The following is a 60,367-nucleotide window of genomic DNA, read 5'->3' as shown; positions in this document are numbered from 1 at the left end:
GTAAATTTTTGGGTACTTCGACCATCGAATAGGCTATATTCGATCATTTGACTTCGATTCGAACGATTCGAAGTAAAAATCGCTCGACTATTCGACCATTAGATAATCGAAGTACTGTTTCATTAAAAAAAACTTCGACTTTATACTTCGCCAAATTAAAGCTACAGAAGTGTAATGTTAGCCTATGGGGACCTTCCAGAGCACTTTTCACAAGAGCACAAGTTTATTTTGGTCGAATAAAAATCCTTTGATCGATCGCTAAAAATCGTTTGATCTCTATTCAATCGTTCAAACGCTAAATTCGGTGAAAAATTCTCCGACTTCAATATTCGAAGTCGAAGGATTTCAATTCAAGGGTTGATTTTCAAATGTTTTTTAACTTCGAAATTTAAATTCGACCCTTAGTAAATCTGCCCCTGTGTGTACTGTACATTGCTATGATGTGTACTATTGCGAGTGGAAGGTTAAAATATTGTTTACATAGCTTATACTGAGAATAATGGGATGTATTGGGAGTTCTGTGACATCTGCAAACCAATATGTTTATATCTAGTATATGGAGACAGCCCTCAGTTTTACTCAACATCTAAAAAAAGGGACATAACTCTTACAAAATATAGTATTACCCTTAATTTTGCCTCCTCCAGCTAATTAAATGTTACACACTCAAAGGTGCAATTTAAAAGAGATATTTAATGCTACAACAGCCGTCTTTCTAAAATAAAGGAATTACTTAGCCACTTATGTAAGGGCCTGAAGCATGAACAAACTAGAATGTGATATGAAGTAAACATTTAGGATTATCCATCAGTATCATTTTACACAGATTAGACATATGCATTCTGTAGCAAATTGGAACATTATATATGAATCATTTTAATCTTATTGTAATGATTTATAGCAATGCAAAAGTGCTCTTTATATTTGCATCCTTGATAGAAACACAGTTTATAACACATGCCATTCAATGTAGCATTTTATTTCCATATTTCGGTTTGCAAGATACGTATGGTCATCAAAACATTTCAGTGCATATGCAAAAACAGGGAACCCAAAAATGATCAATTAACATGACAACCCAGTGTTGAATTATCCATGTTAGTATGTTTTAAAAAAAACTTTTCAAAAAATGAACCAAAAAAAAGTGCAAATCAAACCAATTAGTTGAAAACTGGGTTGCGGATGCCACATAAAACCAAACTGTTTTGCTTCTTTCTGTTCAGGAGAGTTAGGGCAATTATGAAGAAAGAAAAACTAGTTGCACCAAGGATTACTACTCCTGAGATGAGTGCGCTGGTGACAGAGTTGATCTGGAACTGCTGATTTCCTGGCTGAGCTGCAATAAAATACAAATTTACCTTCAATATATGTAAAATTATTACAGTATAGACATAATATGATGTACAAAATCATAGATAACATAGCTTTACAGCTTAGGGCAGGGACACACGGTCAGATTCGGGGAGATTAGTCGGGGCGGCGACAAATCTCCTCTTCTACGGGGCAACTAATCTCCCCAAACTGCCTTCCCGCCGGCTAGATTGAAAATCGCCAGCAGGATGGCACTCGGAGCGCTTTGTTCTCCGATGTTGCCTCGCAAGGAAACTTCGGTCGACTTCGAAAAACAAACCGCTCTGAGTGCCATCCCGCCGGCAATGTTCATTCTAGCAGGCGGGAAGGCAGGTCGGGGAGATTAGTCGCCCCGAAGAAGAGGAGATTTGTCGCTGGACGATTAATCTCCCAGAATCTGCGCGTATGTCTCTCCCCTTAGTCCTAATGTATGAATAAAAGCCATTTGCTACTGCAAATCTACCAACTCTATCGTTGGGGGCATATTTATTAAAAATTTAAATAAACAAGTGATGTTGCCCAATGTTATTGTCATTGCCGATGTCAACCAATCAGCAATTAGATTTGAACAGTCACCTACAAGTTAGCAAACAAAAGCAAAGATTTGATTGCTGGCTATGAGCAACATTACAGGTAAGGTTTGTCTTCACTAAATATGCCCCTATGCGTTTGACATAAGACCAAGGGATTCCATGCCTGGATCTGCATTACACTACGGACACTCCTCAGAATTCAAGTCCCAACATGGCTGCCCAAAACTAGTAGCTACCTTGCAGTGCAGGCAACATAGCACTTACTAGGAGTGTTTTTTTGGCCAAATAGTATTGTTTCCTTATTTGACTAAGATAGGGATCCTTTAACAGCAACCTCCATAAAATTAAAAACAATTAATGTAAAGATAAACAGGGTGCTTCTCCGAGCACCTTTGAAATTTAAATTCATTTTCTATTTTTAGTTTGAAATATTTGCATTTTTAGACTGCTAACAGTAAGATACTGGCTTATCAGAGAGACAACAACCAGAGAGTTATCTGAATACACAAATTTGTTTGCTTATTTATTACAAATGTGAATAAAAAAAACTCGCTTGAATAATCTGCTCATCATTTTAAATGGATCTATACACTCTCCAATTTTGAAAATTTGAAACACTCAAAAAAACAGGAATAAAAATAACACTTACATTTGGTTAGGACAACTCCCATTGACTTTTACATGAACTCTCAAGCTTCTAGATGCAGAAGTTTTACATTTTAAATCATTTTTTTTTAATTTTTTTTAATTTTTGCACTTAATAAATGTCGAACATTTGAGTTCTGCAAACTGTAATTTGAATTTGTGAGTTTCAGCCAAAAAAAAATACAATACTGTTAAAAATTTTAATTAGAACATTGAGAAATCAGCCTGTTATTGTGTGAAACAAAAAATTGACTACAATTTGGTTCCAAACTACAGATAAAAGTATACTATAGCAATTTTAGGGATTCGCTTTTTATTTATTAAGTTATAAATGCTCCTATACAATATTGATCTTAAAATAATTCTATGGTCTGATAAATCAATCGCAGTTTTCTATTCAGAGGGTGCAGGAACATACATTCTTTGCATAAAATTATAAAACAGAATTTAGCAAAATGATAAGTAAATCCACACAGAGCAATGTATTTATTTTTTAATGTTATAGATTAAATATTTTGTATAATGTCTTAAAGGGGTGGTTCACCTTAAAGGTAACTTTTAGTATGTTATAGAATGACCAACTCTTATCAGCTTTTAAATTGGTTTTCATTATTTTTTTTTTTATAGTTTTATAGTTATTTGCCTTTTTCTTCTGTCTGCAGCTTTCAAATGGGCATCACTGACCCCCTCTAAAAAGCAAATGCTCTGTAAGGCTACAAATGTATTGTTATTGTTAATTTGTATTACTGCTCTTTCTATTTAGTTCCTCTCCTATTCATATTCCAGTCTCTTATTCAAATTAGTGCATGGTTGCTAGGGTAATCTGAACCTTAGTTACCAGACTGTTTACAATGCAAACTGAAAAGCTGCTAAATAAAAAGCTAAATAACTCACAAACCTTAAATAATTAAAAAAGAAAACCAAATGCAAATTATCTCAGAATATCACTCTCTACATCACACTAAGGGGGTTATTTACTAAGCTCGAATAACCGAAATTCCCCGAAATCCGGAAAATTTGTGATTTTTTTTTAATAAAATCTGACTTTTAAAAAAATCACGAACTTTTCGTAATTTATTAAACCCCGAGAGCTAAAAAGCCCGAATATAAAAACAAGGCATCTCAAAACTGTCGAGGATGCATAAAAGTCAATGGGAACAGTCCCATTGATTTTTGGTTGTGTCGGAGGTTTCGGGCACGTTCACAATGTTTTCTGAGCTTTCGGGTGAAAACTCTGAAAAATTCTGAGATTTCGGGGAAAATTCACGGAAAAATAGTGAAAATCTGCGCTTTTCCCACAAAGCACAAAGCAAATTTTCGGGAAAAATCGATTCGAAGGATTTTAATCCATCGATCGAAGGATTTTCCTTCGATCAAAAAAAGCATAGAAAGCTTATGGGGAAGAGACAGTGCTTCGACTATCGAATGGTTGAATAGTCGAACGATTTTTAGTTTGAATCGTTCGATTTGAAGTCGAAGTTGTAGTCGAAATTCTAAGTTTTTGTACTTCGAATCCTTCACTCAATAGGCGATATTTTTTTACAGCAAGTTTTTTGTGACTACTTTTTCCATGCAAAATAAACTGGAATCTATGGCCGATTTTTTTCGTGAACTTCCCCAATGGTGAAATGCAAAAATTTGCCACAAATCCATACCTGGCAAAGCATTTCACTCATCACAAAATATATGTTTTAAAATTTATAGTGATTCAACCACCATCAGAAAAATAATGTTTTTTCACCACTGCATAGTGCATATAATGAAATATGTTACTAAACAAATAATTTGAGGCAATAAAATTAATTTAAAAAAACTCATAGTGCAAAAATGTTCAGATAAATAATTTCCAAAAACTTTTTATAATAGAAAAGTGTTCAGCGATTTTGATAAAGTACATAACTACTGGAAACAGTTGGACTCATTTCAGAGCCCATCCCCCAGCACTCCAAAATAAGCTAAAGTGTAATTTCTAATGCGGTATTATTGCTTTTCAAAGCTAAACCACAGGCGTATTTTGCACATATTAACAATATTGCAAATATTAAAATCTAAGGAACAATAATAAGTTCTGTAGTTTAAAGCAGAGCCGCTCCACACAATTTAATTAAAGTAAGCAGATTACTGCAAATGGAATTATCTAACCGCTTCTGTACAATAATATTTTAATAAAGACACAAAGAGGAAAAAAACAAGAGAACATCAAGGAATGAGCCACATGGTGAGGGGAATACTTTGTTTATCTGTTTTATAAATGCTGCTACCCACACACTCCTAAGATGTGCCTTAACTTTTTTTTTAAATAAGTAATGCAGGTATAGGATCTGTTATCCAGAAACCTATTATCCAGAAAGCTCTGAATTACGGAATGGCCGTCTCCCATAGACTTCATTTTATCCCAATAATCCAAATTTTAAAAAATTATTCCCTTTTTCTCTGTAATAATAAAACAGTATCTTGTATCCAAACTAAGATATAATTAATCCTTATTGGACGCAAAACCAGCCTATTGGGTTTATTTAATGTTTTATTTATTTTTTAACAGGCTTAAGGTATGAAGATCAAAATTCCAGAGTTAGTCATGCCCTATCATTTCAAATAGCCAAGGCTACACAACAAGATGATATATTGATGAAAGTCAAACACACCACACCCAGGTCCAGAGCATTCTGGATAACAGGTCCCATACCTGTACAATGTAATTCTTTAATGTCTTCTACTCCCTACCCCCTTTCATTTCTGTTTATGTCAGAGACAAACACATTCCTTGTGCAACTGATGCACCTATCAAGGGGCCCACAGTGTGGCTGCACAGGAGCACACCATATCATGAATGCTGTCATAAGTGCAAATATTTAGTTTTTTACTAAAATCATAATTCATAAATAAATTATTTATTTCATTATTGCAAGGCCTGTGCTTGGTTTGATGGAGAACCCCCATATTCTACTGTGTCTGCACAGGAGCTCTTGGATAATTGATCTTTCATAAATAGTTTTTTATACAGTATTTAAAATATACCATTTTTTTTCCAATGGCGGCAGTTGTAAGGTACAGTAAACATTCTATACTACATTTTAATAGAGTGTCCATTGTATTAATGAAGCAGCCTGTATGCTGTATATGAATAATTTTATCTCTAATATTGCAGTATGTTTTTATAAAATGATGTCCTGCTTCCTGATATCGAAGAAAGTTTGACTAAGACAGCCCCGACTTCAATCATTTGGATATAGTTGCCATTTGCAAATCCTGAAGAGCTGTATCATGTATAAAAATACTTTATGATGTTACTGCGGGCCTCTGGAAGGTCCAAATGTTTTCATTGATGTACATGTTTGATAATTATTAAAAACAAATTAAAAAAAAAAATACTTTATGATTAAAACTTTAAGCTCATTCCTAGATGAAAAACAGATTCCTTGTTATATAAATTAAAAGAAAAAATGATGTGTATTTAGGGACATATTTATTAAAATTCATATTTGAAATTTTAGAGGTTATTTTCTCCCACGAATAAACTCACATCGTAATAAAGCACAAATGTTTCCCCATTTATTAAAAATAAGAATATAAAAATCGAGAAGGAATAAAATTGTTGAAAAAAAACACGAATACCTGTAATTTGTAGTTTTAGTAAGTTTAAGCACCAAAAAACTTTGGAAAGCTTGAATTAAATAAGTAATTTACAATTTGCTAAGTACAGCTCCCATTGACTTCTGCATAACCTCTGCAGCTTTTAGATTCATGATTTTTATTAACATCATTAAAATTCAGGATATTACGAATCACAGTAAAAAAAGAAAAAGAACATTGGTAAATCAGCCCCTAAATTCAGTGTGTTCCAACTGAGTTCTTTCTCAGCCAAAGTATTTTGCAACTTTAGACAATGTTTCTGTAAGGCAAAATAACAAAAGCACAAGGCAACAATGCACTTACAAAACTATGACATTCTAAAGGTGGCCAAAGATGTAACAATTACAAACTTTCCTGCAACCATGCGTTACAGGAAAGATCGTTCATTTTCCATACAGGCATATGTTTCACACTATATTATCAGTGTCTCTAAGACCACCTTAACAGCCAAAGTAATATTCCTTTGCAGGTCTTTCCTCAACCTCAGGGCTAAAAAGCCTTTTAGTCAACAGATATTATGACAAGTAGAAAGCAGTATATTAATCTGACAGTCCAAGATCAGGGTCAGAAAGGACATTGTAGTCAGGATTAGGCCAAAGATCAAGGACAGGTTTTAGGAATACGGTAGGACAGGCAAGATTAGGTAAAAAAAGTGCAAAATTAGAAATTCAGTTTAAAGGAAAGGCCTGGAGATATAAACGCAGAGTCTGCATTCAGATCCGAATGACCAGCAGCTAGATGACCCTGGTTTATGTTTGAGAGACTGGAAGAATCAGATGCAGCAGTGAGTGGGTGAGAAGGAATGAGTTAAGGCAGGGGAAAGCTGGGCTGGGGGTGGAGAAAGAAAGGGATGTGTTGTCAAGGGAAGAAGCAGTTCACTTCCTTATCTTCTGAGCAGGTAGAAACATCCCTCCCACCCTTGTCTTTTTTTTTGTATATTTTTTAAGAATGTCAAGAGATTCTCTTCTCTATGTTTTCATATAATCTATTAATAACTGAATGCGGATGTTTTCCCTTTCCCACCCCTAATTTGTTTTATATCTATACAATATAAATGTCAGAGTCTGCATTGACTGTCTGTATTAATTCATGTTAAATGAATGTCAAATGCTTGATCCAGGGAATGTTTCTCATCACCATTGGGGCTTAGGCCTCAGGCTATTTTATTCTGTATTTTCAGGCTATTTTGTACTGGTCAGAAATGGTGTTTTTGAAAGGGAACTAATTTGACCCCCATTGTCTATGTTTATATATATATATATATATATATATATATATATATATATATATATATATATATATATATATATATATATATATATATATATATATATATATATATAAATATAATCTACAGTCTGGTCATTTCCCTATGGGACCAGACTGTAAATTATATCCTTATAAACGGCGCGTTCTGACATCTGAACGCACCGTTTATAACAGGGGCCCCCAGGCCACCGAATTTGACGCAGCGTGTCGGAATTTGTAGGGGGTACATTATCCACTATATATAAACCAAAATGTGGATCACTGTTCCAGAGGCCACCCCTTTAGACTAGAAGAAAAGAACTTTCATTTGAAGCAACGGAGGGGGTTCTTTACAGTCAGGACAGTGAGGTTGTGGAATGCACTGCTGGGTTAGTATAGGTATGGGTATATAGAATTTAATTAAAAGTAGGGAGGGGTGTGTGTGTGTTTGCTGGGTTTTCATTTGGAGGGGTTGAAACCCAATGTAACTTGTAACTATGTAACTAACTATATAACTATGTAGAATGTAGAAGACCACACTCATGGGATTTATAAATCAATTGGCTGGAATTTATAGTAGGCAAACATACTGGGGCTCATTTATTAACGCAGCGCAGCGCTAAAAAGAGCGCAGTGGCCAGACATTTGCCCAGCGCATGCGAGTATTTAATAATGTAGCGCACGATACCTTAACAGTGCGATTTGTGCGCTAATGTAGACACAAGACAGGTGCGACGTGTGAAACTGCGTATCAGCTGTCGCAGTGCTTATAATAAATTGTGCGCACAGGAAGATACCGCAAAGGTAAGGATTAGTTGTGCTCATGTATGAATGCGCTGCTTTAATTAGTTGCGTCACATATTGCGCATATTGCGTTCACTTAGACGCATCTGCATTTGTTTCTGTGCTAATATTTGTTTGGTTGCAAAGGTGTTTAGCCTACCTGATACCCTTAAAGGAACCTTGGTCAATATAAACATGTTGGGTGGAAGGCGTGGTTAATATGCACTTTACAAGGGTTGTTCATCTTGAATATACTAGCGCAGCTGGGCAGGAATGCGCATTTTGAAGAGCGTTACTATTACGCCACGAAGAGGCAGGCGTAAAAATTGTGGTGCTGTTGCCCGGGTGCAGTTTTGCACATATACAGACGCAAATCTGCGACGGCCGCAGTGCAAGCGCATTGTAGCCACGCCCACAGCCACGCCCCTAACAACCACGGCATCGTTTGCGACATAAATGCGCAATGCGCATAAACAAAACCATCGCAAAAGCTCTGTGTTATGCGCAATATCACGCAAATATATTAGCGATCACGCTTGTGATGGCGCAGACAACCTTTTGCGTCCACTTATGCGCTGCGCTGCTTTAATAAATGAGCCCCACTGATGTTTCAGAAGAACATCTGCCTTTCTCAAAGTGCTATAGTTTTCTAAACACCAACTTGAATATTGTGAGAGGGCGGAGCCCAATGACATGGAAAAAGGAAGTGACATGTACCAATTCAAATTACGAGAATCAGGATTTGGCCTTTTTCATCACGATTCGGATTAGGCCGAATCCTTTTGCCTCTGCATATGCAAATTGATGTCAGGTCACAGCTTCTTATAATAAAACCACATATTGATTTTTAAGTCCTGAGAGTGCAAACCTTCTTCTATGGTTACATTTTTTCTTTTGGTTTTTGCACCCAGGCATTGTTGACCTCCATTGATGAGAGTGCTGGTATTCCTATATACTGTATATGCACACATTAATTATTGTTCCAGTTCCAGCCCTCAGATTAAGTCCCTATACATATTTAAATATACATATTCACAGATAGTGTGTTATTTACTACAACCCAAATGTATCTCATTTTTTATTAAACATAGCTTGACCAAACTACCATCCACAATTTTGACTTATTTGTCATTGAAATAACTCAAATAAATCGGATCACAGGAAAGACCTGAATTGTACAATTTTTTCAGACTTTTCTTCTGAATCACTTGTTTTTTTTTTGGTTATTGCCGAAAACCCCAAATTTTTCAGATCATCTCGCTAAACACAGTGCAGACCACAATATCTTCAAATTGGGATAGGGACATATGCCATTGTCTTATAACGTGTATGACCTTGACAGGTTTGAGTTTGTCGGATTTTCGGATTCAGGTTTTTTTTGCAGCATCAGGGTATAATAAATCTTGAAAAATTTCCATTGGGTGCTGTCATACACAATTTTGTAAAGAAGACCTAAATTCCTATAACTGTCAATATATCTTTAACCATCCACTTCACAGCCATTTACACATTAACACAAATAGTGATGGGTGAGTAAATTTGTAAAAATTCGCCGGCGGAAAATCCACTGGGCAAAAAAACTTGTCCAGCGTCAAAATTATTTGGACGTCCATTAACTTAAACAAAATAGTAGCGGGTATAAAAAATTGTCGCTCACGTCAAAAAATTGTATATGCTCATTGACTTCAATGCGTTTCACAAATTTTTCGGTGAAATGGCAAATTTATTTATTCAGGCATATCATATAGCAACCTAAACTTAACCTCTAGCTCCTACTTAAAGAGGACCTGTCACCCAGACATAAAAACTGTATAAAAAAGTAATTTTGCAATTAAACATGAAACCCAAATTCTCTTTTTATTAATACATCCATTAATACATCTGAGCTGTCAATTATATTGCATTCCCCTCTCTATGCCTATGGCACAGCAATCACTTTTACTTTTATTTTGGCACTTAGACATCCCTGTCCATCTCATATCCCTCCTCTCCACTCTGAGTTTAAAATTATTTATCCTGTGCATGGGCATGTGTATTAGGTCCCCTTTTCTAGTGCATACATGAGATTTTGGGATGATGCAAAGCTTGCAGTGTTAGCAGCTTCCACAAAATGTCACCTGCCTGTATGCTCTAATTGTGGATTCCAAAAGAAAGAAAATAAGATTTAAAAAATGTATACAGTGTCATCAAAATTTATATTGCTTTCCTGCGAAATTTGCGAAACGTCGCCGGCGTCTATTTTTTTACGCTGGCGTCCATTTTTTTGGACGCCGGCATCCGTTTTTGGCGAAATTGCGCTGACATCCAAATAAAAGGAAACAGGCCTCCATTTTTCGTCGCAAATTTATAAGTTGGCGGCGAATCGCGGGAATTCGCGCCTGGCAAATAAATTCGCCCATCACTAAAAAATAAACTTCTCAGTAGTTAAGGGCATCATGTCATTAAGGGGTCAGCCTTCATAGACTACATTTTTCAATGTAATAAACAAGCTGTCACCTTGCTGGGAATGGCAGTTTACAAATTTCACATTTCAGATTACAACTGTAATGTGATAATTTTGATGCCCTGTATATACATGCATGCCATTTGCTTTAGCTTGTCCATCTGTTTCAGAAACATTTAGATATTTTGGGATAATGCTGGTTAAAATAACAAATAGCTATTATTTTGAGTGCATATACAGTATATATATATATATATATATATATATATATATATATATATATATATATATATATATATATATATTGTGAACCGGTAACTGGAACACAGTGTGAAGGAAGATATATTTCCCCTAGGTTCATGTCTTACTCCAATATGTACAGCAGTTCTGAGTGGGTCTCACCTGGGGAATAATTAGCAGGCTAGATCAGCTAGCTGCTAGAGAGGGTTGGGGCTCAGAGTGAAAGCTTGAGGCACACACTGAGGAGAGCTGGGAGCTGAGTGTGGCCATTGGAAGCGGCTGTTTATGTTTTCCCAAAGGGAAAGGACTTTTGTAAAGGTACTGTGACTCTGGGGAGTTGTACTGTTTGTGTTTGACCGGGAATCCCAGTAGGGGACCGGTAGTAGAGAGGGAAACTACTCTGTGTATTAGTTAGAGACCAAGTGGGGCAAGGATTTTGTTTTGTTTTATTTTGTTTTATGCTGCTTTGCTCACAGAATCTTTATATGTGAACAATAAAAGGACTTTACCCTGTTCAAGACCCGTCTGTTCGTATGATCCTGCTCACAATATATATATATATATATATATATATATATATATATATATATATATATATATATATATATATATATATATATATATATATACTGTATATATATATAGATATATAGATATATAGATATATATATATATATATATATATATATATATATATATATATATAACCCTGAAACTGCTTTACTTATTTTTTACAATAATGCATTATTTTTTTTACTTTGAGTCTGAATCAAATAAGACAAATGCAGAGAATACCTGCAAATCTTAAGTCTTATGCTTTTGTTGTAGATACAGTGTAAGCAGTATTATATAATGACATATCTCTAGAGCAAAGAAAATTACATTAGATACAGAATTGTGAATGCATTTTTATTTATCTCGTACATTTTTTAGAAAATAGCTTTCCATAGATACAAGAGTAATTGAATAAATTACAGCAGCTTAAAATATCAAGGATATAAAATGTACAATAAAGCACAAAGTAAATATGATATTTATCTTTGACATAATTTTCTTTAGGGAGTAGTAACTCAAAATGCATATGCCTGACTTCATTTATCTGAATGTCGGGGAGGAGGTGATAGATACAGTAATCATCAATTTAACAGATACAGGCCTGGGATTTTTATAAATCCTACGCATTGCGCCTTGTGCTGAATAGGTAGGCAGTAAGTACAGCAAGTTTCCAAGGGAAGGCCCAGGTACAAGCCCTAGTCCACCCCTAATATGTTGATTAAATACAACACATGCAGCGCATATTATGGGGCAGATTTATCCAGGGTCGAATTTCGAAGTACAAAAAATGTCAAAATTCGACCATCGAATTAAAAAACTTCGAATTTGAAGTTTTTTCAACAAATTTGACAATCCTGCGGTTGAATAAAAATCATTCGATTGAACGAAGGTCCCCATAGGCTAACATAGCATTTCGGCAGGTTTAAGTTGGCGAAGTATTGAAGTCAAAGTTTTTTTAAAGAGACAGTACTTCGATTATCGAATGTTCGAACGACTTATACTTCGAATCTAAGTCGAAGTAAATTCGAAGTCGTAGTATCCTATTCGATGGTCGAAGTATCCAAAAAATTTCGAAAATTCCCTCTAATACACTTCGACCCTTAGTAAATCTGCCCCTAGGTATTTGTGCTCCATTCTTCAGTTCAATGACTCTCTGACTATAGGCACTAAATACAGGGCTGGATACAAAGTGCAATTAATTGCAGTTTTCAGACATATTTTGCACTTGCTCTTCAATAATGAGTTCTAGAACCTCCCTACAATAAACTGAGAGGAGTGATTCCTGTCAATCCCTACAGCTTTCTATGACATTTATCATAAAAAAGACAAAATCCTAATAGATCCTGAGACTTTGTGGTGAAGATGATGGGGCTGTTGGAAGACGTAGGATACTCAGGAAGTCAGACAAGTAGTAGGGAATTGAGGACACATTTATGAATTCAAGATGCAGTGCAAAGTGCAAAAATATAAATGCCATTAACAAAAGTATTTGGGTATATTTACAATTCATGCAGGGTACAAAAAAGATTGCAATAGGTAATTTTGGCATGCAAAGACCCGCAGAAAACAATTTGAATGGAGCCCTGCCTGCATTAGGCAGCACTCCATTCTAAAGTGATGGAAGGATCAGGTTATTACTGAACCCTTATCTTTTAGAGTAGAGCTGCCCAACTGACAGCACTCAACACCCTTGTGTGGCCCCCACATGAAAGTCTGCCTGCTGTGACTGCTTATCTTGTGTAAATTTAAAAGGTATCAGTACTGGGATTAACTGGCCCATGCATTGGTTACACCTCACATTCAGACTGTAAAACATGCATTGTTCACACTTTTAACCCCCATCTATTGTTCACACCCCTAAAGCCCTATACTGTTCACATCTGTAAAGCCCTGTATTATTCATACCTCAGACCCAGACTGAAAGTGCCCATATTGTTCACCTGTTCACATCTCATAAAAACTGCGCCAGCACTGTGTCACTGTATATAGCACAGTATGAACTGTTCATCTTAGGTCCTGATAGGTTTTCCTTTCTCCTGCTCCATTCTGCCTTCCCTATGCTCCCTATGTGTGCCATACTCTGCCTGCCCTATGCTCCCTGTGTGTGCCATACTCTGCCTCACCTATGCTCCTTGTGTGCCCCATACTCTGCCTGCCCTATGCTCCCTGTGTGTGTCGCACTCTGCCTGCCTTATTCTCCCTGTGTGTACCATACTCTGCCTGTCCTATGCTCCCTGTTTGCCATACTCTGCCTGCTGTACACTCCCTGTGTATGCCATACTCTGCCTGCCCTATGCTCCTTGTGTGTGCCATAGTCTGCCTGCCCTATGCTCCTTGTGTGTGTCATGCTTTGCCTGTCCTATGCTCCCTGTGTGTGCAATGTTGTGCCTACCCTATGCTCCTTTTGTATGCCATAACCCTGCCTGCCCTACTCTGCCTGTGTGTGCCATACCCTGCCTGCCCTATATTCCCTGAGTGTACCATACTCTGGCTGTGTGTGCCATACTCCGCCTGCCCTACACTACGTTTGCGACGTGAGCCTGGTAAGGTTTGTTCTGGGGGTTTGTTAGGCTGTCTGTGATTGGTGTTTTTTCATTTAAATACTACTGTATGTTCAGTATTTCCTTAGCCTATGACTAAGGGGCTATTTATTAAAGTTTGAAGTTCCAAATGCTCGAAAAATTTGAGTTTTTTTTTTACTATAAGATCCAAATTTTTTGTGAAAAAAAAACTAGAATTTTTCGGGATTTATTAAATACCAAGGATGGAAAAAGTCAGAATCCGAAAATAACCCATGCGGATTTGGTCAGAGTATATTTCAGATAATAATGAGCTATTTTTGGATTTTGATAAATAGCCCCCCAAGTGTCCACAAGGCACAAAATGGGTAAGGCTATATTTTGGGATGCTTTCCTCTTGAATAAACTATTTTTTAACTGCATTAACCATTGAGTGATGTCCAGTTTGTGCCAGACTTTAATTAAAGTGGACCTGTCACCCAGATTCCTTTTCAAATTAAACATGAAATTACATCATTCATAGCTGTTGTAAAAGCAATTAAAAATCTCAGCTCTCAATCAACTTTTGCCTGCCCCTCCTCTATGCCTTAGGCATAGAGGCGGGGCAGGCAATTACTTTCACTTTCCATTCAGCACTTACTAGTTGTCATTGCTCTCACCACATTCCCCCATTCTCTTCACTAATTCTCTACTAATTGAGTAGCCAGTGCATGGGGATGGACATCAGGTCCCCCATTCTGGTGCACAAACAAGAGTCTGAGATGATGCAAAGCTTGCCTTAATAACAGTGTCCCCAAATGGCTCCTGCCTGTGTGTTATAATTATGAATTCCCAGACCAAAGGAAACAAGATTCAAATAATTTATATAGTGTGATTAAAGTTCCTTTTGCTTGACTAACGTGATAAAATAGGATTTGGAATATTTTTTTTGGGTGACGGGTCCCCTTTAAAGAAAAAAAATGATGTTTTAAGATGACTTCAATTTTTCACATATGAGTGATATCCCGGCAGTGAACACCAACAATTAGGTTTTTTTGGTGTGCTACCACCATTAATGTGGACATGCTCTTAAACGTTCTTGTGGTAACATGAGCGTGGTTTAAAGTGGGTATGGTTTAAAACATTATCAACCCTCCGCCACATAGGTGAGAAAAATTCTGTCCCTCAACAGGACAAATAGCCATTATCTTTGATATGCACACAGCCCAGCTTAAGTCTTTACTAGGACCTAAAGTTCGAGTTCTGTTTTCCACAAAAATTTTAGTTTTTGAGTTGTATTTTTAGATCAAAACTCACATTTTTGGGTTAAAAAAACTTGAATTATTTGAGTTTTTTAAATAAAAAATTTGAATATTTGAGATTTATTATACCCTTACCCTGGAAATAGCTTGAGTCCAAAAATACACCATCTAAAGCCTATCGAGGTCATGTAGAAGTCAATGGCAAAGGTGGCAGAATGGGGTTTTTTGCCATTCAAGTTTTTTCTTAAATAAGAAACCATTCCAATTTTGAGCTCATTCAAGTTCATCGAGGTAAAAAATACTCTTAACACTCGACCTTTGATAAATAACCCTTTAGATCTATATATTCTTTTCTGCTTGATAGGGGGTCCAAGAACCTATTTCAAGTCCAGACTTAGGTTGTAGGTGGCAAGATTTAAATGTTTAAAAAATAAAAAAACACTCAATATCACATTTCTCCAATCCAGCATTAGGCTTTGCTAGGCCTTCAAACCCCATACTCTAGATATAAATATTATTTTCCTCTTGATAGAGGATCCCATAAACTTTTTCTGGCACTGTCTGGCACTTGGTTGTAGGTGGCAAGATTTAGATACACATACACAATCGATCACATTTTACCAGCTCAGCTTCAGACTTTACTGGGACATTCAGGCCCACACTCTAAATCTAAATATTCCCATATTCTTGAGAAGGGGTCCAAGAAACTATTCATATTCCTGACCTAGGATGTAAGTGACAAGATAAACACAATCACATTTTTCCCACAATCATGTTTCTTGTTAAATAATCTAGCCAGGTAAAATGGGATTTTAATGGGATTGAAGCAAAAAAAAAACAACCTGATTTTGTTGTTGTGATTAATGTGAATGGCGGCAAAAAACAAATGTGAAAATTAATAAATTTTACATAGTAGTCTGTTTTGCTACATGACTACATCCAGCAACTTGGATGTTTATTTTGAGTAATAAAACAACACAAAAGAAATATTATTATAAGAGTAAGGAAGAGATGGACTTACCGAGCTGTGAATTATTTGTTGGTGTGTCATCTGTTTGAAAATAAAAATGGGAAATGGGAAATGTTAATCTATTTTCAGCAATGCAACATTTTTTACAATCCTTCCTTATTCTCCCCATACTTTACAAATTCAGATTTACAAAATGTATTCTAATGTTCAAAGTACTACACTGTCTAATTCATTTCAAAATGCTTTTCTAATAGTCCCTGAGATTTTTAATTGTATTTTCCTTCTCCCTTCTATTGGTCTTCCATACATACATACAGTACTTTTCCAGATCAGTACCATATATCTGGGACATCATACCTCACTTCTTAAGACTCTGCTCCATTATATCCCTGTTCAAGCAGATGCTTCAGACCCAAGTTTTAATAGAACTTTTTCTATTCTACACCAGTCTTTCTACTGCTTAGGGCTCTCTGTTAAACTCGTGTTTGATTTTTAATGGTGTCAATAAAGTTTCAAGTTTTATTAGATTGCTTCATGGTTTGATTGACGGTCCAAAATTCAATTCCATGATGTGATCCCAACTATGTCAAGTTTGAAGTTTGTGGTGCATGTGGTTCTTTTTTATCTTGTTGTTATTGGTGTGTTTTGTTATTTGCTTAGTCGGGGTCCACCGAATATATTGTTCAGCACTTCAGAATATTTTGTTTATAACTAAATTATAATGATAATTGCTTGTGGTATGCTGTATTTAGACATTAATTAAATCTTTTCGAGTGGGAATACATTTAGACGTATGGCTATCTTACTTTAAAGCCTTCAGCCCATTTAGTCAAATCCCCTCTCTGTTATGTTAATTAGATGCATGTACTTGAAACCAATGACTTCCAGTAAATTGCATTGAGTGTGTGATACAGAATGTTCATCAGATAACACTTGGGACTTTTAACCATTTTATAAGAAGTCAATGGCTACTGTTGCAAATGCTAGCAATCAGTTTTAATTATAGGCAGTCTGATTCTAATCAGACTGAAATCTGTAATGTGAATGGGAACTGAAGAGGCCTCTTTACAAATATATTTGTAAATTGCAGGAGTAAAGATCCCTTTAATTGCTTACTACTGTGTTTGAAAGGCAACTTCAAAGGCAGACGAATTTGTAAACTAAATGCAATACTGACAACAGTCCTTTACATATCTCATTTAAAGGAAAACTATACCCCCCAAACAATGTAGGTCTCTGTTAAAAGATACTGAGTAAAACAGCTCATATGTAAAATCCTGCTTCATGTAAATGAACCATTATCATAATAATATACTTTTTTAGTAGTATGTGCCATTGGGTAATCATAAATAGAAAATTGCCATTTTAAAAAATAAGGGCCGCCCCCTGAGATCGTAAGATTCACTGTGCACACATATAAACCACATGTAAGGTCACATGAGCCAATTAACAGACAGAGTTCTGCCTTTTGCTTCCTCACTTCTTCCTGTTACAGTTAGTGTTGTAGTATTTCTGGTCAGGTGATCTCTGAGGCAGCACAGATAGAGTCATGAAATGGTGGTTCAAGGCAAGAGATGTAACAGGGCAATATTTATGTAAATATATATTCCAGTTTGGTAAGATTCTTTAATATGTCATTCAATTTGATATAAACTATCTGTTGCTTAAGTATTCATTTTGGGGGTATAGTTTTCCTTTAAAGTAGCATGTGCTCATATAAATCTACGTTTGTCAATAATTTAATACATGCAGGCAGGGGATATGGTTTGTTTGCCACATGACATGCATTTGTTTTGTGTTTCTCTTCGTGTGCACAATTCTTTTTCAAAATTATCAAGCCCCTGGCTTCGAAACAGGAACAATATCTCTGTTCCTATAACTAGTGTCCAAATGGGCTTATGTTTTTTTGCAGAATCATTTAGCCTTCGTGAAGCAACATTAATTGCACAGCATATTGCATTTATCTGCCAGCAGCGATCAGACACACACACATTTCTGTCATCATTTATTTATGCTGTTACACAGAATCACCAAACGAGAAAAAAAAATACGAAGGCAGGGCAGGCAGAAAGCACTGCTGTTATAAACATAAATAAGCAAGTGCAAGCTTTGATTACAAGGAACTATGATGGCATTGGAGTTTGGGTTGGCATTTCTATGATTAGAAAACTACGACAAGTCTGGAATTTATAATTTAGAGAAATGATAAGGACACTTCATTCCATAAGTGATGGTTGAGTTATTGATTTGGGGATTATACTATTATTGACTGGAGGCTTGTGATGGATCAGAAGGGTTCTATTCAAAGCACACTAGGCAATTCCCGGAAACCAATAAGCTTTTTTGTCCTAATACTCTGTATAGTTCCTAACAGCAAGTAAAACGAGTTAAACGTACTGCTCTTCTATGCAAAATGAGAACCAAACTTAAATGTATTGTTAATGTGCATAGATTCTAGACTAGGACAAAGAATCTAATGAATCTTATTGCACAAGTTTCATTGCCAAATGTAAATTAATTCCTCTTGAGCAACATTTTAAAAACATCCGTGGCTACAACACAGTAAAGCAGTACATTATTTTTAATAACGCCTACTTGTTAGATGAGAATATACCATAAAAAATAATTACATTTATACGTCTACACAACATACAGCATAAAGAAAAATGTCTTTAGTTGTATTTTTAAAGACCAATAAACACCTACTCTGCAGTTTCGGTAGTCAGTAAATTCTTGTTTGTATGCATTAAAGATTCTGTTCTAAGATCAGCTTCCAACATTGTATTTCAGTAGAGCTGCTGCACTGCTGCCAGACTTTAGAAGCGGAACATATTCCTCATGTTCATATTATATCCTCTGGTACTTGTCTATATTTCATATTCAATCATTTAAAGATTGATGTTCCTTTTGCTGTACTGTGGCTACTTACCATCTATTATCTTACAACACTGAATCATGTGAAAAATATCTGTATAATCTATAATCCATACCATAAATTTGTTGCCATTTACGTGGTGTTACATAATGAAACAAGACTCTTAAAAGGCCAGCAGCACTATTTGACATCAGATATGTCAGGTTTAAAAATGCAAACGTATATGAACATGATATAGATAAACACATAATACAAAATAACAAATATACATGTTACATAGTTAAATTGGGTTGAAAAAAAGACCAAAGTTTATCAAGTTCCACCCTCCAAATGAAACCCAATGCATCTATATACTCACGTATATAAAATATATAAATGCTCTGGTGCATTGATTCGTCTTATAGAAAAAAAGTCCCCTTAATGCTCTTTTTTATGCAAGACAGAACTTTAATTGCTTTAGTAGCCACTAAATGACAATGACTGAAATTAGACAACTTGTTATCAACAAACTCCTTCCCTGGCTCTCGCAACTCCAGGAAACTCAGGCCAGGATTTTGCTTAAAATATAATCTTTATCAAATTAATTAAAGACAACACCTAACGCATTTTGTGCGTCTCGCATTTATTCATAGGCATACAATGAACATTCAATCCAAATGTAAGAATACAATGATTGGAAGTGACCACATAAAGATCCACTCCCATTGTTAACTCTTTTACCATCAAAAGTAGTAATGGATCACAAATTATATATACAAACAAAAGGAGGGCATCCTTCAGTAATATTAAACTAAACAAAGCAGTTAATATCAAACACAGATTTAAGACCTAGCAGTTGACAAGTGTTCAATAAATATATTCATTTAACTTATAACTAATACATTTTTATGATGGTTCCCGCTTTGGTCCCATGGTAAAACTCTCTCCGCTGCTTGTATCAGCAAACTCAATGTCACCTTTGCAACACTGTTAAAAATGTTTTGATACCAGAGTATCTTCTCTCCCTGAAATAATGTTGTTAATGTGCTCTTGCATCTGATACTTTAGAGGACTCACTGTACACCCCAGGTAGTGCATTCTACACCTCCAGCAGGTCAGCACTTATACAAGTAGTGAGAGTTATCAGGGCCAGATTTCGTGGGCGGGGGCCCCTAGGCTATGCGGTCCTAGTGCCCATCCACACTACCCCCCAAGCCGACACATGCATGCTGCGTGTCCCCAGTGCTCCCCAGAAAGCGGCTGGGCGGCATTCCATCCCTAATACTTTGCCACCCTAGGCCTGAGCCTTTGTGGCCTCATCACAATTCCGGGCCTGAGTGTTACAATTAAAATACTGCTGAATTTTATAACTGACACCAGTCACTGAACTGATAACCTCTTGTGAAACCGATATGTGCTTACATGTCACACATCTCCTCATTGTACTCAACCAACATTTATTGTGCACTCTAAGCTTTCTCTGCCACATAGCTACAACCTCCATTTAAAATTTTACATAGCTTAGCATCATTATAAAGAATTGGTAAGGTATCGTTAATTATATTTTTAATCTGATTATATTGGGTGAAATAGGAAGTAACAAATAGAGGCTTGTAAAGGAGTAAATAGTGTAAACTGCCACCACGGGAGCCTATATAAGGCAGTGCCTTGCTGGGGCACTTTCTCTTTGTCCAATAACATCAAAAAGGCAGCAGCAGACCAAAGTGGCCAGACCCTTGGGGGAGGTTGGTGCCATAGGGCTAGCTAGTGGATAGTATGAGGCAAGTGAGTTCACACCAGGAGTGAAAGGTAGAGAGGGATAGTAAGCACAAACAGCCTGTTGTCCCAACTGTCCTTTTGGTATCCCTTTGAATAAATACATAGGGTGACTCAGTCCTCAATAAAGAATTACCAGCACATTGTTTTCTGAAGACAGTTGTCTCCAATGTACCCCAACTGCCTTTTCATTTTAAGTCTAAAAAAGAGATTTTCTTACCAATAAAGTCTCATGTGAATCTTAAATTTAAATCATTAGTATTTAGTTCTCCCACAAAAACTTCAAATTCCTCTTTGGATCCTTGCCAGATGAAAATTAGAACAGCCACATCCATTTTGTACATACAGATTTCATTAGAATGAAGTATGAAAACCTGAATTTTGATAATACTTCACTTTTATTGGTAGAAATGACGGTTACAGCAACAGCAGAGCTCTGAACCACAGGGAATGTCAGTGAGTGGGTATGAGCAGATTTGAAGGGTTCATTATCACAGCACAGAACAGGCAGCGTTGTGAAGAGACATTCAAAGAAATTTCACTTTGACTGGAGTGTTATACTCTCAGATGGGGGATAGTGTTTCACAGAACTCTACAACCAACCAAGGATACCAGCTTAATGTTTTGCACATTTGTCATTTGGAAAGTGTTGACTCCTACAAGGGAATGTTACAGTACCTCCTAACTTTCCTAAACCTCAGATAACTAAAAGTGGGAGAAAGAAGGACAATTTCTATCCATTGCTATTTTATCCCTTTCGAAGACTAAAACTGGGTTTGTTTTGAACTATAAATTTATGGTATAATCTTCACAAGCCTAATTTATATTACTGCACCATTTTCATCTCAGTTGTATGTCTGATAGCTATTTTGGATGCTTTATATACTCCTTGTACCTGATCTAAGACTCAAATGCCTTAAAGGGGTGGTTCATCTTTGCGTTCACTTTTAGGGGGTTATGTACTAAGCTCCGAATACCCGAAATCCCAAAAATGTGTGATTTTTTTTTAAATAAAATCGGACTTTTAAAAAATCACAAATTTTTCGGAATTTACTAAACCACGAGGGCTAAAAAGCCCGAATATAAAAAGATGGCATCTCAAACCTGTTGAGGTTGCATAAAAGTCAATGGGAACAGTCCCATTGATTTTTAGTTGTGTCGTGGGTTTCGGGCAATTTCAAGAAAACTCCAAAAAATTCTGAGATTTCGGGGAAAATTTACTAAAAAATCTTGAAAATCTGAGCTTTTTCCGCAAAGCTAATTTTCGGGAAAATGTAATAATAAATAAGAGTTAAAAACCCGAGCAGGTTAGATCGGAGTTTATAGCAGCCGATATTGAGATAAATTCGGACCTTGAAAAATAACCCCCTTAGTGTATTATAGAACGGACAATTTTAAGATATTTTTTAATTGGTCTTCATTATTATAGTTTTTGAATTATTTGCCTTCTTTTAAATCTTTCCTGCTTTCAAATGGGGGTCCCTGACCCCATCTAAAACAAATGCTCTGTAAGGATACAAATGTTAATGCTACTTTTTATTACCAATTTTTATATTCATTCTCTCTTCTATTCATATTTCAGTTCCTTATTCAAATAAATGAATAGTTGATAGGGTAATATGGACCCTAGCAACCAGACTGACGATTTTGCAAACTGGAGAGCTACTGAATAAATAACTAAAAAATGGCAAGTAATAAAAAAAGAAAACCAATTGCAAAATGTTTCAGAATATCACTCTCTACATCATACTAAAAGTTAACTCAAAGGTGAACAACCCCTTTAAAAGCTTTTTTTTTTCTTACCAACACTTATCATTTGCAATGTATTCCTTGCTTACAAGGGGAATATTCTAATATGTATATTTATCAAACAATATATTATAGCCATTCTATTTTCCTTTTGTGTTGAATCCTGTAATCCAGGTTAATATGTTGCAGAGATGCTCTTATACTGGCAACGTTTGCACATCTAAAATTAAGTGGATTAATTTCTCCCTTATAGGAGTTGTAACATAATCTCAAAGGAGACCATGTTATGATCACTGCTCCCTAAATGTTCACCTGTGCAAATGCTAGGGGCGAGTTCAGTATTATTATACTGAACAAAAAGAGTTCAACAAAAGATATAATGGACTTTTCACATCAGGATGACAAGAGGGTATCTGCTGAGGTTTGAGGAGAGAAAGCTTTGTCACCAGCAAAGGAATGGCTTCTTTACTGGTAGGACCATCATGTTATGCAATTATTAAACAACAGAAGTGGCAAAGAATAGTTAATTAATGTGGTTTTCCTATTAAACTATTTGTGTTAACCAGTTTTCTATTTGATTGCCTCTCTATCAGAAAATAATGTATTTCCCTGGGCGAGGAAGAATATTCTGCATGTTTGTTGGAAGTTTGTTTGTTGCCATTCTATTTCATGTAGGGCTTTTGTGCATAGTTATATTTTTTAAGGGGTTGACCTTTTTTTTTTACTTGGTTTACTATGCATTGTATAAAATCATTGCAGAATCTTCTGATTTTAAATTAATATAATTTTTCTCTAATAGGTAATATAATAGTGCTAATAGGTAAAAGAGAAAGGAACTTAACATACAACAATAAACAGGAGCATTAGCAAAAAGAGTTCACTTTGATTTCTTGAGTCACATTTAGTTTGATACAGCTTCACGTCACGATAACACGATAGATAGATGATAGTTAGATAGTCTTGTTGACTAAGAGGTCTTTAACATTTGTTTGCTAAACATGTTTGTGTACAGATTAGCTGAAGGCCACATACCACTCTGCAATTCATGGAATTGTTTTTTTACAACATCTACAAGGCCAGCAGTTGTGCTTATATTTATCAATGCTCGGATTCCATTTGTATAGATGAAATTGCTATCAAAAATGATTACAATTTATGTGTGTGTGTTTTTAGGAGTAGAAATATGGCCTTGTGACGTAATTATACCAAATATTATTATTATTATTACTAATAAAAATCTTTATGTACTGTATATAGAGCCAACATACTCAGCAACACTTTACAGAGAATAACCACCATTTACAGTATATCAGCTCCTGCCCAAGAACAGCTTATCACAGTGACACACTCTATGGTCACTTGTCTTTGAATTAAAATGAAAAAATATACATTGAAATACCTTACCACTTCTAGTAACGATAGGTCCTGCAGATACGACAGCATTATCAGATATACTGTAAGGAGTTAATGTGGTTCTTATTACAGCATCTCTTCTATCTCTGTTGTGACATGTCTGGGGATTAATGAAAGACGTTATGTTACTTTGCAGTGGCAGACTAAAGCTAGTTTACACAGTAGCAAAGTAAAGATGCTTGAAGATTAAGTAGGGAAACACCATTATACACTGTGAATGTTATAACTGAGTTTACTTTATGTACAAAATGCCCAGTTTCACAAAGTTTAATTAAAATGATATACTCAATAACCAGTTCAAGATTAAATGTAAACAGCTGTGTTATTCTCTTTATATCACTGTACACTATGGCTGTTTAGCTGTTATTCCGATAATATCGTCTTTTGAACTGTGGATATACAACTGCTTCTGTGGCTACACTGATAGAGGAAGCCTCTAGAGAGGCAAGGTTTGCCTCAGTATCAGTAGTTGGACATATAAAAACATGAAGTGACCAAGTATAAAGTACAGGTTTCTTAGTTATTGTTTTTGCTCCCCTTACCCGACAGCACAAAGGTTAGGGAAAGGAGAGACATGGTAGCAGCAGTCTGAAACACCAGTACACTTAAGGTTGACTGCATTTGAATTTGTTTTATTTGAATTCATTTATTTGAATATCTTTGACTAAGATACATTTGCCACGATGGTAAATATCTAAGCTAAACATCAACAATAATTATCTGCAGTTACTAGACTTTGGTCAATGGCCAGCAAAGCCAAAATAGAACATTCTTCGTATTTTTTAATCACAAAATATTGGACACTTAACTCTTTAAGAGCCTATGATGTTTTTAAACAGATATATTTGCCAGTCCGTAATGTGGACAGCAAACTTGGGGGATACTTTAATTTTATTGCCTATATTTGATTGCCAAAGATACCCATTTTAAGGGAAAATATATCCCCAGAATGAATACCAACCAGCAGCTGCATCAGGAAAAAGTTTGGGAGTACAAGAGAGAACTTTGTCCATAAATTGGCTCATGTGACCTAACATATACAGACGAAGCCACTTGGATTTGTGAGTTAAATGCGTCATGACTCAGAGTTAATTGAAGAAACTGTGTTATCTAAAGTCATCTTAACTCATTTAATGCATTTAAACTTTTCATTAGCATACCAAAGCACCATTGTTCACAATGGTGAATGCTTTAATTAGATGGGATGTTGTGTCACAGTTTTCTGTGTTAAATGAGATAAATGGGATATCTGTGTTTAGTTATTCTGTGTCAAACAGACAAACCAAAGTGGCTGCATCTGTATGTGTGTGTGTGCACTGTGAATTGTATGGTCCCAGGGGGTTAGTCCTTAGTTCTTAAAATGGCAATTTTCTATTTGGGAGCACCCAATGGCACAGACTACTAAATAAAGTCTATTTTTATGAAAATGACTTCTTTAGGTGAAGCAGGGTATGATATATGAGCTGTTTTATGCAATATATTTTATTAGTGACCTACAGTGTTTGGGGGTATATTTTTCCTTTAACACTGGAAGGGCAATAACTGCATCCTAAAGCACACACTATTCAGGTGTATACAGTATAACTTTGTAGTTCTGAATCATGAAAATCATCATAGACTGCCATAACTACAATAAAACGTTGACTGTAAATATCCAACAGTACTAAAACCCAATTATAGAAAGTTACCCCTAAAAGAACAATTCTGGGTACTTACTGGTGTTAGGTAATTGCAGTCATCTGATCGGCACAGTTTTGTTATACAGTGCAAAAACACTGTAGACATTTTCTGGTTCTTGTGCTTGACGAATCGGAACACTTCAAAGGAAAATCTTCCCATCTGACTTTTACCGTTCTCAAATATTGTTGTCTGTGGATCTTTGTCACAGCTTTAATATAAAATAGGATGTGGAAAAATGTTTAGTGAAGTATTACTTAATGAAGTATAACTTAAATTCATGAAATCCCTTGTATATATACTCAGCATGCCATTTTTCCTGCTGTAGACAAGTCAGTCATGCTGCGAGTCACACTGACTGATTTCCTTGGTCTAACAATCACTTTCCAAGCAAATGATCTGGAATGTCCAAAAGTATGGTTGAGTTGTTTGCAGCAGATAAAAATATCAAGCTGAAGAAGCTCATTGGTTTGCTTTTTATATGTCAAACATATAAGAAAGAAAAACTAAAACCTATTTGTGAATAAAAGATGTATTACACATTCCCTGTAATGTTGGCACATCTTTATAGATCTAATACTTTCCCTTTAAGGACATCACACTAGTACTTGAAAGCCATTCAATATTGTCAACATTACAGATAATTCTGTTTCTATTTTAAAACCTAAATTGAATTTACAGATTCAAAAGCAACTTAATGTGTGTTCTATAGAACAGAAAATGTAACAATATCAACATCATACCTGAGGAAGAGATCATATCTGATATCATCATTTGGATTGCCAGAAGGAGTGGTGTAACAGTAGTCCATTAAAACATTCCATCTATTTTTATTATAAAAATACATTTTAAATAGTTATTAACTTTTTTAAATAATATACAAAATATATAGAGATTAAACATTTATTTAGAGGAGCATTGTATTACTTGTAATTCAGTGTATTTATTTGTAATAAATAACTGGAAGGGCAAATCACATTATTTGAAAGTGCACGTAAGGTAGACATGACCTCAGTGCATCAGTCAATAAACATGATTAAGGAGCCATTATTCAACTGTACTAAAAATGCTTTGTTGATACAGTGGCTTTTGGATATATGAAATAGCTGACATAATCATCATTGCAGAACTTGCAGAAAGGAAACCACTGGACTTTTTGCTCACATTTAAACAAGATAACTTATTCTGACTGATATCAGCTGGCAAATAAGGTCATTCTGTTCTAGAGACAAAAGTCAATTGAACAAAATAGCTACTCAGAAACCACAACCACAGATAGGTGGTTTGTGAAGGCATCTGTAGGGACGTTCGTAATTTCTAATCAATAAATATGTTTAAATTCGGAACATATTTTTAAGTAAGGTGAAAGACAAGGGGGCTCATTTATCAACACTGGGCAAATCTGCCCGTGGGCAGTAACCAATAGCAACCAATTAGTGCTTGGCTTTTTTCAGGCAGCTGCAGGCAGAACAATGAATGCAACAATTTGATTGGTTGCCATGGGTAACTGCCCACAGGAAAATTTGCCCAGTTTTGATAAATGACCCCCCGATGTTTAATCAAAACTTTAGGGGTCATTTACAACAACCTTACACATGTGAAAGAGTACCCCCTAATTAGTGCTCATGCATAGAACAGTTCTGTCTGGGGTCTGGCTACATTCTGCAGCATTCACCAAGTTTTTTATTTGGACAGCCAGGCCAAAGTGGTATGGTGCAGAGCAGAGCACCAGTAGGTGCAGGTTAGCCCTGTCCTTACCACCTGCCTCGTCAATCTCTGCTCCATAACTTGCATGCGCGACTGGGTAATTCCTAACTGGTATGCTCCCAGCCAGGGCACCCGCCAGGCCTTTAGGTTATGAATAAAGCATGATGCACATAGTTGTGATGAACCAGGGCAAACATTTATTTAGCAGCTTTTTTCACAGGTTCACAGGAGCAGACCTGAGTCACAAACAACCTGGAACTTATAAGTTAATGAGTTATTCATATACTTTTCTCTGGAAATCCTCTCACAATTCCCCTGTCACATAGGGATGTAGCGAACGTCGGAAAAAAAGTTCGCGAACATATTCGCGAACTTGCGCAAAAACGCGAGCGGTTCGCGAACGGTTCGCGAACCCCATAGACTTCAATGGGAAGGCGAACTTTAACATCTAGAAAAGACATTTCTGGCCAGAAAAATGATTTTAAAGTTGTTTAAAGGGTGCAACGACCTGGACAGTGGCATGCCAGAGGGGGATCAAGGGCAAAAATGTATCTGAAAAATCTGCCTGTGTGTGCTTGGAAGAGATAGTGTAGGGGGAGAGCTGTTAGTGATTTCAGGGACAGATGATAGTAAGTTTGCTGGCTAGTAATCTGCTTGATACTGCTCTGTATTGGAGGGACAGAAGTCTGCAGGGATTTGAGGGACATTTTAGCTTAGGTAGCTTTGCTGGCTAGTAATCTACTGTTCTCTTTAAACAACTGCCATACGTTGACCTTGTAGGCATTGTTTGCCCAGTTTTTTTGGACGCAGCCACTGAAGCACAGTTGCCATAAAAAATATGCCATATAAATGCTGAAAATAGTCATTTTTCGCCATACGTTGACCTTGTAGACATTGTTTGCCCAGTTTTTTTGGTTGCAGCCACTGAAGCACAGTTGCCAGAAAAAATATGCCATATAAATGCTGAAAATAGTCATTTTTCGCCATACGTTGACCTTGTAGACATTGTTTGCCCAGTTTTTTTGGTTGCAGCCACTGAAGCACAGTTGCCAGAAAAAATATGCCATATAAATGCTGAAAATAGTCATTTTTTGCCATACGTTGACCTTGTAGGCATTGTTTGCCCAGTTTTTTTGGTCGCAGCCACTGAAGCACAGTTGCCAGAAAAAATATGCCATATAAATGCTGAAAATAGTCATTTTTTGCCATATATGTTGAGTCAACGTATGGCAAAAAATGACTATTTTCAGCATTTATATGGCATATTTTTTCTGGCCTCTGTGCTTCAGTGGCTGCGGCCAAAAAAACTGGGCAAACAATGCCTACAAGGTCAATGTCGTTGACCTTGTAGGCATTGTTTGCCCAGTTTTTTTGGCCGCAGCCACTGAAGCACAGAGGCCAGAAAAAATATGCCATATAAATGCTGAAAATAGTCATTTTTTTGGTCGCAGCCACTGAAGCACAGTTGCCAGAAAAATTATGCCATATAAATGCTGAAAATATGCATTTTTTTGGTTGCAGCCACTGAAGCACAGAGGCCAGAAAAATTATGCCATATAAATGCTGAAAATATAAATTTTTTTGGTTGCAGCCACTGAAGCACAGAGGCCAGAAAAATTATGCCATATAAATGCTGAAAATATGCATTTTTTTGGTCGCAGCCACTGAAGCACAGTTGCCAGAAAAATTATGCCATATAAATGCTGAAAATATGCATTTTTTTGGTCGCAGCCACTGAAGCACAGTTGCCAGAAAAATTATGCCATATAAATGCTGAAAATATAAATTTTTTTGGTTGCAGCCACTGAAGCACAGAGGCCAGAAAAATTATGCCATATAAATGCTGAAAATATGCATTTTTTTGGTTGCAGCCACTGAAGCACAGAGGCCAGAAAAATTATGCCATATAAATGCAGAAAATATGCATTTTTTTGGACGCAGCCACTGAAGCACAGTTGCCAGAAAAAATATGCCATATAAATGCTGAAAATAGTCATTTTTTGCCATACGTTGACCTTGTAGACATTGTTTGCCCAGTTTTTTTGGTTGCAGCCACTGAAGCACAGAGGCCAGAAAAAATTAAACCAGTAGGGTTTGCACCCTAGTTTGTAACGGTGGCGGAGGGAGGAGGAGGACGCTAAAGGACAGCTGTGTGTGGAGTCATGAGGCTTGAAGAGAAGGACAGCTGCATAGAAGTCAGAACAAGTCTTCCGGCGTGCAGTAACCCTCCGAGATCCACCCCTCATTCATTTTAATAAAGGTCAGGTAATCGACACTTTTGTGACCTAGGCGAGTTCTCTTCTCAGTTACAATCCCTCCTGCTGCACTGAAGGTCCTTTCTGAGAGCACACTTGAGGCTGGGCAAGACAAGAGGTTCATGGCAAATTGTGACAGCTCTGGCCACAGATCAAGCCTGCACACCCAGTAGTCCAGGGGTTCATCGCTCCTCAGAGTGTCGATATCTGCAGTTAATGCCAGGTAGTCCGCTACCTGCCGGTCGAGGCGTTCTTTGAGGGTGGATCCAGAAGGGTTGTGGCGCTGCCTTGGACAGAAAAACATTTGCATGTCTGACGTTACAGACTGGCCAAAGGGCTTTGTCCTTGCAGGTGTGCTCGTGGCAGGATTACTGGCACCTCTGCCCCTGGAATGTTGATGAGTTCCTGAAGTGACATCACCCTTAAAAGCATTGTACAACATGTTTTGCAGGCTGGTTTGTAAATGCCGCATCTTTTCGGACTTGTGGTATGTTGGTAACATTTCTGACACTTTATGCTTGTACCGAGGGTCTAGTAGCGTTGCGACCCAGTACAGGTCCTTCTCCTTAAGCCTCTTGATACGGGGGTCCTTCAACAGGCATGACAGCATGAAAGACCCCATTCTCACAAGGTTGGATGCAGAGCTATCCATCTCCGCTTCCTCATTATCAAGGACTGCATCATCCACGGTCTCCTCCCCCCAGCCACGTACAAGACCAGGGGTCCCCAAAAGGTCACCACTAGCCCCCTGGGAAGCCTGCTCCTGTTGGTCCTCCTCCTCCTCCTCCACAAAGCCACCTTCCTCCTCTGACTCCACTTCTGGCACCTCTCCCTGCGTTGCAGCAGGTGCCTGGGTTCGTTCTGGTGATTCCGACCAGAAATCGTGCGCTTCCAGCTCCTCGTCACGCTGGTCTACAGCCTCATCTGTCACTCGTCGCACGGCACGCTCCAGGAAGAAAGCGAAGGGTATTAGGTCGCTGATGGTGCCTTCGGTGCGACTGACCATATTTGTCACCTCTTCAAAAGGTCGCATGAGCCTGCAGGCATCGCGCATAAGCACCCAGTAACGGGGGAAAAAAATCCCCAGCTGTGCAGATCCAGTCCTACCACCCAGTTCAAAAAGGTACTCGTTGACGGCCCTTTGTTGTTGCAGCAGACGTTCCAACATAAGGAGCGTTGAATTCCAGCGAGTCTGGCTGTCAGAAATCAAACGCCTGACTGGCATGTTGTAGCGCTGCTGAATGTCAGCAAGGCGTGCCATGGCTGTGTAGGAACGTCTGAAATGGGCCGACACCTTTCTGGACTGGGTGAGAACGTCCTGGAATCCTGGGTACTTGGAGACAAAACGTTGGACTATTAAATTTAACACATGTGCCATGCAGGGCACATGTGTTAAATTGCCTAGTCTCAACGCTGCCAACAGATTGCTTCCATTGTCACACACCACTTTTCCGATCTGCAGTTGGTGTGGGGTCAGCCACCGATCGGCCTGTGACTGCAGAGATGACAGGAGTACAGATCCGGTATGGTTTTTGCTTTCCAGGCACGTCATCCCCAAGACAGCGTGACAACGGCGTACCTGGCACGTCGAATAGCCTAGGGGAGCTGGGGGTGCACAGGTGTGGAGGAGGAGAAGGAGGACCCAGCAGCAGAGTAAGAAGAAGAAGAAGACGAGGTAGAGAGCGATGGAGGAGTAGAGGTGGTGGCAGAACCGCGTGCAATCCGTGGCGGTGACACCAACTCCACTGTTGTTGTTGAGCTACCCATTCCCTGCTTCCCAGCCATTACCAAGTTCACCCAGTGGGCAGTGTAGGTGACATACCTGCCCTGACCATGCTTGGAGGACCATGCGTCAGTAGTCATATGGACCTTTGGCCCAACACTAAGTGACAGAGATGCGGTAACTTGGCTCTGCACATGTTGGTACAGGTGTGGTATTCCCTTTTTAGAAAAAAAATTGCGGCTGGGTACCTTCCACTGCGGTGTCCCAATTGCTACAAATTTGCGGAAGGCCTCAGAGTCCACCAGCTGGTATGGTAAAAGCTGGCGGGCTAAGAGTGCAGACAAGCCAGCTGTCAGACGCCGGGCAAGGGGGTGACAGTCAGACATTGGCTTCTTACGCTCAAACATGGCCTTCACAGAAACTTGGCTGGTGGCAGATGACTGGGAATGGGAACAGGTGGTCAAGGTGGAAGGCGGAGTGGAGGGTGGTTCAGACGGGTCAAGGAGAGCAGAGGTAGAGCAGTAAGATGCTGGGACCAGAAGGAGTGTGGCTTTTAGTTTGCCTGTTGCCTTTGAGGTGTTGCTCCCAAAGTGCTTTGTGCTTGCCGCTCATGTGCCTTCGCATAGAAGTTGTACCTATGTGGCTGTTGGCCTTACCAAGGCTCAGTTTCTGACTGCACTCATTGCAAATTACAATGCTTTTGTCAGAGGCACACACATTAAAAAAATCCCACACTGCTGACTTTTTGGAAGTGTGCGATCTGGCGTAACAGTAGAAGTTGGCGCATTGGCGGCAATGGCGGGGTGCGTTGGCCGGCTGAACACAGGTGCCGATACATGTTGTTGCCCTACTGATCCCTGCGGGCTGTCCTCCCTGCTTCTTCTAAGTCTTATTCTCCTACTGCCTCTCTGACTCTCCGTCTCTCCATCTGAACTACCCTCCTCTTGCTCTCTTCTACTAGGCACCCAAAAACATCAATCTCCTCATCATCATTCTCCTCAGATGCATCAATTTCTTCTGACACATCACAGAAGGAAGCAGCAGCGGGGACCTCCTCCTCATCACTTATTATGTCCATCTCTATCGTGTTCTCTGCCAGAATTAAATCTGGTGTAAGGTCCTCATCTCCTTCATCTTCTTCTGGCAATAATGGTTGCGCATTACTCAGTTCAAGAAACTCATGGAAAATAACTCCTCTGACCCCAGTGAAGAAGGGGCACCGGTGGTGGAGGAAGTGTTACGTGGGGTGGCCATAGCAGTGGAGGATGAGGAGGATGTTGTGGTAAAGTTAGAGAAACGGTTAGAGGATGGGGTGTGTGCTGTTAAAGCCAGTCAACTACCTCTTCAGCATTTTGGGAGTTCAGGGTCATTGGCTTTTTAAAACTGGGCAATTTGCTAGGCCACAGGATTGCATAGCAGCACGGCCCCTAGCACGGCCTCTGCGTGGCGGCCTGCCTTTGGCCTGGCATTATTTTTAAAAAACAACAACAACAACCAAAAACTCAGTTGGTTTTCTGGAAACGATAATACACACAGCTAGATGGCGGGTTGAAGAAAACAGTGTGCAAATAATGCCTACAAGGTCAACGTATACACTACTACAGCGGTGGATACGGATTACGTAAAATATATGAATGCTGCTTGAAAAAAAGTAACTCAAGTGGTTTTTCTAGAGACGATAATATTATCAATATTTAGACAAAATGTGAAACAAGGTCACACAGCTAGATGGCGCGGTTGAAGAAAACAGTGTGCAAATAATGCCTACAAGGTCAACGTATACACTACTACAGCGGGTGGATACGGATTACGTAAAATATATGAATGCTGCTTGAAAAAAAGTAACTCAAGTGGTTTTTCTAGAGACGATAATATTATCAATATTTAGACAAAATGTGAACAAGCTCACACAGCTAGATGGCGGGTGAAGAAAACAGTGTGCAAATAATGCCTACAAGGTCAACGTATACACTACTACAGCGGTGGATACGGATTACGTAAAATATATGAATGCTGCTTGAAAAAAAAGTAACTCAAGTGGTTTTCTAGAGACGATAATATTATCAATATTTAGACAAAATGTGAACAAGCTCACACAGCTAGATGGCGGGGTTGAAGAAAAACAGTGTTGCAAATAATGCCTACAAGGTCAACGTATACACTACTACAGCGGTGGATACGGATTACGTAAAATATATATTATGGCTGCTTTGAAAAAAGTCACTCCGGTGTTTTTTCTGGAGACGGTAATATTATGGATATTTAGACAGAATGTGAACAAGGTCACACAGCTAGATGGCGGGTTGAAGAAAACAGTGTGCAAATAATGCCTACAAGGTCAACGTATACACTACTACAGCGGTGGATACGGATTACGTAAAATATATTATGGCTGCTTGAAAAAAGTCACTCCGGTGTTTTTTCTGGAGACGGTAATATTATGGATATTTAGACAGAATGTGAACAAGGTCACACAGCTAGATGGCGGGTTGAAGAAAACAGTGTGCAAATAATGCCTACAAGGTCAACGTATACACTACTACAGCGGTGGATACGGATTACGTAAAATATATTATGGCTGCTTGAAAAAAGTCACTCCGGTGTTTTTTCTGGAGACGGTAATATTATGGATATTTAGACAGAATGTGAACAAGGTCACACAGCTAGATGGCGGGTTGAAGAAAACAGTGTGCAAATAATGCCTACAAGGTCAACGTATACACTACTACAGCGGTGGATACGGATTACGTAAAATATATTATGGCTGCTTGAAAAAAGTCACTCCGGTGTTTTTTCTGGAGACGGTAATATTATGGATATTTAGACAGAATGTGAACAAGGTCACACAGCTAGATGGCGGGTTGAAGAAAACAGTGTGCAAATAATGCCTACAGGGCAAATAATGCCTAAAAGGTCAACTTATACACTACTACAGCGGTAGTAAAATAAAAAAAAGTAAAATAAAAAAAAATGAATATTAAAAAAAAAAATTAAAGTTGGTGCTGCTGAACTACTAGGAGCAGCAGATTAGCACACCAGTCCCACTCCCCAACACTGCTAGACTAATAGCACTGGGCTCTTATAGTAGTAGTAGTAGTAGTAGTAAAACAACAAAAAAATAAATAAAAGCAGTCCTTACAAGGACTACTGTTATTGCAGCAGTCAGCAGATGAGATCAGAAGCAGGACAGCTGCCCACTGCAGCTACATACAGAGCACTGCAGTAGAAGGTAGATTACTAGCCAGCAAAGCTACCTAAGCTTAAATGTCCCTCAAACCCCTGCAGACTTCTGTCCCTCCAATAACAGAGCAGTATCAAAACGATTACTAGCCAGCAAACTTTCAACTGTCCCTGAAATCACTAACAGGCAGCAGCTCTCTCCCTACACTATCTCTTCAGCACACACAGGCAGAGTGAAAAAACGCTGCAGGGCTTCGGTTTTTATAGGGTAGGGGAGTGGTCCAGGGGAGAGCTTCCTGATTGGCTGCCATGTACCTGCTGGTCTGGGGTGAGAGGGCAAAAAAAAGCGCCAACAATGGCGAACCCAAAATGGCGAACGTCGCGCGACGTTCGCGAACTTCCGGCGAGCGCAAACACCCGATGTTCGCGCGAACAAGTTCGCCGGCGAACAGTTCGCGACATCTCTACTGTCACACACACTCATACAGCAAGTCTCTTTGAACCCGCCAGGGACCAATGCCCTTCAGACTGCCAGCCAAAATGATCCCACTAGGCTGCCACTGACTGACCCAACATGCTCCCTTCCCTGTCTGGCGCAAATCGCCACCGGAGCAGTATACGACAGATACACTCCTTATTTAGACACAGACACAGTCTAACTAGCTCCTACACTGTGCTACTACACTCCACTACCTAACTATCTACTTCTAGCAAGGATTTGTATCTCCTGTGTATAATGTAAGGCCAAGATGAGGAAGTGCACAGCTCCTGCACTTCCTTATACAGGCTCCTGTGGGGGAATTCCCCTACAGGCCAACCTTATGGGTTGGCTGCTCTGAACATTGCCAGAACTAATAAAATATATTTTACTTCCTTAGAGGTGTCTAAATGCCATGGTAATCAAGTTAGGGAGTGAGAGGAAGCATTCAGCATTGTTGTATTTATAGGGGTGGCTGCAGAAATTCATTTAGGCAAGAAGGCAGCATGCAAAAAATATCTGCCAAAAAAAATGGCAGATTGCAAACACTTTTTGCATTTTGCACATTGCCTTAACAGATCATATATAAGTTATCTCATGTTGTTCCTAAAATAATAAGTACATTATCTTGCCTATGCATGAGAAATTCATTTTAACATAAGTTAGTAGGACTCATTGCTAATGACTGTAAGTGCCTGTGCAAGTGTAAAAGTTTTAGTTTCGGTACAACATAAAACTTGCTTCGATGCTATTCACAAAAGGTTCTTAAAACCATTACATGCTTCTTGCAACTTGAATGAATAGCAACTTTATGATGTATGATCCACAATATCATGCACAGATTCTAGGGAAATCAGAAAGTTGCACCAGCCTGAACATACTGGTAAACCAGCATTCACTTAACACGAGTCACTGGAATCAACACCACCACCAACACAAATACTGTGGAAATAGGGTGGATGCTGGAACACTGGGAATGCACATTGCATTGTGAGTAAAAAAGGCTGATGTTTATCCAAAAAATGTATCTTGCAGTTGGTAATGACTTTGAAAATAAGGCCCATGTGTTTTACATGTTACCGACTAGAGTGTCATTCCTTCAGTTAATTATCCTGAAAACCACTTTGAAATGTACAAATTACCAAACAGCCTATCAATATAAATTATTGTTGTAGGCTTAGCCCCACTGTACAAATATGTAATAAAGGAAACCACAACATTATTGGTGAAAAGAAAAGACACGTTTTTAACTTTTTGTGTGGTCTAACCAAAGATCTAGCAATAGTAGGCGCACTTAAGCTACCAAAACATTATTGTATGACTGGGACAGTGGCAAACATTTTATTTGCCACTTTTATTTTATTAATTTGGTACAATTAACTTGTTTGTTCAATTGCATCTATTCAGCAACAACAGTACGATTAATGCAATTTGTATAGAAAGCTACCAATCTCTTGTCCCTATATGCCCCCCAGTTTGCCATATATTGACAACAAAATGTTATCTAGGATTTTATATAGATTCACTTACATTTTATTGTAAAGTTAATTAAAGGAATCTACAAAATATACCCATATAACTTAGAAACCATTTCAAAGTATGTTCAAACATTAGGGCCTATTAATAAATGAAATTTGTAGTGGATCTTTTCTGTACAATGTTATATGGAAAAACAAACAAGAACAATTGAATTCAGTTTCACATTACCGCCCGTCAAGGTTGGTTGCTCTTACTGCTGCGTAGATTTTTGTTTTTAGTGGCAATCCTGCACTTGGTATTAGCAGTTGCTGGCTGTAGGTTGAATCCTAGAGTGGTATAGATTATACAGAGAAATTACTGTTCATAACAATTTTAAAGACAATTCTGTCAAACAGATTTAAGGCAGTAAAAGCGAGAAAGATATTTTTGCGAGAAGGTAGTGAAATATGAAATATGTTTTTAGGAGATGGAATTAAAGTATCAATTATGTTTTAATACTGTAGTTTAGACCTTTAATTATAACTTGTATGTCGTGACACTGAAAAGTTACTTCTCTGTTTAATTGTATAATTATCATAATGGCATTATTTGTAAGGTAGGCCTAATAATACAACAGTTATCTGTAGGTTTTATGCTTATTTTCTTATCAATCCATACATTTTGGCCCATAGAAGAATAGCAGATAATTCAAACGACAATAGGACTCATATACTTGATATATACAGTACATAGATTGTTGACTTGTTCATCTGTTCATGGTATTCTGAATTTAAAAGGGAACCATCACTATTATTAGGAAAGTCCACTAAACTGTAGATGTCTTTTTTTTTTTTTTTAAATAGGTAAATCAAGTTAAATGAAGAGTAGGTTACACAGAGCCAAGGGGTTTTTGGTTGTGGTCAGGAAAAAGTTGAAATAAATACAAATTTCTGAAATAAATAAATACTAAAACCTGTTTGTAAAACAGGTTTATTAAGATCCACCATTTACCATGCTCTTTCTTTCCCCAACAATCCCTTGAAGTTGGTGTGGATTGTGTGGTCGCATGGTAGAGTAAAATTAAAACTTAGAGTGAAAAAAGCTTAATTTTTACTCTTTTGCATGCCAAAAAAATGGAGTTACATGTTTTTTCAGAGGAAAGCAATATAGTCAACAAATTAGCAACCACACCCTTTAGGTTTTCCCCCATTTTTTTTACCCTTATGTGTGCTTGAGCATATCTATATTGTTCATTTGCATGGTAGAGTAGACACACATATGTATATGTTATATAGAACACTGATTATTTATTATCATTTTCCTTTGTTAAGGGTTTTAACACCTTCATTTTTTTGCTCATAGATTCTAGAACTGTCCAGAAAGTAGAAAATGCATTGCCAGCACTATGGTCTTGATATCAATTATTGTTCATAAGAATTTTAAAGACAATTATGTCATGCAGATTTAAAACAGTAAAAACCAGAAAGATATTCTTAGGATAAGGTAGTAAAATATGAACTATGTTCTTATGAGATGGAACTGAATGATATATTATATTTTACTGTAGTTTAACTCTTTAATGGGAAAAAGTGTTCTCATGTAAATATAGCTGAAGCACCCTGTTACATACAATTTGTGGGCTAAACAAAGCTTGCACTCTGAATCAGGGAGATCCCCCAAGGATGACTGACAGGTTACTGAGCCACTCAGATGAGACTAAAGTTGCCTAACTAGACAGTGTTGCCCATTAGGCAATCACCTTTCCTGATTGGAGTTTATCCTAAACCCTAGAGAAGAAAAAGGAACATGGCTCATTCTCTGTGGCCTGATTTGGGGATGTTGAGTACATTAATATATGAACAGGGCTTGCTGGGGAGTATAGCAGTAGGACTGATCAAAACAAACATAAAATAGAGAGCTATTGTCTAGTATGTCACATTAAATATGGAAAACATGTATAATAATAATAATGATGATGAAATAATGATAAAAAATATATTTATCCCTATTTGTTCTTTTAAAATATAACATTACCATTCATTGTTTGTTTTGTATTTGTACAACTCATTATTTTTTTTCTATGCTTATATTGTAACAACGTGTGCCTCTCTACAAATCAAAGCTTTTTTACTTACATTGTAGAGGAGTAAATTCAGTGTGCTGATAAATGTACCATTGCCTTCTCGTACAGAAATAGCAGCTGCAGATCTACAATGATAAATTAGTAATGACATTGTTTTACAATGCAATGAATGCCACTGGAATGGACATATATAAGAATGTATATTCATATCTGGTGGTCTGTTGATTTGATATAAAAAAATAAACATATTCAATGTTCAATTTATTGTTTGCTGTCATAAAAAACATTCCTGTTTCAGAGAATTGAACCATTTGTACTGTTCATTGACCTTGTTAATAGGAAGAAAAAGTTATGTACTGTATGGTGTGTAAAAATGTAGCCAGTTTGCACAATTTGTTTATTTATTTGATTCTTATATATAAAAAGTACATTTTAAGGCAATAGAGCTTATTATTAAACTAAGGATTTTAAGATTATTATGCTTTCATTTATTCCGAAATAATATTTAAGTTACACTATCATTTTGGTCTTTGCAATAAAGGCCACTATCATTTATTGCATGGTTTAGATTGAATGTTATAGCACACAATGGTGTGCCCTATTTGGTCCTTTTGGAGCACAAGGAGCATGAGGACTTAACAATGTTAAACAAAGTGTTAAAGGAGAACTAAACTCCCCAAAAGAGAAAGCACCCATTCTTCACCCTCCATTGCCCCCCCATGCCTCCTCCCCTTATAGTCAATTATTTTAAAAAGTGTCAGCACAGCAGACCTCATGGGTGCCATCTTCGGAATCTTCTGATTCCTTTGCATAGGGACCACTGACACTAAGCTTTTTTCAAATATGCAAATTTGGAGCCAGTGTGGTATTCGTGCCTACTGTTTATGCACCTGAAAGCTCAATAAATCGCCAAAGGGAAGAAGAGGATCTAAAGGTACTAATGCACTGAACTACTCAACATGGATTGATCAGTGTGAAAATCAGGGACACACTTTTAAAAAATGGACTATGCAGGGAGGAAACATGGAGTTGGGACATTGGAGGGTAGAGGATGGGGCTATTTCTTTTGGGGGGGGGTTATTTTTCTTTTAAGAATGGTTATCAGAAAGTGTAATGTAGAGAACCACATTACAGGACATTGTACTGTTTCCACCTCAAATGGCCACAATGCAGTACCTGGAATGAGAGACCTTTATTTTCTTTCTATTTACAGATCTACATGACTTTTGTAGGGATGCATCAGATCCAAGACTTTTGGATTTGGCCACATTCTAAATCCAGTGTTGGACTGGGTTGCCAGGGGCCCACAAGAAAACCTTAGACCATGGGCCCACCTGAAAACCTAAAACCGTGAGCCTACCAGAAAACTTTAGACATTTCCAAATTATTTTTCCTCCTTTACTCACTCAACCTCTTTATTCTCCTAGATTTTTATATATACTTCCAATTTTCTCTGATTATTAAGCATTTTTCCCCATAAAGAAATAGGGAATGACCAAGTAATAGGCCAAATGTTTAGAAACAAGAGGGCCCACTGACACCTGGGCCCACTGGGAGTTTTCCTGGTATCCCGGTGGGCCAGTCCGACACTACCTAAATCCTCCACAAAAGCTGTGTCTGAATCCTAAATGGAATCCAAACCATAAGTGCATATTTAGAGTTGAGAATATTAAAAAAATAATGTTAATTGTAACCAGAAAATTGTCACCTTCAACTGTCAATGTCACCTTCAATTTTCAGTTGCCAATGTTGAGCTTCACACAACATTAAAAGAGTTCAGTTTTGGTTTGGCTGAATACTCCATATTCAATGAAAGTCAAGTTCTACAACAAGAGCTTGGATTCATACGAATTCCAAACAGAACCCCTTTCTTGGCATACAGAAAATGATCAAACATAACAGTTTTCTAGTTTATACACTTCAGATTTTCCTTAAAGGGGTGCATGTAAAGTGGTGTGTTCACCTTCACATAACTTCCACTTCAACTTTGAAAAAAATTGCAGCACCCAATAGTAATCAATCAAACTCAATCAGTCAATAGTAATAAAACCACCTTTATTTTACATAGAAATGTGAAAAAGGTGGTTTTATTACTATGCAATAGGAGCGCTGCAATTTTTTTAAACTGATTTAGAAAATTCTATAATTTGCCATCAAAACTAACAACAAAATTGTTTGCGGGTTGCAATTGTTTTTCACTCTTTATGCCAAAAATCAATGGCTCAGACATATTACCCAGCTTGAATGAAAGGGGGTCTAGTTAAAAAAAAGTGTTTTTGCTTAAAAGTCATTTTTGAAGGAAATATGCACTGGAATTCTGATTTACATTGATTATTTAAAAAAAAAGTTTACTACTTTCATATATCCAGGATTTCATACTTACGAAGCAAGCTGAGTGTTGTTTACTAAGTATTCTAGAGGATAACTGCAACTAAATTTATACAGAAGTCCAGGAAGATAACTTATAATTGTTGGAGGGTCTGGTGTATCTATATAACCAGATATGTTGCCAATTTGTACCACTGATGCAATTCCATATGCATTGACTCCAGGAACAGTAGATACCTGTTAATAATACAAAACATTACTTTAACAGAAATGCAAACCATCACCTAAAATAATATAAAACTGTAAGATTACATAGCAAAAAATTTAGGAAAGTAGGCTAGATTTTTGCTGAGATGAAAACTTTAAGTGATTATTATATCATAAGTTCATTATGATATAATTATTAATCATTAGGATGTAAGGCCTTTGTTTTGGTTACTAAAAAGACACAAGGAAGTCCTGTACCCGGCAACTGCCTTAAGCAGGCATCAATTTGCACATTGCAGCTGCATACAATGCTTTTTGTGCTAATAAAATTGCATAGAATTGAAGGGTATTTATGCCCATGAGTTACCCCTTTATGTGCACTACTGGTTCACCATTCACTAGTCACTGGAAAATATTTGCACTAACATGCTCTAGTACATCATTAAAAAAGTGGTCATGGTGGTTGCCTGAATTATGCAATTCTACAGAAACCAATATTTCACTCTTTACACACAATCATTAAAATATACCCATGGTGATAAATAGTACTTTATACTGTATACTGTAATGTATCTAAGAACTAAATGTAATAAATCAAACACACATGTAGAGGACACATACATCATTCTGCATTTTAAAACTACAACAACAGTATTTATCAAAACATATTTTGGGACAAATAGATTTGCCAGTATTTTACAATAACCAAAAAAAAAGTTAATTTCTTACCACTAAATTGTTTCCACATGATTCCAATGTACCAAGGTTGATGGTAAATATAACTACTGCGGGAAATGTATTGTTGTTTATGAAGCCTCTGCAATGTGCATCTCTGTGTTTTCCATTCAGTGATAGATCTGTTTCTGAATATCCAGAAAACAGAACCGTGCAAAAGTTTATCTTCATTGTTATTGTCTGTACGCCACAGTAGACGCTGATGTCTCTTTCCGCTGAAAATCACATATACAGATCAACTAATATATTAATATTTTGGGGGATAGGATTTTATGTTCTTAGGTGTAATTTAGAAGGGGTGCAAAATGCAAAAAAATGGCAAAATTTGCACCCTGTATTCCATGCTAGATATATTGTCACAGGTGTTTAATATCTGTTTCAGAGCACAGATTCCTGAGGCCTCTTACATGAATTAAGGACTGACTGCATTTGGCAGCACTGTATTAATGAAGAATGGGCAGAGGGATGCATGTAGGTGACCCCCCCCTCTTGCAGCTACCAATTGTCATTCAGACATGCAAGTTAGAGTGTGTTTGAGAGGAGACCTGTAGCTATGGACAGGGCTGCCATGCATCCATTGATGTTGTGCTCTGCAGAGTACAGCCAGACCCTGCAAAGAAATGCTCCCTGAATGAACACTAAGGGAGCAATTTTGAGCTCTTTAGTGCTCTGTCACTTCTGTCTGGGGTCTTTGTAAATGATGATCTTTCCAAATTTGATTGCCATCAATACTAACAACAAATTCATTTGGGGGTTTTGGGGTTACAATTATTTTTGCTCTTCATGACAAAGCTCAGAAGTTCAGACAAATTACCCAACTTTAACTAAAAGGAGTCTTGTTAATTAATTTATATAGTGATTGATTTTTTTTACAAGTTCCTTGAAAAACTAATTTCACTGACATCTGTCTAAATTTTATTTTTATAAATTTGATTCTGCAACAAGCCAAAATGGCTGAAATAGTAACATCGCAAAACTATTTTGTAAATGAAACACTTTGCGTGAAATTGCTTCTTTGTATAAATTGCTGAAATAGACATAGCGAGAAGGTTTGATCTAAAAACTCTGAAGTAATGTATTTTCTATTAAGTTACACTTCTATAAAAAGTATAAAATATACTGAATATGAACAATACACATTTTAGCCATTTGAAATTCGATTGTGATATCTCTTACCAGGAAATCTGCTGTGCTGATTGGCATCACAGTTGTATCCATTAAACTGTGCTGAAGTTGAAAATGTGAAAATAGCCAGCAGCAGTAACAACCATATTGGTTCCATGGCCAAGCCTACGAAAATGTAATAATGGAGAAAAAAAATGGATAAATATAGACACATAATGAGAACAGAGAAATAATGCTCTGTATATAAAACGCAAGTTACAATGGCAAACATTTAACTTCTGTGGTTAAACTGAGTAATATTCTGTAGAATGCTGATTCGAGAAGCCTTGTTCTTACGACTAATAATTTTTTTCATCACCTTTTCACATGTCCATTACATTTGGGGAACAAAAAATAACCCCAAGTCCAGTGTGGAGATGGCAGCTAGAAGGTTGGATTTTCTTTTTCTAACTCATGCTTGCCTTGAGTAATCTAGCATGCTCAGTGAAAGTTTTATAATTCACACTTTTTTAAAATGTTGCCTTCTTATCATTTGTGTAAGCACAATTCATCACCTGGAAGAACTACTGTAGATTGATTTTTTGATTGAATTTGTTTATTTCCCACAAGCAATGACACTAGGGAAAATATTTCTGAACGGCCATTGCCATAGGTACTGCCACCACTATCCCTCAAATGTAAAGAAAACTAATTTTACCCAGGTGCTGTAATCTACAGTGACCAGTAAGATGTTTGCTTTTAAACATATAACCTGTACAAACTACCTGCCAATTGGTTGCTGCACTTGGGCAAACTTGTCTTTTATTTCATAACCTCATAAACATGTTCCATATGACTATGCTGTGGATAAAATATTAACATAAACAAGAAATCATTTTAACAGAAAGTTCATAGATCAATGCTTCGCCTTTCTATAGTTATTCGAGTTATAGTGATTTATTGTCAAGGGTACTTTTTCCTATGAGAGGAATAGTGGAAGAAGAAAGGGTACATCCATTCCATTTCCAAAGTCATAATGTTTCCATTGTGATTAGTCTTTTATCTCCTAATAAATACATTGAAGTAGTAGCTTAACTATAGAGGAAGCAACCTGGAGAACAGGTTGGCCAGGACAATGGGGTCTGCTTTCTCTATAGCATTAAAATCCCCCCCCCCCGCACTGGTTTTCTTCTTTAAATTGTGGCATAGTTACCCACACAAGCATGTGACAAGGGAGTTCATCAGGTTAGGTTTTGATCAGCAGAAGCAGCTCCTTCTAAGCAACATACATAGGTGTTCATATTTGTGAAAAATAGCCACAAAATGCACATCAACTGTTAAGATGCAAATCAAGTATTTATAAATTTAATGCAATTTGATGCAATCACAATAAAAGTAAAATTAAGTTCCATTTAGGTGAGAGTATTACCCATTCCTCAAATGACTGCTTAAGAAATCTTGTGCAAATATATGCTTTATTTACAGATACAGAATCAGAGAAGTGGGTGCCAAAGATTACTGGAGATATCAATTATATTTATTGATCCCACTGTATACAGTTACTGTATGTCAATCTGAAACACAATGATCATTTACAAAGGAGAAAAGGCTGGATTTGCTTAACAATGTATGGGAAAAAACTCCACCACCAAATTTTTAATCCTTTTAAGAATATTGAACAGGAAAAATATTTTGGGCACGGCTAAAGAGGCAGCGGGAAAAAGGCAAGAAGCCAAATGCTTAATTAGACCAATATATTATCATTTTTTGTGTTGTGTTTCTGCGCAAAATCTTATTTTTTCCAGAGTATATTCAGTGAACACTCATACTTTTCGGGTTAAAAAAAACTCAAATTTTTCGAGATTTATTATGGCCTGAAGCTGCAAATAGCTTGAATCTGAAAATACTCCAGCTAAAACCTGTCGAGGTCATGTAGAAGTTAATGCCAGAGGTCCCTTGAACTATTTGAAGATGTTTTTAGCCATCATGATTTACAGGTTTTTTTTGTTGGTTCTAAATCAAAATGGGATAAATTAGAGCTATTCAAGTTTTTTTAATTGATACTTAAAAACTTAAGTATTCGAGTTTGGATTGATTCAAGTTTTTTACATTCCAGTTTTTCATAAATAAGAAAAGTTTATTCGAGGTATAAAAAACCTCACAAACTTGACCTTTGATAAATAGCCTCCTTAATGGTTTTAAACTTGCAGCCTCCAATTATAAAACTGAACAAAGGGTAATTTTAGTAGCATTTTATTGAAACTGTATATGCCTAGATATGTTGGGTGGAGGCACTGCTGAGTCAGTTCTAGTAAGTTGTTCTACAATTCAAATGACACCAATGTATTCTCAATTAGGCACCAACATGAGTGGAGCAGTTTTCTTTCTTACAGTAGACAGGCTGCTACTTGTAATGCCCAATGTAGTTTGTGTTTTCATTTTATGTGAACAATATCTATGATACTTGTAGAAATCCATAGGGTTAAGTTACCCAATGGTCTGAAAAAACCCACATGGTTGGAAATCCCCTGCTGTGGCCAGCTAAGGGGCAGATGTATGAAGGGTCGAATATCAAGGGTTAATTAACCCTCGATATTCAACTAGGAACTAAAATCGTTCGACTTCGAATATCGAATTCGAACGATTTAGCGCAAATCCTGCGATCGAACAATCGAACGATTAAATCCTTCGAATCGAACGGTTTTTCTTAAAGAGACAGTACTTCGACTATCGAATGGTCGAATAGTCGAACGATTTTTAGTTCGAATCGTTCGATTCGAAGTCGAAGTAGTAGTCGAAGGTCGAAGTAGCCCATTCGATGGTCGAAGTAGCCCAAAAAACACTTCGAAATTCGAAGTTTTTTTCATTCGAATCCTTCACTCGAGCTTAGTAAATCTGCCCCTAAGTGTTAGACCTACATTGGATAAGGGAGGGGAAGTGAATCCTTTGTCCATGTACAGTGTACCCTGCCAAATTCCTGATTTGGCCATTTCCTCATAAAACTGAGTTACCATGTGCTCAGGCTCAGTCTACTTCATAGTTTCACTCCAAGAGGGAGTGCATGGACTGTAGCAAAGATGTAAGGGCCTGAGGAAGTGAGAGGCCAAGGAAGGATTTGGGGGTATGGGGCCCCAAGTCTGGTCAGCTCAACCATGGAGTGTTCAGAACTTGGAAGCAGTAACAGGAGCTGCCTGTGGATGTATTCAAGTAAAAAAGACTTTATTGTGCTCACACTGCGGATTGTGCTGGTGGCCAATATAGAGTGGCCAAGATAGGGTTACAACCGTAATAAAAATGTAACCCTATTTGATCTTAAAAAGGCATGGGCTACATTGGACCCTCTTTTAACAGGATGAGTCTTCACTAGGTGGAAGGAGCATGTGAGGGTGTTGTTGAGTTACACTTCCATACTGCCAAAGATATAAAAATGGACACCAGGGGTTCTTTGCAAACAACAACAAATAAACTTTAGTCAATATAAAGTGCCACAGGGTTGATAATACTCACAGCAATGAGGTAGTTGAAATAATATGAGGTACAATCACAGTTGTAGCAGATACAGTACAGATGGCATCACTGAAGGAATAGCAGGGCAGTTGAAAGTATACACCTTCCAGGTTGTAAATACCTCATGTGGTCTGGATCCCTACAATAGACGTGGAACAGGGATAGAATAATAACCTGTTTCCCTTGCCAGTGCTGTGGTCCCTTCACTACAGGCAAGCAAAGCCTGAGGGAGAGTTACTCCCATCTAACCTCCTGTGGAGCTCAAAACTGTTCTTGCTCACTGATTCACTCTCTATAGAGAATGCTTTCCTTTACTCTATCTAACCTCGTTCACTGGGTTCCTGTTCCTCGACTTCTCTAAAGGGATTGTCCCTTTAGGGCCTAACACTTTTGGGGCCTTGTTGATCCCAAGACCAATGAACATCCTCCTCAACAGCTGCAGGCCAAAGAGGATATGGTCTTCAACCTATGGACCAATGAATCTGGGATGTAAATAAGTACAAATTGTTACATAGGTTTTAACCCAGCAACAAGGAAATGGGGCACTGCTAGGGAAATTAAGCCGTAGGGGCTATTAAACCTATGGGTCCCTCCAAAAACACCAGAAAACCCATAGAAATTCTAGAATTCATCCTTTATACTGTTCAACATAAGGGGTTATGGGAATACAATTAGAAAAAACATAAGAGAAATTAGAATGGCAATATAGATAAAAAAAATCTTAAAGAGAAAGCTATAAATTTGCTCCTTTATAGAGCAGGACATATGGTTTCATGAGTGCACTACAGTAGAATGTTCCAGCATGTCTTAGTAAATGAAGTTTCCAATTAAGTTTTCATCACCCAAGTGAGCAGGATTGCCTTATGTTATTGAACTTCGCAGCATGCGTGACTTCAGATCAATATTTTTCTATTAGAATGTTGTTCCAGAACTCAGTTTCATTAGTATAACTGTCTCTTTGGGACATGCAAGGAAAGATACACAGACACCCTAGAGATTCTGATACACATACTGTATTAGGTGTATTGATTTTTAATAGTCATCAAAATCAACATAAGGAAAGCAGTTTGCTAGCCAGCCACTTCAGCATTTCTCAAGTCTGCTTAGAGGTACTTTATAACTACTGTTAAGTATGAAACTGTAAGAAAGCATGAAATAAAATTAAAATATTGCTTTTTTCTTATACTCATATATATGTTACCATCACTCTGGGGGTTGGAAGTGTAACATATTTTGTTCCCTGTGGGATCTTTAATTCAAAGCAATGAGATTCAATCAAAACATTCTTTTTCAGATTTAGTGCAGCCCCAAAAAGGATCTACTGTAGACAAATTTGAGTGCACATTATTTATTATGTCTGTTATAGGACTGCTGATATGCAGGGATTGCATTTGCATTTCAAATTAAAAAAAAATAAAGCATTATAATGCCTTTAAAGGCATTATGTGTAAAATTTAAGTCGGATTGAAATGGAGAAATCTTACTTTACTGTAGTTTTGCTACCCCGTTCTTTTAATAAACCCAACTTGTGAAATTCACATGATAAATGAGCACTAATACATGCATAATGCACTAGTTTGTAAGAGACTGTCCAACAGCCATGTAGTATGCAGTTTATACATATCCTTTATTCACAACCAGAGGCCAGGTAGCACCAAACCAATTAAGGTCATAAAGCCAACTTAAGAAATTAAAATTCGTAGCTTACCTACATAATCAGATTCCTTAATAAAAGTAAACCCCTAAAATGTTAAGGAATGCCTCATGCTTCTAGCCTTCTTGTTGCCATCTTTGTATAGTTTTTGTGATGCAACACACCTAGGGGCAGATTTAGCAAAGGTTGAGGTCAATTTTTGAATTAAAAAAATTCAAATTTCGAGCTATTTTTGTGTACCTCGACTACGGAATTGTCCAAATTCAATTTGAATTTGAAAATAATTAGAAAATTTGAATATCGAAATTTATCATGTACACTGTACTGTCTGTTTAAAAATTTGACTTTGACCATTCGCCATCTAAAACCTAACGAATTGCTGTTTTACCCTATGGGGAACCTCCTAGAACCTATTTGGAGTCAATTGTTTTTTTTTGGAAAAACTTCAAATTGAATTAGATCAAATGCACTTTTCCTTTGATTCGTATGATTCAAATTCGGACGAATATGGACCTATTCGATCAAAAACGGACCTATTCAACCCAAAAAAAAACGGTTGGTCTTTTTGAATTCGAATTTTGAAGTTTTTTCAATTCCAAATTGGACCCTTGATAAATATGCCCCCTAATGAACACAGATGGGTTGGTAGATAAATGGTAGCTCTGCAAATATATTAGCCTGATTAGTAAACTGGTTGTGATATTGTCTCTGTTGTTGAGATCATTAGTAAGCACACCAATATTTTAAAAGGGAATCATGCCTTTTATGGTTACCTGATTTTTTTCTTACAATTTTTTTTTTTTTGCTTTCTTGGGCTCTTTTTCATAAAGTTCTTGTATAGTCTTTTTTTATCCTTAAATCTTAAACTGATTTGGTTTATTTTCTTCTGATCCTTTATGACAGTGTTTTTATGGACTAGCACAGCACTGTGTTATGTTTACAAGCAAAGTTGTACCGAACAAGGAGTCAAAAAATATTTATTTCCGGTGCATCTATATTACTTTCTGCTGAACAGAGTACTGTGTTTTGCTGGCTTTTTCATCAGCAGATACGTTGTCTGAATGAAGAGTCTGTAGGTTTAGTCGTGTTTGCTGCTTTGTTCATTCAAACAAATGCAAATATGTTTTCCACTTCTTCCTGGGTGAGCAGCAGGTTTTTTGAAATTGGGTTTGTCAATATCTCTTCAGTTGTAGATACTAAAAAAACACTGATTTAAATTATATGGCCTTTTGTTTAGTCTTCTTTTTTTTCTTATAATCTATTCAGCTCTAGCGGTATTGACAATAAAAAGATAAGCAAGTATAAATATTATTTTGCAGATGTCATCGTTTGCTAAGTTTTAAAAAAGGCGCAGATGTCGATTTTTAATCCTATTATTAGCCCACAAAGTTCTTCTTTGTTTCTCTTGCTCTTTCCACCCATAAGTACATACGTATTATTGTTTTATAGAAAATTAGCTTTTTGATTAAAAATTGTATTCCAGTAAGTGTACAATTCTGATTCAGCAGAACTGTGCTTTTCATTTAGCAAACCATCTGATCCCATATTCTTTTGCTGTACAAAACATGTTAACTCTCATTGTGACTACAATTTGCTATAGGCCACCTGCTTATATAATGTATTTATTTTCCATGTAATTTCTTTAATGTCATATTGTTGACAGCTCTTTTATAAATGGGGAAATTAAGCTATCTTTTACAGTAGAAAAATAATGTTTACTGGTCTGCAGATTTACTCAGTATCTCCAGTTTTTGCACAAAAGAAACTGAAATTACGGTTGCCTCCAATTCCTTGTTTTCATTGTCCTATTTAAACAAAGTGTATCAGCCACACTGATGGGTTGTATGCACCCCAATCACACTCTCGCTCTCTGAGTATGAAAAGAAAAGCAGAGTAATATACTGTATATGCAGCAATCCTCCCCTAATTGTTGGAGGTGAGCAAATGCATAGTGAACAAAATCTCAACACATTTTCAAGTTAAAACAGTAGTTCAGTAGTGAAACATTCATTATAGTGAAATATTCATTTTATATATATATATATATATATATATATATATATATATATATATATATATATATATATATATATATATAATGAATGTTTCACTACTGAACTTTTATATGTATATGTATGACCCTGTATATTCGAGTTAAAAAATTTCAGTAGTAAAACATTCAAAACTGTGTACAGAAAGCAGATAGTTATGGACAGATGATACAGAAGCAAATATTCCCTTACAAGGGAATGACCTGCCTGAACCTCAAGAGGAAAGTGAGCATTCTGCAGAACAAGAATCAGTATTATCATAAGTTTACAGAACATTTCTGTCTTTAAAGTTTTCAGTAGTCTGCTGCTGTGTGTTATTGGGTTTATTGAGTTTGTGAGACCTTTTGTGAGCTATGTTCTTCTTTTAATGCTACAATTGTTCTTCAAATGCAAGAATACAAATAGCTAAATGGTGGAATAAAAGTGCCATTCAATGAAATATATATGGCAGGACTTTTATGTAATTTGCCATTGCTGGAAGAGAGCAATCACCTAGTTCATACTTTCCTACTATTCAGAATTATCCTGATAACTTTCTTTCCACATTAGTTGCAAATTGAAATTATGTCAGAAATGCTGTTGATTTTATGCTAATTTGAAGATCAGTATAAGCATGTTAGCCCTGGTCATCTACTATGTGCAAGGCAGGGTGCAAGTGCAAAATGGACATAATCCACATTGACGTAGCCCCTACAAGTCCTCTAACTTTGACAATATTATTTTTTTAAACTGAGTGAGGTGCAGAGAGCAGAAGAATGTTGCCCTGCACCTAAAACTATTGTTGAAAAAATTCTAATAGTTTGCAGGGGAACTTCAAACTCACAGTGCCTCTCATTCATAGTTAGAGCTGTTCTATAGTGAGAAGAAGCCATTTGTATTACCACTACCTGAAGTGCCAAATATCTGGCGTGCTGTGGCCCTTTTTCACTTAATTGGTATAAATAATGGTTTTCCATTGCATTGTTAGGATAAAACAATTTGTGTGCGAGACAATAAACACATTATAAAGGAAAAATTAAGTATACTGGAAGAAAAAAGTTTTGTAACAAACACATTGTTTTACTGAAATGTTTCTAACATCAGATAAATGTTGGGGCAAGTTAAAATTCTGCTGCTGGCAGCAAGCCTGAGAAATGACTTAAAGAAACATTCCACGCACAGTAACAACTTGTGAAATATATAAACCAAAGGACATTGAAATTGGTAAAGTAGATAAAAACAGAGAGAGCACTCAAGTAGAAAATTGCACAGTCCAGCATTTGCAGAGGAGGCATTTTGGGGTGACATAAAAGACATAATGATCACATTTTAAACAAACTAGAGATCAGGAAAAGTAGAATTTAAATGTCAACGATGCATGACCTATATCGTTTTGCTTTTTCCTACCCAGATATTTTATAACCTTTGCCTGTTTATTAATACACAATTTATAAGTAGAATATTTATGGAGTTACTATGCATTGAGGTTACATCATTTATCTTTTCCTGATTATAACCATACACAATAAAATATGTACAATGTTTTGCAAAGGAACATTTTATGTTAGATGTGAACAAAACTGAAACAATTTTATAATTAAATTAATCCAAACATTCAAAGGTAACAAAGTATTCACTGAGGCAGCTCGGGAGATATTATTTTAGAGTTTTGTGAATTAACATATGTCGCTGGAGGCATTTTAACCCCAGAAAGTGCTCAAGTTACCCAGGATCAATGTTCTTTTTTGCCTAATTTGTCCCAATTTATTTCTGGAGGAGCAGGAGAGGGTTCCCTAAATAGTCAAAGGATAGGCAAAGAAATGTATTGCTTGAAGAAGAAGAAGATTAATTTCTAATTAGAACAAAGAATACAGTACAGACACAAGAGCTAACTTTTCAAAGTATAGTCAGGCCAGTCAATAACCTAGAATCAGTGCTACAAGTCATACCAGCACAAACAAATATCAAATGTAAGGACAAAAATAAACCAGGCCAGTTTCCAGGACAAGGAAGAACCAGAACTCCAGTCAAACCAGAAAAGAAACAGTAACCAATCAGGAGTCAGGACAAGAAACAGGCCTGTAACTAGAAACATTATCAGGACACAGAATCAAACAAGTTATCCAGGAACAAACAGCTAAGCCAGAAATCAGATCTATAACATGCAAGAAAGCAAGAGGTTGCGATGTGCAGTTCGGGTTTGCAGTGAAAACCAGATCCTGGTAAATGCTGAGCAAGACAACTATCTGTTCAAAGCAGCCATAAAGTGTTATGTCAAGAGTTCTAACCCAGCAACAGATATTAGAATTACAGAACAGTGGGACTTTACAAGTGATAGTGTCCAGGAGTTTCCACTATACTGCAATAAAGCAAGACATGACTTTTTTGTTATCATTGTGAAGTTCATATTTTGAACCACATTCATGTGTATATTAGTTTAAAATATCTAAAATATCACACCAAAACTGCTTTTTTATATTTTAAAAGACGTATTATTCAAACTGCATCTTTATGGAAAATAATTGGATTAGGTTTTGAATTCTAGGGTCATTAATATAACATATCATTTTAGACATAATGCCTTGGTTAAAGCATCTGAAGTACATGGCCACAAGAATATTCCCAATAAATAAATAAGTGGAAGGCAGTGTGCAATCCAGGTGCAGGTATCTTTGTGCTAGCTGCATGTATACAGTATGTAACCTTGTTATGGAGTAACATGAGGTATGAGCAACTCTTGGGTTGTAGTGGATAGGCCTAAGCCTGAAATGTTTGAAAATCTCTTTTCTGTGGCAGTAATCAGAGTCAGATGTTCCAACCAATGATCATCCATGAGTTTGGTACGTCTGTAATTTAAAAACATGAACAATATATAACACAACAACCTATTTATATCACTATTTTGTGGAAGTGAATTGGGCTCAGTGAATACAATGTTTGGTTCTTAAAAAAAAAAAGCCACAATGCTATCCTATTCAGCTTTTAGTCATATTAACAGTCCACTGACCATGAAACAATTTGGAAATATAAGGTTATAAAGGTTATGCAGCTTTTTAGGGAAGCTCAGTATGCAAATGAAACTAACAAAGAAAAGTGTAAACGTGAAAGTGATTTGTGGCCCCTTGCCATAATTGTGCCACTGCCATACTTGCTTGACAGACATAGTGGCATAATAATATATGAAAACAGCTAGATGAAACCATTGGGGCTACAGAAAGCTACCCTAAATCTCATAAAAATATTAGAGGCCATATTATTCAAAGAAAAAGTGTGCTTTTATGCATTAAACTACCAACAAGCATTGTGTTTCCTTGATAAACAAAGTACTTGAGTGACTAATGCCAAGCAATGCTTTTCCAGTGTAAACAGCTTTTTAGAAAAAGAAGGATCCTTCTGAAAATATACACTAATATCACATAAAATAATATGGTCTGGTACTAGGCAGTGACCTTCTATGTGCTATTATTTCCAAACCTTAAAATGTCTTCCTATTCTTCATATGAATTATTATTATTGGCCGATTTTGCTTTATTTATTAATAAAATAACAAATATATCAGCTTGGGGAAAAAAATTATAAAATCAAGTAATTTTTTTAGGACTTTTTTCCCAAATCACTCAATTGTTTGGGGGGTTTTGCCCAAAATATCAGATTATTGGGCTAAACCCACCACAAACCGTGATAACTTCGAATTGGGGTAGGGGCATCTACCATTGACTTATACCTTGAGAGATCTTATATAGTGGATTTTAAGATTCTGGCTTTTTGCAGCATTGGGGTATAATAAATCTTGAAAAATTCAAGTTTTTTTTTCCACAAAAAAAATCGTGTTTTTGCCCCAAAAAGCCCGACCAGATAATTTTGTGGTTTAGTAAATGACCCTGTACTCTCCTTCAATAAGAAGTAAATACAGTTACATTATTATAGAGGATCAATTGCAAAATTATGTGTGTGTGTGTGTGTGTGTGTGTGTGTGTGTGTGTGTGTGTGTGTGTGTGTGTGTGTGTGTGTGTGTGTGTGTATGTATGTATATATATATATATATATATATATATATATAATCAATTTAAAAAAATATTTACAGTTTCAGAAAAAAAATCAAGATGATCTGTATTATCCTAATCCTGACTCAGCAAATTACCAAAATACATTCTGATCAGTGTATATAGAGCCAGAGAAGTGGATCCACATGAAAGTTTTATAGGTACTAGGTTCCTTCTCAGTTACAGTACCTCTGTTTTGCATACCATTGCATACAATTCAAAATGCATTTTAATGTTGATTCAAAGCTCTACATATCCTAAAATGAAAGCCGTTACTATTGATGTGCCCCAGTGAGGGCAAAATCAATCTGTAGTTGGCATCTAATTAGCAAATGTCATAACTATGCTTTAAAGGAGAAGGAAAGCTACGGAGGCATTTTATTGCCAATAGATTAGCCGCAATAGTGCAAGCTAGAATGCTATATTTATTCTGTAGAATGTTTTACCATACCTGAGTAAAAAGCTCTAGAAACTCTCTGTTTGTTTAGAATAGGAGCTGCAGTATTAACGTGGTGTGACATCACTTCCTGCCTGAGTCTCTCCCTGCTCTGGGCTCAGATTACAGCAGAGAAGGGAGGGGGCGGGGGAAGAGGAGCAAACTGAGCATGCTCACGCCCAGGGCAATGAGGTTTAAGGTGAAGGCAGGAAGTCTGATACAGAAGCCCATGTGTACACAATAGAAGGAAAGAAATGCAGTGTTTCTTTTGACAGGGGACTCAGAGCAGCATTACTTTGGGGGTTTACTGGTATATTTAGATGGACCTTTCTGATAAGGCTTACTTAGTTTTAACCTTTCCTTCTCCTTTAAACCCAGTAGATGAGCTTTAGCCTATAGAATATTCCATGAAAATGTATCATTTAATTAAACTGTGATTCCCTCCCATGCTTCCCTTTGCCTTGCCATAAAGCAAGACAGTACTGTTTAATCTTTTCTGCAGATAGGTCAGGGGAATTACAGGAAAAAGCAATAGTCAAAGTTTGGATTTACAAACCTTAACTATGAAGCTGGAATATAATCCATCATTAATTCTGTATAGGACATACAGCAATTACCTCCCAAAACAGGTAGACTAATGTCTGTACTGCTCTGCACTAGTCAGTTGGAATTTAGGACAAGCTGCACCCATCTTGGACATGTCAAAATATACATATACTTAGAAATTTTATGCTTATAAACTTGATGTAACATCTTATTACTCTGAGTCTAAGGGGCCCATTTACTAACCAGTAAATTTCATTTTTTTTCCATGAATCTCTAACAATTCGTGGTTTTCCTATTTTTTAAAAAAAAACTCTAAAAACTCAAGATTTATCAAATATAAAAACCACGAAGACTTCAAATACAAAACTTCACCAGGTAAAAGTTGTCGAGGTCCTATAGAAGTCAATGGGAGCTGAGCTGATCCTATTGGACTGTTATACTGTAAATCAATTCGGACGTTTAAAGGTTTTTGGATATTTTTTCACTAGGAATTGTCTGAAAAACTCATCTTTAGAGGTATTCGTATTTTTTTAGTGCATTGTTTAGCGTTATTTCCGTTCATACTTTTTAAATTTGTCTCTTTTAATAAATTTCATGACATTTGAAGCTTTAGAGAAAGTGAATTTAGTCGTTTGTACTTCTATATCTGTACCAGTGTCTGTATTGTACTTCCTTGCTCATTTAGTCAATTGAACATGTACATGCTGCTCAGATTTCTAGTTCAACTAAATCATCTATTTGCAAGGAAGTTAGTAAAAATGAAAACAAAGTAATACCAATAATTGTGGATTTTTTACAAATTATAAATAGGGATAATTTCTATTTATTTTGGTTATTTTGAAAAAATATGTACAGGTATACAGGTGTATAATGCCTATATATAGGAGAACTTTGGGGGTATGGGAATGTTTATAGATATATAATCTATTATTATAGATATATTATATATATCTATAAATTGGTAGAAACTATTTTCTATAAAAAACAAATTCTACATTGTTAGAAATAGGCAGTAATGTAATAGTGAAGAAATTACTAAAAATATTCTATTCATGAAAAACATGTGTTTATCCCTAGGTTTAGTGATGCACTTGTTCCTGGGTTTTGCTATTCATCGCTATGTAGCATTGTCATGAGTAATAAAAGGGACGGCACTCGCACGCATTTAGTCAATTTTATTGAACCACAGCAATCGAGAAAGGGTTATCCCTCTGGAAAGTTAAATATACAGTAAATGAAATTGGCTTAAATGCACTTGAATACCTGTGTTGGTTAAAGAATTTAGTAAAAACCATTAATGGCAAATTGTTTTTTCTTTAAGTTCATTAAATTGTTTTTCCAATTGAAGGTTCAACCAGCAGCAGAAAATAAAGAAGGAAAATTTTATAGTTTGTGCCATTTCATAGTGAATCGGGCTTAGTTCCTTTTAGATTTAAGCAGCTGGAAGGGAAATGGGTAACTAAGGCCAAATATACAAGGTAGGGGAGGCGATATACTGTATGACTTGACTATCCATCATTCACCTGTAGTAATGTCTGCCTCCTTAAAATGAATATAAGTAAATAAGGTAACCTTTACCTATATAGAAAGTTTTACGAATCATGTTTTTCTCCAAAAAAACCCCCAGAATTTCAGGAAGGCTATTAACGTTTCCAAATGATTCAATGGATCTCTGCCATTGACTTGTAAATGAACTCGTCAGGTTTTAAGGTGGCAAATATTCAAATTAGGACTGTTTCCATGGTTGAGATGTGATAAATCTCACATTTGAATTTACATTCAAATAGCAGGTTTACAATTTGAATGTGTGAATTCGAAAATTCAAATTTACTATTCGACCCTTGATAAATCTGCCGCCTAATATCATGATTTTGAACAGCAGCAAGGGGTTCGAGTTTAAATCTGACAGTGGACAATTAGCAAGGTAACTGAGCAGAGAAGCATCAGTAGAGGCTTCTATATCAAACACCTAGCTGGCCAACACAACAGTGTTCTGCTGCTGTTCCTAGTGCTCATCGTGCTATAATAGCACTATGAGTACTGGGAACAGCAGCAGAACACTGTTGAACACTGCTTTCTTTTTCAATACAAATAATAGCACTGCTATTATTTGTCATGAAAAGAAAAAAAAGAGTTCTGCTAATGTTCCTAGTCCTGACTTCAGCAGTGTCAAATGTTCCTAGTCCTGACTTCAGCAGTGTCAAAGGATAAGCACTCTAAACTATTTTACATTTTTTTATGCTTTACTACTAAGTGATCACATTTCTTTGTTAATGACAAGCATACATTTGAAAGTGAGTGCAGTGTTTATTATCTAATAATTTTAAAAGAAAATAAAAGGCAAACAATTTTAAGTTTTCAAAGCTGAATTTCCCTACACACTCTTGAACCGTCGCAGTGGGGTTGCAATGTATTCTGCATTTCAACGATGGTTCAGCAAGCATGAAAATTCATTTAAATTAGATGTGTTTAATTAAAATTTGCTTGCTTATCCCAAAGATACAAGCAGCTTGGATTAATAATGGAGCTGTTTGAAATCTTGTGCTTCATGTTTCATCTATTAAACTAAATGCAAAATTAACGAGAATTTTGAAGCACTGTTATGTGACAAGTGTGTTCAAAAAAGGTAATACTATAGCTTTTTTAAACTGCTCAGCTAAGCAGACACAACTTTGGAACTACATATGAAGTGTTGATTTAATTATCTTGACTAATACCCTATGGGGTATCTGCATGCACATTCAGAGTGGAAATTCTTAATCATATCACTTCAAAAATTGTTTATATATAAGCTCATGCTCAATTGTACCGAATATGTTTAAAAACTTTAAATCTAAACATTTATAATGGTAGAAACTATTTTCTTTAAAAAATGAATTCTACATTGTTAGAAATAGGCAGTAATTTAATAGTGAAGAAATTACTAAAAATATTCTATTCATGAAAACCATTTGTTTATCCCTAGGTTTAGTGGTGCACTTGTTCCTGGGTTTTGCTATTCATCACTATGTAGCATTGTCATGAGTAATAAAAGGGACGGCACTCGCACGCATTTAGTCAATTTTATTCAACCACAGCTATCGAGAAAGGGTTATCCCTCTGGAAAGTTGAATATACAGTAAATGAAATTGGCTTAAATGCACTTGAACACCTGTGTTGGTTAAAGAGTTTAGTAAAAACCATTAATGGCAAATTGTTTTTTCTTTAAGTTTATTAAATTGTTTTTCCAATTGAAGGTTCAACCAGCAGCAGAAAATAAAGATGGATAATTTTATAGTTTGTGCCATTTCATAGTGTATCAGGCTTAGTTCCATTTAGATATCAGCAGCTGGAAGGGAAATGGGTAATTAATACCAAAGATACAAGGTAGGGGAGGCGATATATGACTTGACTATCCATCATTCACCTGTAGTAATATCTGCCTCCTTAATAATGAGTAAAATCAATATAAGTAAATAAGGTAACTACTTTACCTATATAGAAAGTCTTTCTCATCCCTAAAGGTGTAAATGTGTGATGTTCTCTGAAGCTGATAGAGATGCATCTGCTTCCAGATGCAGTAATGTCATTAATAACAATTGCTCATCTGCCCTTTTGGCAATTTTAAAATTGCAGTTTAAGAAAAAACAATGTTTAAATGTTTAGAAATGTTCTGTCATTGGTTCTTTAAGTATTTCTTTTATGTTTCATGGCCCCGTGTTATGGTGTCTTTGCCAAAGGAAGTCCAACCTCTGAAGATCAATGTTTTCTGTCCTGTTTGTTTTAAAAGGGTTGTTCTTCCAACACTTTTCTAGTTCAGTTGGTTTCACATAGTTCACCAGAAATAAAGACTTTTTTCCAATAAATTTCTATTTTCTATGTGTGATTGTTTTTGTAAGTCTAATTTTTCACCTTTCTAAAGCTGTTCGGGGGGAGGGGGAGCCCCAACTCTCTAACTGTTCTAAATTGATACATTTTTATCCCTGCTGAGCAGAATCCCTGAGTTTCATTAAAGGCAGCTGTTAGAATTGATACAATATTTGCTAATACTCCAGAGATGCTGGAGCGAAATGTATCAACTCAATGTTACAAAATTGTAACTGTTTAGCGCCTGCACCTGAATTACTGAGCTGCCAGACTGAAAAACCAGAGACAGGGACATTCAACTTTAAACTTATATTTTGTAATAATGGTGAAAAATAAAAAATGGAAAGCAAATAAAAAAAGGCTTTATTTCTCTAGAGCAAAGGTAAATTTTTTTTTAAACCCAAAACCTGCAGCCAAACAACAAAGTAACATAGCAGAAAACAGTATAGGAATGATCATGTACATTTAATTTCAGTACCCTGAAGAGCTCTTAACCGGATCAAAAATTAAGTGTACATTGGGAGAAGAATCCATACATACAGTCTATATTACTGGCACTCACAGGATTTTCATAGAGTCTCAAACAGTTGATGTTGTGAAAAAAGTGATCAGGTTTATTAATCCGACGTTTCGGTTCCCTACAGGAACCTTTCTCCTAGTAATCCAGTAATATAGACTGTTTGTATTTATCTTCCTGACTAGAGCACCCAGGTTGTGAATTTTTTCGAGGTGTGCAGCCTGCCTCTACCGTAATATATATATATATATATATATATATATATATGTATATATATATATGTGTGTGTGTATATATATATATATATATATATATATATATATATATATATATATATTTGTATATATATATATGTATAGTAGTTGTTTGATTTTTTACAAATCCTGTGAGTGCTGGACTTTTTCCGTGATATAAATATATAAATATATCACTGCAGTTCATCAATAATTTAATATCGTTTTACTGCAATTTCATTATTCATTATTTCAAAACTGTTTCACTGCAGCTTAATCATGAGTAATATGTTACTGCCACTTATTATAATATTTTAATAATAATAATAATAATACTATTGATATTGCTTTTCATTGCTAATATACAAAGCCTTCAGTTCAGTATAATATGTTTCCATTTATCACTACAGTTCATTATTGTATAATATTTTTATTGTTTTATTAACTGCATAATTAAGTACAGTGTGTTAAACAGTTCATCATTATATGGTGTGACTCTTACATATGTACATAGTTTGGGCAGCTAGCAGATTTAAAGGGCATTGTCCACTGCATCACTGCATTTAATAGATGGATAGATGGATCGATAGATCGATAATGATTGATAGATAATGATTGATAGATAATGATAGATATATTCCATATACAGTATGGGTTGTTCTTATAGC

General features: G+C 36.5%; 1 protein-coding gene across 1 annotated transcript; it reads right to left on the bottom strand.

Moving 5' to 3' along the window:
- Positions 1 to 968: 968 nt before the first annotated feature.
- On the bottom strand, positions 969 to 43,065 carry zpld1.L (zona pellucida-like domain containing 1 L homeolog). The gene is made up of 10 exons (XM_018245715.2): positions 42,960 to 43,065; positions 41,778 to 41,998; positions 40,897 to 41,078; positions 38,566 to 38,638; positions 36,680 to 36,777; positions 26,373 to 26,453; positions 25,669 to 25,840; positions 23,944 to 24,052; positions 16,212 to 16,241; positions 969 to 1,336 (listed from the first exon to the last, which is right to left on the bottom strand). Exons 1-10 carry the CDS (start codon positions 43,063 to 43,065, stop codon positions 1,161 to 1,163), a joined length of 1,248 nt encoding a protein of 415 aa, XP_018101204.1. The 3' UTR covers positions 969 to 1,160.
- Positions 43,066 to 60,367: the final 17,302 nt, after the last annotated feature.

The sequence above is a fragment of the Xenopus laevis genome, chromosome 2L (assembly GCF_017654675.1).
Source record: "Xenopus laevis strain J_2021 chromosome 2L, Xenopus_laevis_v10.1, whole genome shotgun sequence".
In the NCBI taxonomy this organism is placed as follows: domain Eukaryota; kingdom Metazoa; phylum Chordata; class Amphibia; order Anura; family Pipidae; genus Xenopus; species Xenopus laevis.
Note: the sequence above shows the minus strand (reverse complement) of the source record. Positions and strands in the feature narration are given on the sequence as shown.

What these genes read in the sequence shown, in the direction of transcription:
- zpld1.L (XM_018245715.2), bottom strand. Translation starts at nt 43,065, where the DNA reads ATGGAACCAATATGGTTGTTACTGCTGCTGGCTATTTTCACATTTTCA. An exon ending in TCAGCACAGCAGATTTCCTG is followed by an intron (nt 41,999 to 42,959) that starts GTAAGAGATATC and finishes TGTGATTTTCAG; the next exon opens with CGGAAAGAGACATCAGCGTC. An exon ending in ACCTATCGTTACTAGAAGTG is followed by an intron (nt 16,242 to 23,943) that starts GTAAGGTATTTC and finishes ATTTTCAAACAG; the next exon opens with ATGACACACCAACAAATAAT.